The sequence below is a fragment of the Dicentrarchus labrax genome, unplaced genomic scaffold, assembly GCF_905237075.1.
Source record: "Dicentrarchus labrax unplaced genomic scaffold, dlabrax2021, whole genome shotgun sequence".
Lineage (NCBI taxonomy): Eukaryota > Metazoa > Chordata > Actinopteri > Moronidae > Dicentrarchus > Dicentrarchus labrax.
The window spans coordinates 27,745,366-27,817,454 of record NW_026136706.1 but is presented as its reverse complement, the minus strand read 5'-3'; the positions used below and the strand labels follow the sequence as shown (position 1 = coordinate 27,817,454).

The 72,089-nt window shown below is 39.7% G+C and overlaps 4 protein-coding genes and 1 pseudogene across 4 annotated transcripts; 3 read left to right on the top strand and 2 right to left on the bottom strand.

Annotated features, from left to right (window-relative positions):
- Positions 1 to 472: 472 nt before the first annotated feature.
- LOC127365851 (cytadherence high molecular weight protein 3-like) lies at positions 473 to 1,948 on the top strand. The gene is made up of 6 exons (XM_051404388.1): positions 473 to 617; positions 739 to 885; positions 1,023 to 1,085; positions 1,261 to 1,344; positions 1,552 to 1,620; positions 1,847 to 1,948. Exons 1-6 carry the CDS (start codon positions 600 to 602, stop codon positions 1,946 to 1,948), a joined length of 483 nt encoding a protein of 160 aa, XP_051260348.1. The 5' UTR covers positions 473 to 599.
- A 20,955-nt stretch (positions 1,949 to 22,903) lies between these two features.
- On the top strand, positions 22,904 to 24,896 carry LOC127365370 (ADP-ribosylation factor-like protein 4C). Its single transcript, XM_051403407.1, has one exon. The coding sequence runs from the start codon at positions 23,722 to 23,724 to the stop codon at positions 24,298 to 24,300; it is 579 nt and encodes a 192-aa protein (XP_051259367.1). The 5' UTR covers positions 22,904 to 23,721; the 3' UTR covers positions 24,301 to 24,896.
- Positions 24,897 to 32,650: 7,754 nt separating this feature from the next.
- On the top strand, positions 32,651 to 34,446 carry LOC127365849 (THAP domain-containing protein 6-like; annotated as a pseudogene).
- Positions 34,447 to 68,560: 34,114 nt separating this feature from the next.
- On the bottom strand, positions 68,561 to 70,357 carry LOC127365368 (uncharacterized). Its single transcript, XM_051403403.1, has 4 exons — positions 69,891 to 70,357; positions 69,359 to 69,624; positions 68,910 to 69,274; positions 68,561 to 68,823 (listed from the first exon to the last, which is right to left on the bottom strand). Exons 1-3 carry the CDS (start codon positions 69,930 to 69,932, stop codon positions 68,968 to 68,970), a joined length of 615 nt encoding a protein of 204 aa, XP_051259363.1. The 5' UTR covers positions 69,933 to 70,357; the 3' UTR covers positions 68,561 to 68,823; positions 68,910 to 68,967.
- A 186-nt stretch (positions 70,358 to 70,543) lies between these two features.
- LOC127365848 (uncharacterized) lies at positions 70,544 to 71,709 on the bottom strand. Its single transcript, XM_051404387.1, has 3 exons — positions 71,257 to 71,709; positions 70,713 to 71,141; positions 70,544 to 70,621 (listed from the first exon to the last, which is right to left on the bottom strand). Exons 1-2 carry the CDS (start codon positions 71,707 to 71,709, stop codon positions 70,947 to 70,949), a joined length of 648 nt encoding a protein of 215 aa, XP_051260347.1. The 3' UTR covers positions 70,544 to 70,621; positions 70,713 to 70,946.
- Between the last annotated feature and the right edge of the window lie 380 nt (positions 71,710 to 72,089).

The window sequence follows — 72,089 nt, the reverse complement described above, 5'->3', positions numbered from 1 at the left end:
TATGTTGTGAGAGACAGGCTCATCCTTCTCACTAATTTAGTGAGTTATTGATGTGAGTGATGTGTGAATTGATTTGTGTGTTTTAAGACTTTGATAGAGCCTAATGTAAATATTTATGACTAGGCTTAATTACTAAAACTGTTATGATGTTGTTCAGTTTTCTGCCAATAATTTGAATAAGGGGCAATAAGTTCATTATGTTATGGTTAAACCACTTAAGTAAGCTTTTACCTGTGTTCATTAGGACTTTGCTAGTCTTGTTACTGTTCATTTTCTGAAAGCTTTAAGATCTGTTACTTGAAAATTAGAAATGCTGAATAAAAATGACCCTGTGTTTAAAAGTATAGAATGGTATTAACATTTATTTATTAAAATTTATTTTGTTAAGGCAAGTTTCATAGAAATTAACTTTAAGTATTTAGGTTGAAAAAGTTTAAAATATAAATAATACCTACGGCATCTAGGAGTACAAATGTCATAGTAAACATATGTTTAATCGGCATGAGGATTATAAGGGGGTCCTTGGAAATTTTTCTCCCTTGTAAGGGGTCCTTGGCCCCAAAAAGTTTGAGAACCCCTGCTCTAGTGCACCGAAAAAGATGAAGGTTCAACAGCAGGTTTGTTATGCTTTTACATAAAGTAACAGTTATGATAGGTTAATTGGTTATTTGTCCATTGATTATAGATGAGAGAAATTGTCTGTAATACTGTTTTATTATGTGTTTTTTTATTTGTTAGTTTGTTGCTACTCCTGTCGCGCTGAAGGAGTGCTTCATCCCGCTGAACCCCGTGAGGTTCAGCAGTTCCATGTTGGCTGTCATGGATGCTGTTGTCCCTTCCTATCTTCCTACCCCTGAGTACACCGCTGTTCCACATGACGAAACGGTAATTTGCATTCAGATTGTATCCGTTGGTTTCTGCTTCTTCCTGAAATTAACACTCTTTAAAAATTGCTTACGCCCAAAAGGAGCTTTTCCCCAAATATAGTTTCAAAGTTTATTTGGTTTCCTTCTTTGCATTAGAAACCTGTCGTGGAACGTAGGCGGAAAGCTGTTGCCTGCAAGAGGAGACCTGCAAAGCGCCAGGTTTGTTTTTATTATATTAAATATTTTACTGGTTTGTACAGTTTGACAGACAGGCAGCAATAATTTAATACTTTGTGTTTGCTGTATTTCGTCTGTTAATTAGATCGTTAGAAAATACATGGCAACTTTACATTTCGTTTTTGTAGTTACATTTTGTGTTGGTTTTGTTTTTCAGGTTGAGGCAACACCCAGTGTTGTGGAGGTGTGTCCCCGTCCCACACCTGCCAGTCCTGTGAAAGTGGTTGCTGCTGCTGCAGAGGTTGGTGCATGCTACACCATACATTTACACATGTGTTTTAAATGGAGAATGCAAAGGTATTTCATTGTTAATGGTGTGTGTGTGTGTGTGTGTGTGTGTGTGTGTGTGTGTGTGTGTGTGTGTGTGTGTGTGTGTGTTGTGTGTGTGTGTGTGTGTGTGTGTGTGTGTGTGTGTGTGTGTGTGTGTGTGTGTGTGTGTCTCTTTTAGGCTCAGGTGACACCATGCGTGCTGGACACATCCCCAGAGCCTTCACCTGCCACGGCTGTGGAGGAGGAGGTTGGTGCATGTCATATCACACATTTCACAAATGTGTTTTAAATGGTGCATGCAAAGCTGTTTTCTTGTTGATACAGTATATATTAAAGTTAAATACAACACAACTTTAAGGTTCACAAGTGTATGTTGAAATGACAAGACCTCATTTCAGTTTAATTCTGTGTGAGTTACTTTAAGTAACATGTAAGTAACAAATACAAGTTTTTTTCTTTTTGTTTTTCTTTAGGCCCCGGTGACACCAGGCGTGGTGGATGCCTTCCCAGTGCCATCACCTGCCACAGCTGACGAGGAGGAAGTCAGCACACCAAGATCTGTCAAAGATGAGTAGACGCTAACCCAATTTCTTGCAGGTGTTTAGAAAACGAGCCAATAGTACTAGTAGTTTCCGGTAAACTCAGAGCAGCACCATTAACTCAGGATGTAAATGTATCAATAGCGGTAGTGCTGTAGCTGCGATAAAACATGCAATTGCTCCGGTTTGTACATGGCGAGGGAAAGATATTGATGATATCTGTGCAGAAGGCTGCAAGTTGGCCAGTTTAGTTGCTGAAGGAATCCAGGACAGTGTTGAGATTAAACTGTGTAAGTTGATTGAACAGGGTAGTGTGTTTGGCAGGAAGTGGAAGGTAGACGTTACCTCGCCAGTGTACGGAGATTTTGGGTTTTTGGATAACGACAGTGTGATGTATGAACAGCTACAGGAAACTTTGCCGAGTGATGGAATGTGTTTGTTGAACCTCGAAGGTTCAGTCAGTGCGATTATTCATCACAATAAGTACTTTGTGGTAGTTGATTCTGGGACTTGTGATGCATCTGGGCTGGCATCTAATTTTTTTGTAGCTGTTTTCACCACACCCCCGCGTGACCCCGAATTAACAAAAAAAACCTTTTAAAAAATTTTTGGGGGGGAGGGGGGGAGATAATAACAACCTTTTTTGTGGGAAAGGAAATTCATATTAACACAAAAATTACAATACAAATTACAAAAAAAAAAAAAATTTTTATAACAACATCAAAACCACAGCTAGGGTGGGGGGGTATAAATAAAAAAAAAAAAAAATTTTCTTTCTTTCCCTTTCCCAAAACCAAATCCCCCCCTTTAAAATTCAAATTTTTATGTTTATAATTTAATTAATAAAAAAAAAAAAAAAAAAAAAAAAAAAAATTTTTTAAAAAAAAAAAAAAAAAAAAAAAAATTTTTTTTTTTTAAAAAAAAAAATTGAGGGACAGCAATGTGACCAGGAGGTTTCGGAACTGCTTAGTGTTCCAGATTTGCCCCGACAGTCTGTTACTGATGGACAGACATTTGACTTTGAGTATGGGGATTGTGTTTCTGGATATATTGATGTAGTGACAGGTGATCTGATTGATGCTGGTGTAATCACCAGTCTCAGATCTGGATTAGATAAGATGTTTAGTAAATATCACACATGTTTTCTGACATTGGGTGGAAATACATGTGCAATCATTGGTGAAGGTGGTCGTTTTGCTGTGGTTGATTCGCATGCGCGCAGTGCGGATGGGATGGTGGATGGGGAAGGGAAAAGTGTTGTTGTGTATTTCACTTGCCTAGATGATGTTTTTGGGCACATCTGCAAATTTGCAACAGCATTAAAACCTCCCAAACAATTTGAGATTGCTGGTGTTTGTGTAATCCCCAGATGTCCAGTTCCACCCAGTAATTCGTTATCCGGTCCAAAGGTAGTAGTAGAACGCAGGGCAAGTCAGTCGGGTTGTAGTTTACCTGTTCAGCCAACGGTTGGCTGCACAAGTATTAAGCGTAAAAAACAGTGATTTTGCTGCAGTTGATTCAGATGTGGTTTTTGTAGCTGATATTGTGAGTGAAGGGCTCCAGTTTAATCCACTTAGTGGGGAAGTTGTAGACATTCTGTGCAAACGGTTAAATGTTGAGTCAGAGAAAGTAGATTTAGTTTCTACAGAAGTTGGTCCGTTGGGTGCTCCTTGTCTGAAGGAGAAAATAGTTGGGGATGGTAACTGTTTCTTTAGAGCAGTTAGTCAGGCTGTCTGTGGTACACAGAAGTATCACAGGAAAATTAGACTTGCATTAGTTAAGCATTTGAAAGCTAATGGTGGTATTTTGAGAACTGAGTATTCTTCAATGGAGGAATATCTCAGTGTGTCAAACATGGCCTATGTCGGTAGTTGGGCCACTGAAGTAGAGATTCAAGCAGCAGCAGATTTTCTGGGAGTTAGTATATTCACTTACTGTGACAATCGCTGGCTTGAATATAGTTGTAAGTACAGACCGTTGTCAAATCAGGGAATTTATTTAGAAAATTGCAATGGTAACCATTATGAGACTGTTGTTTGTGTTCAGCAGCCAAACGTGCAGTCTTGCTATGGGTATTGCAAAGTGGGTGGGTCTAGGTACAATTTCCGAGAGCGTAGTGTTTGTGCAGACACTTTGACTTCAGTTGCTTCGTCAAGTTGTAAAGCTGAAGTAGAAATTATTGAACAAAATGTAATGGAACAGCAGTGTAGTACATTATCTGTAAAAGCCCAATCCCCAAATAAGTTGCCTCTTAGCTCAAATGTTAAGTCTCCATCTAAGTACTTTGTAAGGAAAAAGAAGTTGCAGAAACAAATCAAATATCAGTAAAACAGGCAAACATTTCTAGAAAAGATGAAAATGAATTATCAGGGAAAAAAATTGGTACAAGGAAAAATTGAAGGAGTAAAAATAAATATTGGACAAATCTTTCACACAGGGACAGAGTAAAGAAAATGCGTAAAACTAAATATTGGACAAATGTTTCACACAGGGACAGAGTAAAGAGAATGCGTACAATAAAATACCGTCAAAATCTTCAGCATAGGCAGCGTGTTATCGCATGTACCAAATTGAGGATGCAATGTATAAAAGCAACATTGAATGAGTTTGATTTAGTTATGAAGCAGTTTTTGGCTAAAGTAAATGATGGACCGGATTTTGTCTGTTGTGTGTGCTTTAGAGGGTTGTTTCGTCATCAAGTTTTAACTTGTAGAAGGAAGGATTATAGTAGAAGAAAAGAAATCGGTTTAATTGCAGATAGATGTATTAGTGAAGAGTATTTGCATAAATGTAGTACAGATTGTGTATTGCCATGTCAGTGGTTGGATACAGCTAGGGGTCAGTTGTGGATTTGTTTTAGCTGTCACAATAAAATTAGTAGAGGTATTACGCCACCTGAATCTGCTTTAAATAATTTGGCAACGTGTTGTATTCCACCAGAATTGGCATGCTTGAATACTTTAGAGCAACATTTAATTGCGCTGCATATTCCATTCATGAAGCTACTGGTGTTGCCTAAAGGTGGGCAAAATGGCGTCCATGGGCCTGTAACGTGTGTTCCTGCTAATATTGTGCAGACGAGCAATTTGCTGCCGCGTTCAGACATGGATGGATCTTTGCTACCTGTCAAACTGAAGCGCAAGCTTACATACAAAGGGCATTATGAGTACCAGTTTGTTAATACTATGCGCATCAAGCAGGCTTTGCAGGATTTGAAACGGACTAATGTGTATTATAAGGATGTAGATTTTAATGAAGTGTGGTTAAATGAGTTTTGTAGGGAACAAGAGAGTGTGGCAGAAAGGATAGTACAGCAGTAGATGGTAATGGTAATGATGACAGTATTGCTGCTGCAGAGGAAGGTGAGCTTCTGCATGACAGACAACAACATTGTATGTTTCAGGACACCTGTCTTATGCCTGTTGACATTGGTCAAGAAGCACTTGATCAATATTTTGACTAAACTAAACAATTAAATTTAGCTCCAGCAGAATGCAACACTCCTGTCAAGTTGTTGTCTGATCATTCAAATGAAGCAAAATGTTGTTTCCGGCGGGATCTGGGACGTACCATGACAGCAGACCTCATCGCTTGACTTTGTGCCGTTATTTTAATAATCGTATTTTACATGCTGATAGTAGATTTGCACAAAATGTTGATTATATCTTCTTTGCTCAGTACATGTCTGAGGTTCAACAGGTTGTGTCAAATGTATCAATAGCAATACGGAAGGGAAAAGGAGGGCAGTTTTAAAAAATAACCACAAATGTATTAAATGATGAGGAACAATTAAAGCAGTTGTTGCAGTTTGATGATGGGTATCGCTTTCTTAAACCTATTAGAGGTACCCCATCTTTTTGGCAGGGCGTGCAGCGTGATTTGTTAGCTTGTGTTCGTCAGCTGGGGATCCCGACGTGGTTTTGTTCTTTTTCTTCTGCTGATATGCGGTGGAAGAATCTTTTGAATAGCATTTTGAAACAGGAAGGTAGGACAGAGACGGCCGAAGAGCTGGAGTGGGCAGATAGATGTGAACTTTTGCGGCGTAATCCTGTTACTGCAGCGAGGATGTTTGATTTTCGCTGGAATTGTTTTTTGGCTCCATCTAATCCCATTGGCAAAATAATAGATTACTTCTATAGGGTTGAATTCCAGCAACGTGGTTCACCACATGTTCACTGCCTGTTTTGGATAGAAAATGCGCCAATAATTGATAAAAATACTGATGAAGAGGTAATTCAATTTATTGATAATTATGTAACATGTGAGTTACCTGCACAAGATGAGACACTATTGGACATAGTTTCATCTGTGTAAAAGCATTCCAAACGGCATTCTAAAACATAGAAAAAATAGAACTGTTTGTCGTTTTAATTTTCCTAAGCCTCCGTCTGCGAGAACTTTTATATCTCGCCCGCCTATTGAAGACGAGGAAGATAAAACATGCACATGTCAGAAAGATGGAGCACAAAAATTGGCAGATTGTGCATGCAAAATTAGGAAACAGAAAAAATTAGAACAAAAAGCATTGGCAGTGAACATTACAACAAAAAATAAAATGGCCCTTTCAGATGACAATGCCAGTTTTGACAGTGTAGAGCAATTGTTATTTACGCATAAATCAACGGATATTTGAGAAAGCGTACAATATTTGCGCTAAGAAGACGCACGTTGTTTTAAGAAGGCAAGCTAATGAGGTTTGGATTAATCAATATAGCAAACCACTTTTAAAATATTGGAATGCGAATATTGATATCCAATATGTTGTTGACGCGTATGCTTGTGTAGTGTACATTAATTCCTACATTTCAAAAGCCGAGCGTGAGATGGGATTATTATTGGGGAATGCACAAAGGGAAGCAGCTAGAGAGGGGAATGGCAGTGCTAAAGACGCGCTTAAAAATTTAGGAAGTGTATATGTACACAATAGAGATGTGTCTGCACAAGAGGCTGTCTACAGGTTGACTAGCATGCGTCTGAAGGAGTGTTCTAGGAAAGTTGTTTTTGTTCCAGTTGGGGATAAAGCGCTGTTAAAATGAGTTTGCCTTTATCTGTGTTAAAACAAAAGGCATCATCACATGACCTTACCACAGACGATATGTGGATGACTAGTTCTGTTGACAGATATAAGAATAGGCCAAGAGACGGTACCTTTTTAATGATATGTGTATGGCAACATTTGCCTCAGAGTACCGTGTTTTGAGCAAATCCGAGATGTCTGTCAACAGGATAGAACTAGAGAACAGTTGTGGCTTCATTTTGAAAAGAACACGTTCCGAACCTGCAGTTGTTCGTTATGCGCGTTTTCAGAAACAAAGAGTCCAGAATTGTTTTATCAGAGTGTTATGTAGTTGTTCTTACCGTTTCGCACAGATGTGCACCTGAAACCGCCAGGGTTCGCAACGTTTGAACAATTCTATAGTCATGGTCATGTGACATTAAATGATGGACTGCTGCATTCAGTTAAGTCAATTGTCAATTCAAATTGCAGCAGATTTGAAATCGATGCTGAAAAGTTGGATAATATCCAGAATTTGGTTGACGCTGATGCAGTTCTAGAAGACGCCTGGTGTGACCTCTGCCCGGAGGAAGAACAGGAGCGTTTACAGTGTTTGGAAGAACGTAGGGAGAGTGAACAACCTTCAGATGAGCCTGTAGAAAGTATTCCAGATTTAGCGATTAGTAATAGAGAAGTTTCTCATTTAGAGAAAAGGCAGAATGTCCTGTGCAGAAGTGATGGCTTGGCCTTAATTAGATCACTTAATGAAACGCCAGCTGTCTATATTCTACCAGATTAGACAGTGGTGTTTGAGTAAAGTTAATGGTGAAAAAATAGCTCCGTTGTGCGTTTTTGTTACGGGTGGTGCAGGGACAGGTAAAAGCCACTTAATAAAGGCTATTCAGTACGAGGCAATGAGGTTGTTGTCAAGAGGGTGTCGCAATCCGGACGACATTTGCGTTTTGCTAACTGCTCCTACGGGGATAGCTGCACACAATGGTGCTATTCACACTTCATTTGGCATTGGTAAAGATGTACGCTTGCCTTACACACCACTGGGTGAGGAAAAGCTCAATTCTTTATGTGCTAAATATAGTAACTTGCAGATTTTGATAATTGATGAAATCTCCATGGTTGATCATAAACTATTGGCCTACATCCATGGACTTTTAAGACAAATTAAACAGTGTGGTGGCTATTCCCCGTTTGGAAATGTTAGCATAATTGCAGTTGGGGATTTTTATCAGTTACCTCCAGTGAAAAGGAAACCATTGTATTTAGATGATGATCAGTGTTGGCTTGTGGACTCAGTTTCAGATTGTAGAACTAAAAACTGTAGTCCGACAAAAAGATGTTGTGTTTGCGGAGTTGTTGAACAGAGTGAGAACTCGTTCAAAAGGGACCCCAATGCTTGATTCGCATGTCCAATTACTAAAGCGTTGTGAAACCGGTGAAGTCAGCTCAGCTTTACACATTTTTCCTACAAATAGACAAGTGAATGAGCATAATGTTAAACAGTTATTCGAGAGTTGTCCTGAATATGTTAAGATAGAGGCAAAAGATTTTGTAAATAGTAAGAAAACAGGCAAGCTTGAGTTGAAGGAAGGACATCATAGCAGAACATATGATACATGTCTGGATGAGACCCTGCTTTTGGGAGTAGATGCTCGTGTAATGCTGTTAAAAAATCTGGATGTCGACAATGGTTTTAGTGAACGCTGTGTGCGGCACAATCACACATAGTTTATCCAGATGATGATGATAAGTTCCCACAGATGATTTATGTTAAGTCTGATGATCATCGGGTGGGAACACAAAGGAGGAAACGCTCAGCATTTGCCTCCGCTGTTGAAATAGGTTCCACGGGCATTGAACCAGAAGAGGAAAGGGTGACTAAACATGGTCGATTACGTCAGCAATTTCCGCTAAAGCTTGCCTGGGCTTGTACAGTCCATAAAGTCCAAGGACTTACTGTAGATAAAGCCGTAGTTTCGCTAAAGAAAATCTTTGCAGCTGGTCAAGCATATGTGGCTTTAAGTCGAGTTAGAGGTTTGTCTGGTTTAGTTATTCAGGATTTTGACGAGAAAGCCATATACTGCAAAGACAACATTCAGGATGCAATTGCAACAATGCCTCCCTTCTTGGCGACACAGGCACAGATTACAGGTTGTAATTTCACTACACCACCTTTTAATGTGTTTTTGACCAATGTGCAAAATTTTACTCAACATGTAACTGATTTGGCTTTGTGTACACAGCATCTGCAGCTTAACTGTATTGCTGTTACTGAAACATGGCTGCCTGCAGTTTCCTCATTGGAGACTGTAAAAATGGATGGTTATGCTTTTCACAATCATCCAAGGAGTTTGTCCTACAATAGCAGCAACCCCTTATTCAAATAAATTCAAGACCAACAACATGGTGGAGTTTGCATGTATAGTGCAGAGAATTTGGCATACAGTATTATCCAGGTACCAAATGTAAATTTAGAATGTTTGGTTTACCACTGCACTACATACAATATATTAACTGTGGTTATATATAGACCACCATCTTATCCTATAACTTTGTTCAAAGAAAACCTTGGCAAATTACTTGATTGGCTGAATCACAAAAGTAACACCATTGCTGTCATGGGAGACTTCAATGACAACATTTTGAAGTCATCAACCATCTGCAAATTCATGACTGACCAAGGGTTTATCCAAATTGTCAAACAAGCAACAGAAAAAGGCACATTAATTGATCATGTGTATGTGAAAACATCACATTATGATGTACAGTCTGTTGTCTTGCCCACATATCTCAGTGACCATGAAGGGATTCTATGTTCTTTTACATCCAGGAGTTTGGAACAGGGAGAACTTGAATAACTGTAAAATGTGTTTTATGGAATCTTTTAAATTAATATATAATGTGTACATAATAATTTATATTTATGAATTTTGTTATCTTAATTTATAATATTAATGTAGTAATGTGTGTTAAGGTTTCTTTTCCTGCATTACAACAGCATTTATTAATAAATATCTCAAACATTAACCACTCAAAACTGCACAAACTGCAAAGTTATCCACAATTGGCTAAAAACGTTAAGTACAATTATGCCATGAAATGCTGGCACTTATATGCTGTTGCTAGTGCAGGTTTTGCTTTACCTTCATGTAGTGTCAGAAAGCAAAAGATACTGGTAATGGTACTCCTGGTTTACTGGGATGGGGTTCAATTCCCTGCGGTGTCCTGCTGATTTTTTTGACATTTACATCAAAGCCCATATTTGTAACTCAAAACTATATAAAAAAATCCTAAATGTCATGTTACTAACGTGTGCTTCTTCCCTGCAGTTTTTTGAGTTACAGATTCTCATGGATACTGGTTGTGCCTGTTGCTGTGATCCTGCTTGACACCCACTGCTAATATTGTTATTATATTTTTTATGGCTGTTTATGTTGTCATTTTCATCAGCGTTATCATTATTACTCATACTATTATAGTTGTTATTGTTACTATTGCTGTTGCTATGCATCTCTTTCTCTCTCAGTATAGATCTGTCTCTACCTGAGAGACATACTCTATTTAAACTTGTCAGTCTGTGATAACTGTTATGATGTTGCATTATACAAATAAAATTAAATTGAAATTCAATTGGTTTTGGTTTCTGTTCCTACATGACAACTCCCTTTATTACACTACAAATTACATAGTTATCCAAATTTGTATTCTGTAATATTAAATGCTGTCTCTTATATGCTGTTGCTTATTCAGGTTTTCCCTTACCTTCCTTTGTTTAGGCATTTACATGACATTTTACACTAGTAATGGGTTATGTACTTCCTGTTACTACTACCACTACTGTTTGGTTATTGGTCCAAGAGGCCTTTTTGCTTGTCTGATCATGGCACATGTGAGTACCAATTTTGGTGGAGACTGGACAAAGTACACTGTAATTATGACAACTTCCAGTTGCCACTAGGTGGCGCTATCACTTACTGAATATGATCACATAGATGTGACTTATAAATAAATATATCAACCATATGTTTTGCATTTTCTGACCATAATTGAGACCTGATAGGAGTAGAACATAAAATAATAAAACTGGATATTTCCTGTTGCCAGTAGGTGGTGCTAGCATATCTGAATATTATCATGTAAATGTGTTCAGGGCAGGACTTTGGGTTATGGGCTTTCTGGGGGGCGTGGCTAAGACATTTTGCTTATTAATTTATAATATATATGTGTACACAAGTACAACATATCATTACTATTATATTATTATATACTGTTATTAACAATAACACTACCATCATATCAGTACTATTACCATCTTGCAACTACAACTTCTTTGGACCTTACCTACCTATTATATATTTTTTATCTTTTCTATCTAAGTATATCTAGTATTTTACTCTATTCTTTTATTCTATTGTATTTTATTGTGTTTAAATGTACTTGGCTGCTATGACAACACAATTTCCCTCCGGGGATTAATAAAGTCTATCTATCTATCTATCTATTGTTAAGATCCACAAGATGTCATCGTCATCACCCTAAGGGAATTCTGACAGGCTTTTAGCTGGATCTGGTCAATCTGCTGGAAGATATACAGTAAAGTATAAAAATGACACGTCCTTTCACCCCTAGGTGGGTGGCGCTATCACTATAACTCAATGTTTTTTGACTGTACTGACCAATTTTGAAGTAGATATATATATATATATATATATATATATATGAGGATGTTCAGGCTAGGACTGTTACAGAATATGTGAAGTTTAGTGGAGATTGGACATTGTACACTGAAATTGAGTACTATCTGTTCATGGTGAATGGTCGAAATTCAAAGCAACGCCACGGGCACGCTGTTTGACGGAATGTCGTAAATGGCACAACTTTTAATCATGAATGTCTTTAAATTGCGCTGATTTAATTTGAAGTTGATCAGATAAATTCCCTAGGAGGAGTTCGTTCAAATACAAGGTGAAAAATCACAGAAAATGAGCTGGAATTCAAAATGGCTGACTTTGATGCCATGCCACGGACATGCCGTGTGACGGAATGTCGTAAATAGCACAACTTTTAATCATGAATGTCTTTAGATTGCGCTGATTAAATTTGAAGTTGATCCGATAAATTCCCTAGGAGGAGTTCGTTCAAATACGACGCAATTTTGACGCAGTCACAAATAGCTCAACTTTTCATCTAGTTTGTATGACCACAGAATTCAAAATGGCCAACTTTGACGGCATGCCACAGACACGGCTCTCAACGTACAGTCTCAAATAGCACAACTTTTAATCAACACCATTTTTTGACTGTACTGACCAATTTTGAAGTACTTCCAATAAATTCCCTAGGAGGAGTTCGTTCAAATGCAAGGCGAAAAATTGCAGAAAATGGTTGCAAAATTCAACATTTCCTTATGAGGAGTTCATCCAAATAGAAGGCAAGAATTCACCAAAAATGACCACAGAATTCAAAATGGCCAACTTTGACGGCACGCCACGGACACGCCCTTCAACGTACAGTCACAAATAGCACAACTTTTAATCAACAACATATGTTGACTGTACTGACTAATTTTGAAGCAGATCTGATAAATTCTCTAGGAGGAGTTGGTTCAAATACAACACAAAAAAGCGCTGAAAATCACTGCATAATCCCGGAAATGGAATCATAGTTTGACATTTTATTCAACCTGGCCAACTTTGACGGCACGCCACGGACACGCCCTTCAACGTACAGTCTCAAATAGCACAACTTTTAATCAGCGCCAATTTTTAACTGTACTGGCCAATTTTGAAGTAGGTCCGATAAATTCCCTAGGAGGAGTTCGTTCAAATACAACGCGAAAAAATCACCGAAAATGCACACAGAATTCACTATGGCCAACTTTGAGGGCACGCCACGGACACGCCCTTTAATGTACATGCACAAATAGCACAACTTTTAATCAGCACCATTTTTTGACTGTACTCACAAAATTTTAAGCAGATCCGATAAATTCCCTAGGAGGAGTTCGTTCAAATACGACGCAATTTTGACGCAGTCACAAATAGCTCAACTTTTCATCTAGTTTGTATGACCACAGAATTCAAAATGGCCAACTTTGACGGCATGCCACAGACACGGCTCTCAACGTACAGTCTCAAATAGCACAACTTTTAATCAACACCATTTTTTGACTGTACTGACCAATTTTGAAGTACTTCCAATAAATTCCCTAGGAGGAGTTCGTTCAAATGCAAGGCGAAAAATTGCAGAAAATGGTTGCAAAATTCAACATTTCCTTATGAGGAGTTCATTCAAATAGAAGGCAAGAATTCACCAAAAATGACCACAGAATTCGAAATGGCCAACTTTGACGGCACGCCACGGACACGCCCTTCAACGTACAGTCACAAATAGCACAACTTTTAATCAACAACATATGTTGACTGTACTGACTAATTTTGAAGCAGATCTGATAAATTCTCTAGGAGGAGTTGGTTCAAATACAACACAAAAAAGCGCTGAAAATCACTGCATAATCCCGGAAATGGAATCATAGTTTGACATTTTATTCAACCTGGCCAACTTTGACGGCACGCCACGGACACGCCCTTCAACGTACAGTCTCAAATAGCACAACTTTTAATCAGCGCCAATTTTTAACTGTACTGGCCAATTTTGAAGTAGGTCCGATAAATTCCCTAGGAGGAGTTCGTTCAAATACAACGCGAAAAAATCACCGAAAATGCACACAGAATTCACTATGGCCAACTTTGAGGGCACGCCACGGACACGCCCTTTAATGTACATGCACAAATAGCACAACTTTTAATCAGCACCATTTTTTGACTGTACTCACAAATTTTTAAGCAGATCCGATAAATTCCCTTGGAGGAGTTTGTTCAAATACAACGCGAAAAGTTCGCCGAAAGTGAAACCTTAAGTCAAAATGGCCGACTTCCTATGGGGTTTCGGGTATGGGTCCAAGAGGCTTTTTTGTACGTCCCGGCATGTTACACGTGTCTACCGAGTTTCGTACATATCGGTGAAACGTGGCGCCGGGGCTGCTGTTTTTTTATCCTGTAGGGGGCACTACACACACGACGAACACGATTTTTGGTATGTGAGCTTCAGGCACTACTCTACACGTGCCCTGTGAATTTCATATTCATAACTATTACGGTCTCCGCACAGTGATTTATCATGCCAAAAGAGCGCCACCTAGTGGTGTATTTTTTTTGTCCTTTTTAAGGGAGCCTCAGGGAGCCATGGGGAAGCATCGTACCAAGTTTCATGTTAATCACACATACCGTTGTAGAGATATAAACTTCTTCATTTTAAAGAGCGCCACCTTGTGCCAATGGCCTGAAATTGTGCACGATGCCTAAGAAAGACATGTGGAACTATGGACCCAAGTTTGGTGTCAATCGGACATACCAATGTGGAGAAATGGTCCACTTCCTTTTTTGACGAAAAATCCACAGGAAGTGCTAATTTTATAACGTGCTGGTTTTTTGAAATATCAAAATTCTGTTAATTATTTTTTTATTATGAGGGTCCTCAGATGCTAGGTGAAAAAACTTTGTGCGAATCGGACAAAGCGCATGGGGGGAACACGGAAAAGTAGTTTATGGACATTTCGCACTCTAGCGGAGAAAAATTGATAGGCGGAAGTGGGCGTGGACTATATGGGGAGATTCAGCTCCATTTACCGAACGCGTGGATATAAGGTTTTTGAATGTGCGACAAACTATGCAGAAGTTATTAGCATAAACGCATTTTTTATGATACTAGCGCCACCTAGTGGCCAACCCGAAAGCGACCCATAGAATATCCCCACTTTCAGCAGGCCTGACAACTTTGCCAAATAAAATTGACTTTTCGTATATGTTCAGGGGGGCAAAAATGCAGTCAAAGGGGGCTAAAAATAATAATAGGTAAGAAGAAGAAGAAACATAGCAAATACAATAGGGACCTTGCCGGTCGCTGGCTCGGTCCCTAATAATCAGTAATCAGTAATATTAGCAATGGGAGTCAAGCAGGACCATGGCAGGAGGCTCCACCAGGATCCATGAGAACCTGCGAGACGAGAAAGCACAAGAACTCCGGGGAAGAAGTGAAGTTAGTAACATGCATTAATGGGACATGAATGAGTGCAGAAAGAGAGAGAGAGGAGCTCAGTGCATCATGGGAAATCCCCCAATAGTCCAGGCCTATAGCAGCATAACTAAGGGATGGTTCAGGACTCACCTGATCCAGCCCTAACTATAAGCTTTATCAAAGAGGAATGTCTTAAGCCTACTCTTGAATGTGGAGAGGGTGTCTGCCTCCCGAACCACAACTGGAAGCTGGTTCCACAGGAGAGGAGCTTGGTAACTGAAGGCTCTGGCTCCTGTTCTACTTTTAGAGACTATAGGAACCACAAGTAGCCCAGCATTCAGAGAACGTAGTGTTCTAGTGGGGTAATAGGGTACTATGAGCTCTTTAAGATATGAAGGGGCCTGACCATGAAGAGCTTTATAGGTGAGGAGGAGGATTTTAAATTCTATTCTACATTTTATGGGGAGCCAGTGCAGAGTAGCTAGTACAGGAGAGATGTGATCTCTTTCCCTAGTTCCTGTCCTTATTTTGCAGACTGAACAGGTCCTCAAGTTGACTTTAGCATCTACAGCTGTCAAATTCTATACAAATTCATGGGGGGCTCATATTAATTCAATTCAATTCAGTTTTATTTGTATAGCGCCAATTCATAACAGAAGATATCTCAGGAGGTTAAAGAGGACAACATTTTCCTGATATTTTTCATTACAGTGTTTTGAATAGAATCTGATTTTCTGATTGAAGAGTGAGCTCAGCCCTGAAAGCCACAGGCCCACGAGTGTGATTTCACAGCCAAAGACCTTAGTTCCATCACTCATCTACCTGTTGGGCATCTTACTTTAAAAAAGTAATTAGTTATAGTTACAAATTACTTCTCCCAAAAAGTCATTGAGTTAGTCACTCAGTTACCACATTGTAAAAGTAATTAGTTACTCAGCAAAGTAACTGTGACATTATTTTTATGGTCTATAACACTATTACATTCTATAACGTCAAAGATGTTTATAATTACTGAATGAAGAATAAAACACTATATACAGTATTTTAGAATATTTGGTATTTATTTGAACTCAATGCATTGCAGCCGGCCATATGCATAGAAATAAAAATATATACAAAATCAATATTGAAAATAAAATTCACACGTTACATAAACATTCTTTAACTTCAGTAAGCGGGAAGTAGTGTCGGTACTTCCAGTTTAAAAATGCTACCTTTGAATTTCCCTGGCTCGACGCCATTGTCTCTGTCTTGTGTTTCCAGTAGTAGTTAGAGCGTGCAGTGAGACAGCGTGAGCAGGGCATCCACCCACCCAGCCAATCATCATTGCATTTGCAACGGTGTCATCATCACCACCCTGCCCTCTCCTGACAGCTGATGTGTGGCTGTCAGAAAGCCTGACACCGCTGCGCTTCATTCAACCACATTATAGTAACGCAAGTAATGCGCCACTTTACATTCTCAGTAATGGTAACGGCGTTGCAACGATGGGAAAAGTAATTAATTAGATTACTCTGTTACTGAAAAAATAACGCCGTTAGTAACGCCATTATACTTAAACACCGTTACTCCCAACACTGGCTGCCGCACAGACCAAGTTTCTGTTGCCTTTCTTTTGAAAATTGAAGGAGAAAAGAGCTTCCAACTTCAGTAATGTGAACACATTAGAGTCATTAGGAATGTCTGGATGTGATATCAGCATTGCAAGATATGACAAACCAGACTTTGAAGTCTTCATGCAACAGCCCAGACAGTACCTGCTCTGACATCACGTTTATTCATTGACATGAACTGATTTGTCTTTGTCCTTGAGAATAAGATAATTTTATCTTCCTACATTACAGGAGGGGTATTTAGACACACCCAGACTGAATCTCAGGGAACACCAGATAAACATACCCACACAGACGCAAACTATCCTCCATCCAAAGATTTGAAGACACCCACTGATAACTTGAAGAAAACATAAAATGAACAAATCATGATTTTAAAGATTTTGTTCATGTGTAACTGGCAGAATGGAATTTTCAATCTATAAATGCTTCTCTATTAAGAACTGAACCTTATTAAGTACTGCTCAATTTTGCTCTCTAGTAACATTTGAGCAAACCTCGGTCAACTTTCTACTTTCCTGTACTTAGATATGCTAACACAGGCTCTGATAGGGCCATACATGTTTTTCATCTCATTTCACAACCACTGTAGTTTCTCTTTCGTGCTTGGAAGAAGAGGGTGAAGCGAGGGAGTTGCGATCTGCAACTGCACCACTAGCCAATACATACTACACACTAGACACAGTTCTAAAACAGTTTTGTCTTGTCATGAATATTTGGCCTGAACTAGGCTTCAGATCTGTGCTTTTATCTTTTAAATGAGATTTCCTACCCAATGAGTATCATAGTCAAAGTACAAGTTGGGCTCATGGAGGAAAACAATGTAGCCTCAGCTTCACATAGAAGTGTATTTACCTTAATAGTATTTTATTTAAAAGAACATAATTTAATGTCATATTATTTGTCTGTATGGCCTATAGAATCTAAACCTGTCAGCGCTTTTGCTAATGTCAGAGCACAGAAGGGTTAGTTTGTTTTTTACCTCCACCTCGTGTGTGGGTGGTGGGTTAATGGCCCCTCTGTGCTCTTAACAATATCAGTAATATAAGAGAAGAGAGAATCTGAATGCTATTTTTGCTTTTGAGTTGAGGGTAAATTGTGTTTATTTACGTTCACCCTCCAGTACACCCCTGGTAATGTCATCCCTGGAAATGAATCAGGCTCCAGGGAGTGAAGTCTGCAGTCAGCAGAGCACTCTCACATATACAGTAAAATGAATGTGTGTGAAGAGGAGAGAGAGAGAGATTTATGTGTGTGTGTGTGTGTGTGTGTGTGTGTGTGTGTGTGTGTGTGTGTGTGTGTGCATTTATTTGGAGAGAAGAGGAGGTGGAGTGGTGCTTCTGCAGGTATCCTCTCTGGAATAGTGATGAAAGAGGAAGGCTGGAAATGTGTATGCACATGTACACTGACTGTTTGTTCTAACAGGTAACAGGTACTTCCTGGAACTCTCTCTCTCTCTCTCTCTCTCTCTCTCTCTCTCTCTCTCTCTCTCTCTCCTCATTTATTTTGATTTTATCACCACAAGTCCATCATAGCATTCAGCTGTGTGTACAGACTCGGATTGTGTACAGGAAAACGTGCATTCATTTAAGATAAAAAAATCTCATTTTATTTCATAATTCAGCTCACGGCTCAGTGCACACTGTTGATGAAATAAAAATATCTGACTGACAGCTGAACGTGGCAGTAAAACACAGCAGTGTTTTATTGTTAGACTTTGCCATCTAGTGGATGAAAACAGTACAGCACATTACTGCCATAAACTGCATTGTGTTTATTATAAAGGTGCAATCACTCAAATCATTGATTTTCTCTTACTGTCTGTAAGACACATACAAGTTTATATAGTTTGAGGGTTGAACACATGAAATAAAGAAAAACAGTTGTAGGTGCAGTCAGTTTTTACATAAAGATACATCTGAAGCTGTTCATTTTGATGAAGTTCTGTACTCACACGTTGGTTAAATGAAGTAGTCATTCATCTTTCATGTTAAACTGCAGACAGACTGAGTCAGACATTTTTAAGCTATAATGTGTAACATTTCCACAGTAAAATGTCTATAAACACTTGAGCTATTTTCTATATGTTGTTGAGTTGTGTACTTCTGGCAGGGACCGAGCTTGCAGACATGAGAACTCAAGGGTACATTTTCACAAAAAGTTATTTTATTCACACAAATGTGAAAATAATCAATTTACAAAATATACAAAACATTCTGGGCCCGTAAATGAGGTCAACTAAACAGAACTTAACTCAGGCTACATTAACTGAATTAACTGAACTAACTGAACGAACTGAATGGACCGACCTAACTAAACTGAGGCATTGGGGAAACAAACCATAATAACCTCAAATAATATCCAGATAATGCAGCCAAATATTAACTAAGGAAAATACTGAAATACTAAACTTAAAAAAGCAAAATAATCAGAAATAACTAAACTTAAACAAAGAGAAACCACTGTCTCTTCATGATTTCGGCCAACATGGTGTCGCCCAATTATCGGCCCAACCCCTTTTAAGCATCTCTGATTCAGCTGGCACTTCCTTTGTCGGCCATGAGACACCTTCAGCAGGAACACCCAGGAACTGGTAACTCAAAGAAAACTGAATTAATGCAATGAAAAATTGACAAAGGAAGTTAACTAATTGTGTGCACCCCAAAAAGATAACAGCTGTCAACAATGGATAATAAAACTGTATAATGAATCCAAAATCTGTGTTATTTATTGTGAATTGTGTCCAATGTTCTGAACCTAAATATAACTAAACCTAAAATAGTCAAACAAATGAAAGGGTTACCACCATGTGCTTTTCCCCAGTGTGTGGCTGCTAGGGCGGCCATCACAACTTCCATTATCCCAAATGTTTCCAACAATGTTCAAACTCAGAGAAATGCGTCATTTTATTCAGGTAACGCTGCGTTTCACCGGTCGCCTGTCTATCGCGTCATATCCCCTTTGTGCCTGCGTCAGTGTTGTGGTTGTCTGTCAGAAGCTGTCATACATTGACTGTTTATCCAGTTCTCTCTCTCTCTCTCTCTCTCTCTCTCTCTCTCTCTGACACACACACACACACACACACACGCACATGCTGTTGTTCTCTTCTCTAAAAAAAGAGACAACTTCCCCCTCGAAAGTTAGTGGTAATATATAAATATATAATCTAACTGGTGTTTAAAGGGTTAAAATTCTGGAATTGATTAAAATTTTGGATTTCATGATCAGGACTGATGCCAAATTAAAATATTTAACCAGTGAAAGAAGCAAATATTTTCAGTTTATAGTGTTTTTTATAGTATTTTGTAAAAGCAAACAGGAGGTGGCCATTTTTGGCCACGAACAAGCTGAGAGAGAGTTTTTATGTTTTTCTGTCACTGCACAAAAAACTAAGGAAGCATAAAAATCATTAACTGCTTATTATTGACACACATTAAGCTGCAATGATGGTTAAAGAATAAATCAGGTAGCATGTATTATTTGGTAATAACAATGTGATTTTATGCTTTTCTCTCTTTATAAATCATTAGCATTATGTGATCTGACAGGCATTTGATTCAATTAAATTTTATTTGTATAGTGCCAATTCATAACAGAAGTTATCTCAGGACACTTTTCAAATAGAGCAGGTCTAGACCGAACTCTTTATAACATTATTTACAGAGACCCAACAGTACCACCATGAGCAAGCACTTGGCGACAAGGGCAAGGAAAAACTGCCTGTTAAAAGGCAGAAACCTAGGACAGATCCTCCGGCTCTAGGTGGGTGGTCGTCTGTCTCGACCAGTTGGGGAGAGAGAGAGAGAGAGAGACACAGAGAGAGACAGACAGGTGCACAGCAACAACAGTATTGGCAATGGCAATCTAGCAGGACCATGGCAGGAGGCTCCACCAGGATCGATAAGAACCTGCGAGACGAGAAAGCACAAGAACTCCGGGGAAGAAGTGAAGTTAGTAACATGCATTAATGGGACATGAATGAGTGCAGAAAGAGAGAGGAAGAGAGTAGCTCAGTGCACCATGGGAAATCCCCCGATAGTCTAGGCCTATAGCAGCATAACTAAGGGATGGTTCAGGACTCACCTGATCCAGCCCTAACTATAAGCTTTATCAAAGAGGAATGTCTTAAGCCTACTCTTGAATGTGGTGAAGGTGTCTGCCTCCCGAACCACAACTGGAAGCTGGTTCCACAGGAGAGGAGCTTGGTAACTGAAGGCTCTGGCTCCTGTTCTACTTTTAGAGGCTATAGGAACCACAAGTAGCCCAGCATTCAGAGAACGTAGTGTTCTAGAGGGGTAATAGGGTACTATGAGCTCTTTAAGATATGAAGGTGCCTGACCATGAAGAGCTTTATAGGTGAGGAGGAGGATTTTAAATTCTATTCTACATTTTACAGGGAGCCAGTGCAGAGTAGCTAGTACAGGAGAGATGTGATCTCTTTTTCTAGTTCCTGTCAGTACTCGTGCTGCAGGGTTCTGAATTAATTGGAGTGTTTTAATGGACTTATTGGGGCAACCTGATAATAAAGAGTTGCAGTAATCCAGCCTTGAAGTAACAAATGCATGGATTAGTTTTTCTGCATCTGTCTGTGATAGGATGTGTCTAATCTTTGTAATATTACGTAAATGAAAGAAGGCAGTCCTAGAGGTCTGCTTCATGTGGGAGTTAAATGACAAATCCTGATCAAAGGGTTACAATTCAGAATTTGAATGACATTTTGGTTTTCATGACCTGGACTTATGCAAATTTGAAAAATCAAGTCAGTAAAAGTGGATTTTTTTCAGGTGCCAATCAGGCACCTGATTGGCAGCACTTCGGGGTACCAGAAGCTCAAAAGAAGTGTCAATAGCAACAGCAAAATAACCTGTTTGGCAATGGCAGAAAAGATTTGGCAAATTTTTCATGGGCGCAACCCACATAATCAGCGCTGCTGCTCATCCCACAAATGCACGTTCCTTACAAATGGGGCACCATTTGAAAGGGAACTAAACAGGCTTTCCAACGGTATAAGATTTTATAGATATTGCCAAAAAGCATTGTTACCACAGAGAAATAATCTACCAAAGTTTTCCAACAATTGGCATTTGAGGGGTTAAAAAATTAAAAAGGAATGGATATTTTGTACTTATGACAAGAACTGATATTGATTAAAAACTTCATGCAGTAAAAGCCGCAAAAAACATACAAAATCTAAAAAATTACAGACTCAATCTGTTGGTGGCCATTTTTGGCCACGAACAAGCTGAGAGGGTAGTGATTTTGAACAAAGGCAGAGGGTTAAAATTATATTTGTTTTCATTTAGCACTAGCAGGGATCACACCACAACAGTCTTTCTTAATTGAAAGGTTTAATGGATTTTGAGGAGGTTTTAATGATAAGAATAGATGAATTGATGTGGATGTGGAGAAAGTGGAAGAAGATGTCATCTGTTAGGTTGATGTGAGAGGACGTGATGAAGGCTAGGCAGAGGGAGACTCAGTGTGGGGGTCAAATCTCAGGTGTGTTTTCATCCGAGCTGAGCTTAACAGGAAGGCATGAGGGGAGAGAGGATGGAGGTAAGTGGGAAGGGATGAGGTGATTCGATGAATGGAAGGGAAAGAGGGTGGATCAAGAAAACTGAGACAAACAGTAGCAAGTAGGTTGCCAACCAATCAGAGCAGAGAAAGATAAAAACTTTGGATTGGTGGCTTGAACATAGTAGATTGAGTTTCATTCCCAGTGTCGGTATTTGACTCCCTGCGAATGAGACTCTTAAAACAATTATCTTTCTTGGCGATTGTGGTGTTCCAGGTCTGGTGGATTCTTGCAAATGCCATAAGGAGCACTAATGGAGCGGGAAAGTTTCAGTGACTATAAAAACAAATATTTTCATAAAAGTGACCTACTGCAGCTTCAATAATCACCTTCATTTATGTGATGTGGCTGCTGGAACACTGTCCCAAATGAAAAATGGTTATCCATCCATCCATCAAAAATAATCAACATGGTTCTCTTGTAATTTTTTTTTAAAAAGATTGCTTCCAGAAGGCATCTGAACACATTTAGTTGTCTAATTATAAATGTCAGCTTCAATCTTTCAATTCACTATCACAAAGGTTTTCTCATTAGAGTCTGTTCATCCTCCGCTCCTCATATTCTTGCACATTTACACCAGAAGATGGCGGTGTTGACTATGATGGATTCTAGAAGAACACATTGGCTTATACACCCTTATTTCTTACATAATAACACAATATACACACAACGTGAGATTACCCCTTTGTTCTGGATTGTTTTTCTTTCTGTCACAAAATTGACAGCTTTGTTTCCTTTATTACTTTATATTAATGAGCATTCAGGCTTTATTTTATTCCCAACACTAATATCTCTACAGTATGTTGTTATGAAGCATCGTTGCACGTTAAGAAGTTTGTGTTTGTCTCTGTGGGAACCGGATCGCCACAGCAGCTCGTGAGGACGCTCGCTGCCTCATTGGCACATGTCCCGGCGGGGTGGAGCGAAGCGGGGCCGCCTCTTGTTTTGCGGTCTTGTTTTTGTCAGCCTCACACCAGTCCAGCTGCAGCGAGCGTCGGTAGAGGAGCGCCCGACAAGAACCGGCGAACGAATCGGTGGCTTTCAGTGGACGTTATCTGCCCGGTTCGTTCACAGCCGCAGTCAAAATCTGAAAGACTGTGAGCAGTTTCAGGGAGTGTTTGTGTCCTCTGACTCCGGAGAGGGTTAAATCCCTACAGCGGGGTTTTCAGGCTGGTGAAGGTCTGTGATCATCGTCGTCCTTCCCAGCGCTGACACCGTCCACGCTGCCCTGAAGGAGTGTTTGTGTGGAGCTTCTTAGTTGCCGAATGGATGTGAGTGCGTGTGGAGAATACTAATGACCGGCGCGCTGCGTCCTGCCGAGGCGCACCGCGTCCCCCGCTGCTGCTGAGGGCCACAGCAGAGCCGAGCACTCATCCAGAGCGCAACTGGGCCTGCGCACCACCTCAGTCTCGACCTGAGGAATTCTACACCCTCTACACAGGATTTAATGAGCGGGATCTGAGCACCACAGCTCTTTCATTTACAGCACCAGGGGTGGATATAAAATCCCCCCAGCAGAAAAAAAAACGCCAAAATGGGCAACAGCTTCTCCAACATCTCTGCCTTCCAGTCTCTCCACATCGTCATGCTGGGGCTGGACTCTGCTGGAAAGACCACAGTTCTTTACAGACTCAAATTTAATGAATTTGTCAACACGGTTCCTACGATCGGCTTCAACACCGAGAAGATAAAGCTGAGCAACGGCACAGCGAAGGGCATCAGCTGTCATTTCTGGGACGTTGGGGGCCAGGAGAAGCTTAGGCCCCTGTGGAAGTCATACAGCCGGTGCACTGATGGGATTATTTACGTGGTGGACTCTGTGGATGTTGACCGGCTGGAGGAGGCCAAAACTGAGCTTCACAAAGTCACCAAGTTCGCGGAGAACCAGGGCACGCCACTGCTGGTCATCGCCAACAAGCAGGACCTGCCCAAGTCTCTCCCAGTGGCGGACATTGAAAAGCAGCTGGCTCTGCATGAGCTCACCCCCTCCACTACCTACCACATTCAGCCTGCCTGTGCTATAATAGGAGAGGGGCTTCACGAGGGCATGGACAAACTGTATGAAATGATACTGAAGAGGAGGAAATCCCTGAAGCAGAAGAAGAAGCGGTAACAGCCGCTGACTCCGTGGACTTCCTGGAAGTGTTTCCCAAACAGGTTTACTTTCCAGTGATTTTTTAAGGTATTCTCTGTCTGGATTACAGCTGTTCAACGCTGTGAAGCCCTGCTGGATGATGCTTTTGCACACAGGAGGCTGCCTCAGCGGCTGCAGGATATGAAATGAGGTTAACCAAAAAGACAGATAAAGAAACTTGAAATGACTCTTCAGATCTCCAGCGTGGAGGTGGAGGAACGGGCTGGCCCGTTTATCTGCTGCTTTATAGTGGATTTTGAACACAGTTTGACTGCAGAAACTCTCAGTAGGTCACTGAAGTTTGAATTTTGCACGTGGCTCGGGTCACTTGTGCCCCATGCTCCTTTTATTTTAGACAACTGTAGTATGAGTCTGTCATTATGGATGTCATGCAGACTGTTTTCTGGAGCATTGAAGTAGCCTTTCCTCCACACGGTGGACTGAGGTATCCACTACTTTGCACTTTCCTAACAGTAAAGAATACACTGTATTAACAAGGGAGCAGATCCAGGTGGTTTATGTACCAAGAAGCCAAAATTGAAGTATTTTTTGAATATTAAAAGATTTAAAATCCATGATTTGGGTTGACTGTTCTTTATTTACATGTGGTCAGACATACTGACAGAGAGAGAAATTCCTTCTGATGTCTGAAACTCAAGGTGTTGAAAAGGCCTTCCTGTTTTAATCTTCAGCATTTACAGTGAACATTTAGAGCAAAGCTGGAGCTCTGTGGTGAAATTTATAGATCTGCATTGCGGTGCTGTGTTTTCTGCTTCACTACAGTGTTTACTGCAGCAACCTGTGCTCCAACCGGACCACCAGTGTCAGGTTTCTGTCCAAATACAGTTAATTCTTACCCATTTCTTGCTAATTCATCTAATTTTGTAATTATTTTTGGACAAACAGGCCTATGTCCTTGTGAGGATAGGTGGACATGTACAGCTGCTGTGTGTACAAGTACTAAATGTTAAATCAGAAAGTTGCTGAATAAGATTTTTGCTCAGATGACAGGGCTAAAGTGTCAATATATGCACATTAATAAAAAATTAGTATTGATTATTTTATCAATGAAATGATGAATCGATGTGGTTCAGAAAATGTCAGAAAATAATGAAAATACGTTTCCCCAAAGCAAAGTATTCAATGTTAACCAGCAAATACTCAAATAGCTTTTTCTTGAAAGACAAAGAAAAGCTTTAATGATGCACCGATCATAAAAACAGCTGCAGATGAATATTCTGCCAAGTGATTAATCATTTCAGCTTTAAATTAAACCCTCACATGAATAATTCTAGTGCCTGACTTGTGCTTCCTGTGCCTGCTATACAGCACCGGCAGCACTGTGTTAAGATTTTGTGTTACTGTTCATCTTGAATGAAACTTCCTGACAGTGTGTAGAGTACACTGCTGGTCCTGGTGGACTGTACAGTGCTGGAAAGTATCTAAGTACATTTACTAAAGTACAAGTTTGTCCAGATGTACTAATGTATTTCCATTCTGGTTCACTGCATCCTTCTGCTCCACTACATACCAGAGGCAAATCTTGAACTTTTTACTACACTGCATTTGTCCTACAGCTGTAGCTACTTTGTGATACTAAGATTTTACATAAAGAAAGACACGATAAGCTTATAAACTGCATTGTTAAAGATTTAATGAGATCTGAATCGCAGAGGTGCATATTTAGATTTTCCACACTTCATTTCCATTTAAAGAACTGTTCAAGAGGTCCAATTATGCAACATTTCAATAAAAGTACATTAGAAAGGAGTCCAGAAAATTATAATACATTTGTACATTAGAACTTTATATTTTCTTCTTTCCTCTCACAATAATCCTCTCACGACCCCTCAGATTTATCCGGTGACCCTTTGGAGGGGCCCTACCTCCAGGTTTGGAACCACTGGACTAATGTGGCTTAATATAAAGTAGTTCAAACTAGCTCATCTTCAAGCAGCTGCAAAACTGAAAAATGCATCTCTAACACTGATGCATCAGTAATCACAATCAAATAGAATATGTATCAGTAACAGGAGACATTTTACTGCAATAAAATACAAATGTAATTTTTTTAAATTTTGAATGCAGTACTCTTACTTATGATATTGGTACTTATGAAGTGATCTGAATGCTTCTTCCAACACTGCTGTTATTAATCATTAGTATCAGAGAATTTTCTATTTCTGTCATGTGAATCATCATTTCATCATCTAACGCCTATAGTTTGCCTATACAGCCTCACACAGCAGCTAGCTTGTTTCATATTGCAATATACTCTATAAATGTGAATACCTAAATGTGAATAATGTAATAATGATGAGTAATATCTTTGTCACATTACCACTTCAGTCAGCAGCAGGAAATGTTGAGAGCAGAAACTTCCAGCTTTGAAGATAAATTTAGAACAATTACAAACCTATATATGAACTGTGTGGTTATCTAAAAATAAAGCACACCCTCCAGCCTATTAGAGTTTAGTATTCCCTGTTAATGCTGTCAAGAACGTAATAACTGCTGGTAAATACAATTCTGTCATGCTGTTACATCAGTGATTCCCAACCAGAAGTACGTCTACCCCAGGGGGCACTTCTGCAGTTACTAAGGGTAACTGAACTGATTTGAGTCAGCTGTAAGACCTGAACAGCAGGTGTAACAATTGAGAGTACAGGAAAACTAGTTAGTAAGCAAGCAGAGCAAGCAGAGAAGTCTAAATAGTTTGCTTAAAGTAATCAATACAATAGCTATAAAATGCATAAATTATTAAAAAAGAAATCTCTAAATTGTCGAAAGTCATATCAATCATACTCCCCTCTTGCACAGAAACAGAAACCTAGACTTCACTTCGAAGATGTCGAATAAACTGCCAAGTCACTTCAGAGAAAAGCCACTTATATTTTAAAAAAGTCATCTCAGGACAAACCGTTGCTACGGCAACAGCATAGCGGAACCAACCCAACCCAGTCCACTCTCTGTGATTTAAGAAACAGATTTCTCTCCTTGCAGTTGTCTGCAGTGTTACTTTGTGTTTAATTTTTATTTGATTGTATAGTTTTACAATATCATGTTTTTCAGGCCTGCACCATTTCATCAAATATTCTCCAAGATTCACCCTGATATATTTGGGATGTTTGGAAATTCTGGGCGTAAAAGAGAATGGGTTCTGTGGCCATTTAGTTATTTGAGCCAAATTTCTGGCTTGGTTTCAGCTTTAGTTAATTATTCAGTCATAATTTACCCTCAGTCTCAGTTTGTGTTTTCTCTGTGCCAGCCAGGTTCAGCTCAAGTTCAGTTCCTGGAAGGCTGTGTGGTGTGTAAAGGCCATTACATAACTATGTAATTCCTTTACACAATAAACTGTCATTTAGTCCTGTATTAATCTGCCAATAAATGATGAATCTAACCTTGTATGGATATTCTACTTATATATTTTAATATAAAGCAAGGTCAGAGATGATGACAGGATAGTAACAGCAGAACCTCTTCTTGTGACCCATTTGTCAGTTTGAAACCAGCTGCAGCTGCTACATGAGTACAGCACAGTTAGCTACAGGAGTGACCTAGAAAAACCAACGGCCTCCCTCCAGAGAAACCTGTCCTTGTTTATGTTGAAGAAACGGTTTTACTGTCTACAGAGACCAGGCCTGACTTTTGTCAACTCAAAACAGCAGCAGTGAATGTAGAACCTGCAGCACATTTGTTTGAGAACAAAAAAAAAACAACAAGTCCAACAATGAAATATATTACTTGTCAAGGTCTCCACTGGTCACTGGTCACTGGTTTGGAGCTTCTCCAAACCTTGCTACTTGGTGAGCGTTGCCTAGATCACACTACACAATATTTCAGAGGTAAATTGACTGCAATATAGCGTCTTTTTAATCTTCCAACCACTCAAAGCACTTTATACTACATGTCACATTTACCCATTCACCCATTCACACATTGATGGCACAGCATCAGGAGCAGTTATGGACAACCCGCCCTACCTCCAGAGCCATAGCTGACACCATCAAACTACACGACAAACAGTAACTGCTTTTGTAGGAATTCAGCCCAATTCTAAAATTTTGTCTAAAAGTCAAGCTTAATCCATCCACTGTCTGCTCGGTTTAAGAGGTATTGCGATCTTATAACAGCGTCATACTGCTCTGCATTTGCTCCTGGCAGAATAAAGTAATTTGTGCAAACACAAAAAGGTTGCTTGGACATTCTTAAAGCTGCAGTAGGTTTGTCTCATGTAGTACTGTCAGGATATAGTGAACATTTAACCAAATAAAACAAAAAAAACTCCTCACCACCTCCTCCTCCTCCTCTGGTTTTGTTGGTGTCTCCCTTAGCTCTCTAATTATCTACTTAAAGCAGGAACAGAGCTGTCTGCTGGAGCAAAACAAACTGCTGATTACAGAGTAGTGTGTCTTTGTGCTGCTTCAATCACTGCAGAAATTAAAAGATAATAAGACGACACTGTAAATGCTTTCAACCTGAACAGCCAGCTCCATTGCTGAGTCTTTTTATTGTCTCCAGCGTTTGTGGAAACATAAATACCAGCCTGTGTGTGTCAGGAAACCTACATGTGAACTTCAGTCTGAGCCACTGAAGTGAGATATGTGATGTAAATAAAGTATTTTATTATGGTGCAGGTAATTTTATATTGTAATAATCCTGTCATATATCTTCTGGAAATTAAAGTGGAGAAATATTTGTTAATCTAACCCAATTATCATTCCTTCATGCTATCATGTCGGGGCTAAGTAACGCTCTAAAGTTAGGCAAAATTTTGGTGATGGAAAAACTGGGATGGCCATTTTGAAAGGGATCCCTTGATCTCTGACCTCAAGATATCTGAATGAAAATTGGTTCTATGGGTACCCACAAGTCTCCCCTTAAATTAATTAGGAATGATGGATTAATTAGGAAAACTGAGACATATTCTTCAAAAAGGTCTGGCTGCTGTCTACCTCTGCCTCAATCGGTTACTTCTTTTGTGTTATTGTGTGACTTTGGTGTTTTAACACATTCCAATCCAAACTAATGATAGCTGCTGCAGATCAAGGCTGTGCCACCTACACCTGGATATACTACATAACCAGTGAATCCAGCTGTCAGAAAAATGTAAAGGAGTAAATTAATACAAATATCTTTGTGTAATGTAGCAGAGGCAAAACTAGAATGTCTCCTAAATGGAAATATTTAACCAAAGCAGTTTCGAACTGAGTAAATGCCCTCAGAGCTCTGGTTTCAGCAACCATGTTGAAACTTTGTCTGTGTCGGACATTTATGACACAAAGCTGCTGTCCCTGGTGGATCAGCTCTTGCTCCTGCAGCTGTTGTTGTGTGTTCAGAGGGTTAATAAGCTGTGTATTGTTCGGGTGTCTCTGGCACATATAGGTCATGCTCTTGTTGTTCTGCCTCCCTCCCACTGTATGAACTGCATGTGTGGGTATGTCACTGTTTTCTTAACAATATACAACAGCAGCAGCGCTAGATCCCCTTCATCTGAAGCTGCCGTCACCCAGTGAAAAGAAAAGATCTCCAACACCGTAACTGCCAGACTGCAATAACAAGAGTAGATCGATCGTGAAGTTGTTTTAGCTTAACATTTGTAGTTACTAGGACTATTGAGCCCAATAGACTGTTCTTTTGTGACCGCTATTAGGCAGGCTTTTCTGGGACATTAATGATATTAGTTCCATCTGTGCTATTCCTGCTGTGACAAGTAACACATTCTGTATCCTAGTTATAAACTCAAGTAAAAGTAGGTTTGAGTGACAAAATTCAGTATCCAAAAAACAAACTAGAATTACTGCCCCATGGTTGTATCCCTTTACATCCATGTCTGTCCAGACTCGTATAATATAGCCAAGACTTAGACTAATTAAGACTAATTACAGAATAATTAGTAAGTTATCACTGTATTCACGGTATTATGTATGATTCCAGTGAATATACATGTTTGAATTGATCAATGAAGGATTATCATAGCTGTACTGGCATAGATGTACACATGTACTTGATTACTATGTAAAGATGGATTCTTATTTAGAGTATACATAGCAGTGATATGTGTAGGTATACAAAATGTTGTGCTTTTGTTTTCTACTGGCATTTCTAGATGTGCAGTCTGTTTATGAACTGAAGGTGAAACTCACTCACAGGATCACCATTAGCTAGGCGCTCCAAAACATTGTTTGCGGTCAGGTGATTCTGATGACAGTTGAAATTCAGAATGAGGGAGAAACTGAAATGCTGAATGAATCAGCTGGAAAGCTAATAAAAAGTAATATACAATTAATATACATATTTTGATTGGTGGAGGGAACCAGAGCACCCCGGAAATAACCCATTCAAAAATGTAGACAGGTTTCCCAACCACCATAGTTTCTCCTACACAGCTGGAACGGCAGGGTGAGACGAGGGCGTATTAATCTAACTAACTAACTTCACACTGGTCATTTTAAAAAGCTCTCTCCTTGTGAATTGAAGGTGATTCCCAATATATCTAGTTACTTTCACTCCAGAGGAGGAAGAGCATCGCTTTAGATAAGGCATGTCCTAACAGCTTTTGCCTATTTAAGCAACAATTTTGCATTCAGAAATCTCCAGACAATTGATAGGCAGCGAGACAACTCTAGTACTAGATTTCAGAAGCAGAATCCATCCAGTATTTTAATCACACTGAGCTACAATGTAGTAGCTCACTACTGGTAGTAATATGTGCATTTAATCTTTTATGTATCAGTGATGTAAGCTAAGACAGTGAGGCAGTGGGGTTTTCACACATTATGCTCTGTTGGTTTATTCCCTCTGTGCTGCGAAGTGTTCAGCAGCAGGTTGAAGAATGTGTCGCCCTGCAGCTGCAGTTTAGTCTGGGAGCTGAAACATGCCTCTATATGGAGACAAGGCCTTCAGGGACACGTAGACTAGTCCAGCCACCAACGCTAAAAGTCCAGACCATTCATCTTGGCACCATGACTCGTCTTCCTCCCCGACATACATAAACACACACACACACACACACACACACACACACACACACACACACACACTGAAAAAATGGCAATCCATTCTTTTCGCTTCCTGCTTAGTAAAGTGTGGATGAATTATGCATTTTATCGGATGACAAAAGGGGCCTGTCAGACTTTGCATAATCAAACAGCAGCTCAGTGAGGCTGCCAGTGGACATCCATCATCAGCAGGAAGACAAAAACAGACGCACAGTCATGTTTTATATTTGCATTGCAGCTGTAAGTTTGCAAACACTTTATGTACTGGTGTTTGTATGTATTTGCATATTGTATTATATATATATATATATATATATATATTGTATTGTATTGTATACGGGCATTAATAGATTTGAAAATGAGTGATTGTGTATTGACATGGTTTGTTCCTGTTCCTGAGTTTTCTCTCAACTAAAAACCAAAACTCAACGCTGATAAAGTCATAGAAACTTAAGTTAAATATTAAAAAAAAGTCAACGGTGACACAAAACACAATATATCCCTAACCTTGACTGTTTTAGTCATCTAAGGAGGTCACCGTTCCATAATGTTGGACACCTTTTTGCAAATATATTTTCACATCTGTGAACTAAGGGTTTATTTTAAGACGTTTTTGGGGAGTTTTATTTTGTTTCTGTCCCATGGGACATCCAGTGAATTTCAACTATATAACCTTTAACAGTCTGAATGAAAAGTGCGAACATGTCCATCCTTGGGACAGGACACTTTTAGGTGCTCACAGACTGAAACAGGAACTAGTTTTAAATGCAAAAAACTTGCCTTTCCTCAAAAGGTTCCTTCTTTTAAAAAGAACCATAATATAATAGACCTGGTGACTGAGGAGGAAGATGTGCACACAGTCCTTAGGTCCAGCTGTAAATCATTTTTTTAGTATTTTATGAATTGCACCAAAATGATTTATTATATATAACGTATAATAAAAATATGGTTGTTCATCCTGAGATCTCTTGCCCCCCCCTCGGAAATCATTATTAATAATTCACAGCTCCTCCAGAGACTGAAGAGTACAAGATGAATAGGAGATTAGTTTTGTATTGGATTATGAATAAATTACCTTGGCTTTGAGGTGGTGACTTTGATGTTGGGGTGTGCAGAGGAGAGTTGGGGTTATCTGGAAGTCAGAGAGGGTAGATGAAGGTTTGGTAAAGTGGAGCAGAAGGGAGGGATCTCTCAGCTTCCCTGCCCAGCTAGCGCCCAGCACACACACAGAAAGGGCTTCCTCCTTGCAGGGAAACATCTTTCAGATGGAAATGCAGCAAACTTTTTTTGCCCCAGTTTTTGTTTGCTCTCTGAGCCTCCTCCTACTTATGGGGTAAGATAGCTATCAAAATGATGTGTGCATGATTCTAACCATTCGTATTCATAATGTTAAACATTTGTATGTCAATAAAATTGTTGTACACAAGGAATAAGTTGCCAGAGCACTGTGCAGCATATTCCTGTTCTAATCGGCGGACCATCGAATACAGGGCCTCGGGGGATTACTTTTCACAAGTAAGATTGAACATTACAATTGGTTGTATTTTGTGAATCGAATATTACTGTACTGTATTTATGTCCACCAGCGAAATCATAGCCAGCGAGCTAAGCTATGTTTATTACCGGTGTTCACCCGGCTATGAACTGAGACTTTTTCTACCACTTTAATGAGTTTAGAAACATTATTTTAAAGTCGAAATACTACATAGTGTTGCTTTAAAAATACAGACAACAGAACATCTGATTGTAGAATAGTTTGCAAACAAGCTTATTCCCAATTTAAGCAGCTTTGGTTCATTATCAACAGATATGCATCAAAATAGGAGTTTTGTTGAAGAAAGGTTGTAATAAATTTGAAGGAAGAAAATAAGCTTGACCTCCTTTGTAAAATGTTTTTGTGTAGACTCTCCCGAATCTCCCGTTTTCATTTTGAAGGTTTCCCAAAGACAAAGATGGGAGGAAGAAGTGGGAAGGGGCTTTGAGGAAGGAAGGATTCACTGCAAGTGATTCATCCGTGCTTTGCTGTGAAGATTTTAAGCAGGGCGATTTTGATAGGACAGGTCAGATAGTCCGACTCAGAGATGGTGTTATTCCATCCATCTTCAGCTTCCCGGTTCACCTCCAAATAGTAGGTGTATCATCATAGGGCTATTAGCATTCATAAATGTAAATATTCTATTATCAATCACAGCCCAGGGTGAGATACTTATCCCTGTATATTCTTTTCAAGTATTATGCTACTTCATTTTAGCCAGAAAAGGGCAGGACTACGTCTACCTCCGGAAGAGCTGAAGAGAGTCTGTCCATGGCCTTTCAGGTGCCCCAGAAACTGCAACCTCACACCCACAACCTCAGCCTAATGATGTGAGTATATCTACTTTAAACATCATATCATAATGGTCCTGGACATATTACAATATCACTTGTTTGCTGCCACTCATATTAAACACACTCACAAATAAACCCATACACACACAATTGAAGACATGTTGAACATGCATTCCTGGCACACACACACACACACACACACACACACACACACACACACACACACACACACACACGGTGCTGGCAGTGGCTTTGACAGGTGATGACTATAAGAAAGAATGTGGGCCATACACTAGTGGTGTCAAAGTGATGTGTGTGAAGTGAAACATCACTTCATACCTCTTTCTACTAGGATCATGGCTATGCCTTGCCCGCTTCTCCTACCGCTCTTAAGACCAGACTCAATGAAGCCTTAGCAAGAGTGGAAAGTCTGGAGCGAGAGAAGAAGAATGACATGGCCAGAGAAAAGAGGGAAAATAACCTCATTAATGAAGAGTTCAAAGAGAGGCTTGAATTCTACTCAGGTAAGATGAAATTAGCACTTTGAAATTCATGTACATGTTATTCTTACAGTCTTCATTAAACTCCTTACTTATTATCTGTAGGGGCCGTATTAATTTTTGCTCATACAATTTCAGCTCTTCAGATAGACTTCATGAAAAAACAGGGTCATGAGTACACAAAGGACTACAGAGAGTTTGCGCTCACGCTCCATCTACATGGTCCAAAGGCATACAAATACCTCAGAGAGACTCAACATTTTCCCCTCCCACATCCACATACATTACAACGGTAGTCTTAAAGTTGTCCGATTGAATTTTTGGAAATTACTGATGCAAACACGTTAAAAATAAATAAATAGTTACATCTCAATTTTTTTTACAGGTGGCTGCGTTTGGTTGGGGAGACACAGTTTGGCATCGACAACCATCATTCCAACTTGTTAGGTTGCCCCACATTGCCAAACTCACCTCTCCTGACCTGCAGAAAGGGAGCAAGAATGAAGAAGCTCTTCAAAACAGTCCTCTTTCAGGGGTTTTAGCTCATGTAAAACTCTCGTGAGCAACTTTGTACATGTGTAAATATGTTTTGGGGTGGGGATGTGTCATGTTCTTGTGTTAACTTGAGAATTTACATTTACATTACATTTTATTCTCTCTCTGCTTTGTTATACGTTGTTATTATTTTTTCTTTGTTATAAGTCTGAAAAGCAAGATGTGAAAGCGTGTAGAGGTATTTCCACTTCCTTTCCCTCCCCATTTGTTATCCAGGTTTTGTTCTAGTCACTCATGGTTGTCACTCTTTTGTATTCTGTTGTTAAACTTTTTGGTTTGCTAGGCTATATTTGCTGTTAATGCTGTTTTGATGTGAATGCGCAGATCCCTCGGATCTCTCTCTCTCTCTCTCTCTCTCTCTCTCTCTCTCTCTGACCTGATATGAATTATATTGATTTCGATCCGATTTCTATATATTTTCATTTTCTCTGATATATAACTTTTATTTTATATATATATATATATATAAATTATATTGATACTCTATATATGATTTCTATTGTTGTGTTTATATTTATAGTGTTTGCAAAATACATATCATACATCACATATATCATATATCAGAATATTCTATTACTGTTAATCCCACTATGAATATTAAAATACGCCGAACCATGTGTCCTATATCATAGCTACATGTATGACGTTTTGCAGCAAAAAAAAAAACAAACGCGTGAAAATCTGGCAATAGTATGGGCGGGTAAAGTGTGAGTGTTGTGATCTGCAACTACACTGGACCTTTAACTTAAAGGGACAGTTCACTCCCAAATACAAAATACATATGTTTCCTCTTACCTGTAGTGCTATGTATCCATCTAAATTGTTTTGGTGTGAGTTGCTGGGTTCTGGAGATATCAGCTGTCGAGATGTCTGCTTTCTCTTTAGTATAATGGAACCAGATGGCACTCGGCTTGTGGTGGTCAAAGACCCAAAAAGACACATATGAAATACTCAAATGTCTCTTTCCAGAAAAGAATCCACAGACCTTGTTGTGAGCAGTTTCATGTTCTACTACTAGATACTTTTAGCAACAAGTCCATCAGGAAGGGGCCGCTATTGTCAAATTGGTCTCCATCTGTCTCAGAATCTGTGCTCAGTCCCGGTCTGACCATGTTCAGAGAGGCTGGTCAGCATGGTTCTGTTGCATGCTACAGCAACTACAGCAGCTGTTAGTGGAGTTGAGGCAGAGCAGCCAAATTATGTCAGAGGGAAGAACAAACAATATGGTCCAGTGTCACCCAAATCACAGATACAGTAATCAGTGAGGCCAGGCACCTAGAAAGCCATACTGTTGCTAGTTAGCTAACTGATGAATCTCAGCTGTGTGTCGCTAAAAGTTAAATATTGATTGATGGGTGGATGTTAGTTCATACTTAGGTTAGCAATGTCACAAAAAATTTGATAAATGGATTTTTTGTAGAACAAATAATTAGAAATTCTTAAATTGGTGTCCAATGTGGCTTTGAATGTATTCTTAAAGGGTTAAAAAGACATGTTTCATTTCATTCGGACTTTAAAGTATCATAACTAAAAGTATTCATATTAAGAGCTTGTAACTAGAGAAGTTGGAGCTGTTTTGAACTACTTTATATACTGCTTGGTAGTTTAATTACATAAAACAATGCTTTGTACGTTATGGGCTTTACCATCAGAAAAGGAACTAGTAACTCTGATAAATGTATTGGAGTAGTAGAAGTAAAGAGAAGCATAAAAATGAAAGTACTCAAGTCAAGTACAAGTACTTCAAAATTGTATTTAAATACAGTATTCCAGCATTGGTATTTTTTAAATGTTTAAGAGGACAGATACATATCAGATGGCAACTGGCAAACATGGGACTTTAATCACAGTAATGTCAAAAAGAACCAATGTATACAGACAGACTAATCAAAGAAACAATTTTAAAAATATACTCTGAATGAATTTATGCTCAGAGTGACAGATCCCAGAGTGAGGAGAAATCTCTGGCTGGGACTGGAGCTTATTATGTCTGTGGCTGCTGTGCAATCTGCTGCTCCTCTGACTGCCACACTCAAAACAAAAAACCAGCCAGAGCTCAGATCTTCTCAATCCTCTAAATCTGCTTTGATAATATAGTGTTTAAAAGCACCCCTAAACTCAGCTCCCAAGGCAGGTTTCACCAATATGTATGAAAATAGGTACGCACATTTATCCTGACCAGATGTACAAAAAAACCTCTTGGACCCATACCTCAAAGCCCACAGGAATTCAAATTTAGTGGTAATTATGAAACAGGAAGTTGGCATAACTTCAGTGCATTTCGTCCAATCTGCACCAAACGTCACATATTTAATAAGAGCCCTGCCTTGAACACAGCTACATGCCAATATTTAGTCATGGTCATAGCGCCCCCTACTGGAAATAGGAAGTAAGCCTTGTGTGGCAATCATCATCATCTTATTTATGAAATTTTTATGGTGGACCACACATGACGGACTTGCACATAACACATCTCACATCTCAGCATGCCCCGATGTGTGCAGACTGCTAGGGCCCAATCATCACTGCTTGCAGCTTTATTTATTGAACTGTTGAATAGAATGTGTTGTATGTTGGTCAGTCACACCATGCTTGCGTCTTAAGTTTATTAACAAAGTGAGATGTACTGACATACACATGGCATTTAAATTTGTTTGCAACTTCACAGAGAATTCAGTTTATGTCAAGCACTACAATTAGAATTTGGCAACCAAGAAGACATACTGGATTAACCTGAAACCTGACCTCTTGAACATGAAATAAGAAATAAGGATACTGATCACCTAAAGTGCATGAAAACACACTTCTACCAACACACACACACACTCACAACCACGTAGTGTGTTTATGAGCCTCTGTCAGTTTAATGGGTTTATTGCCTGTTTGTGACATACCTGGTCCTGTGCCCCAGTTATTTAAAGACTTGATTCACTACCTTTGCAGGTGTGGGCTTTACAACAGGAGGTGTGTTCAGCTAAGGGTTCTCCTCTCCTGAAAAAAGCCAGAGAATGCATTGTTTGTAGGAACTTCAGTGACCTCGATCTGTTCTGAAATCTTAAACTGGCCCTTTTTTGGTAATGACAAAACATATGTTTTCATTATGCTTTTTAATGCTCTTGTTTAAGTGTCTTTGGCTTGGTTTCCTGTTTAGATCATCGGTTTCAATTTTAATTTTTTGACTTGTCAGTGGTTCACAGCTGGAATAAATTGTGTAACTTCACATCAGAATGTAGCTGTAAGCTCTTTTCTCAAGAGGCTTGCCTTTCCTTTTTCCTTGTCTGCATTTCCACACCACTATTTCTTCATCTGTTACTTAAAATATACCCTCAAATGTGAAGTACTCCTGTGTCAGAGGCTATGTTTGCTGTAGTGACATGTGATGTTTAGTGACCCTGACAGCAATGCTTCAAATTCTGTAACTGCCTGACGTGGAAAATCACTTAACAAAGACGTTCTTGCTGCTATCCTTTGACCACCTCTGCGGTCAGATCCTCAAATTAAACACTTGTAAATCAACGATAATAACCAACAGGCTTTCTTTAGATGTTTGTTTTTCAAAAAGCAAGAATAAATTGTCTCTATGTCTCCTTTTTTGTCCAAAACTGAAAATAGAGTCAGGAATTATTCTTCCTGTTTCTCTACTTAATGTTTCCTTAATATTATATTATAGGTGCCATAGTTTTCTATAATTTACTAGAAAGGAAGAGATGTGTTCAACTACAATTTTAATGAAAGCTACAAGCAGCGATGAACGGGCCCTCGCACTCGAATTTCAGCTGGATCTGGTCAATCTGCTGAAATATATACATACAAGTATAAAAATGAAATTTCCTTTCACCACTAGGTGGCACTATCACTGTTAGTGAATATTATCACATAGATGTGTTTAGGGCGGGACTCTTGTCAGACAAGTTTGGAGCCGAATAGACAATGTACACTCAAGGTATAGCAAACTCGTGTTTTGAGGTGGTACATCAAAATTTCACACCACGCCACGGACACGGCCTTTAACAAACCACCACCACATTCTGAAATGAAATATCATCAACGACATGTTTTGCATTTCCTGACTAAGTTTCAGCTAGATCTGATCAACCTACTAGGAGTAGAACATGGAATATAAAACGTGATTCGATTTCCTGTAGCACAACTTCTAATCATGAATGTCTTTAGATTGCACTGATTAAATTTGAAGTTGATTCGATAAATTCCCTAGGAGGAGTTCGTTCAAATACAACGTGTGCATATCACCAGAAATGGCTGCTAAATCCAAAATGGCCGACTTACTGTTGGGTTTGGGATATACAGGATTTTTTGTACGTCAGGATAAGATCTACGCGTGTGGGTATGAATCACGGGTGGATACACAAATTATTTTTCACTTTTGTTAATATTGTGAGAGTAGGTCAGTCGTAATGGTGATTGTGTTTGCAGATTTGCATATCATAGACTTGACTATATGCCTTGGCGAAGGGTCTGCACTCTCTGAGTTTCCTTCTAGTTACAAGTTCAATTGAATTCAATTGAATTGAATTCAATTTTATTTGTATAGCGTCAATTCATAACACAAGTTATCTCAGGACACTTTTCAAATAGAGCAGGTCTAGACCGAACTCTTTATAACATTATTTACAGAGACCCAACAGTACCACCATGAGCAAGCACTTGGCGACGGGGGCAAGGAAAAACTGCCTGTTAAAAGGCAGAAACCTAGGACAGATCCTTCGGCTCTAGGTGGGTGGTCGTCTGTCTCGACCAGTTGGGGTGAGAGTGTGTTTGTAGCCAGTTTGACCTGTGGTTTAAAGGTGAAGTTGGTTATCCACACAGGTCCCGCTGATTAAAACCACTAAAAACACTGAATGAAGCAGTTCCACCTTCAAAAAATCACTGCTTGAGTACACAACTCAACTACATATAAGACATAGCTCTAGTCTTTATAGACAGTTTAATGAATAAAAAAATGTTTAGTATCAGAGCTCCCTGACAACAAGTCTATAAAAGAAGCATTGAGTTTGCACTGTGAACCAAGAACATGGCTGCTCTGGGAGGAGTTCTCTGGGAGACTGCAGCCTGTTAGGTGACGGGGGATGGGTGAGGTCAAAGGTCAAAGCACACTGGGTCTCAACCTGGCAGAGTAAACACAAGCCAACTTTTACTGCTAACTTACAGCCCCTTCTGTTTCAGACTGTGGAAGAGTGTTAAACTTTAACCATTAAATGCTTCAGCAGATTGTGAGTTCAGCATTAAGGGCTGAAGAGTAAACAACTACTCCTGTGTTCCTGCGGGCCGTTTGAACATTAATTACAAAGTGTTTGCTCCAGAGCTGTTCTTTTATATGCTCTTCAAAAAGATCTGCCGAATCCCTGAAATGTCAGCAGCTTGTAATTGACTTAATAAAACGCAGCAAGAGGAGCTGGTTCAGTTACAGTTTCATCTGATCACAACCAGAAGAAAGGCTTGTTAACAACAGAGCAGCAACATCTCATCTGGTGATGAAACACAATCAAAAACTTGAACACCACATTTAATTCCATGTCGGGTTACAAAGAGTTCGACAGGACAAATTAAACATTTGCTTTTTATCAACATGGCATGGTACTTTTATTGGAAAAGACCCACTGCTCTTTTCTGGTGAAATTCAGTACGGCTTCATGCTCTGTTGCCTGCACAAGGAAGAGAATTTTCATCCAAAAATAGTGAGTTTGAGGAAATGTAAAACAGTGAAATCGAATAAAACGCCATTAAAGGGATAGTTACTGTTATAGAAGGTGGTTTAGTTTTAGCCATGCTAGTGACGTGACTCTGTGCTAATGTTGGTCAGTTCACCACTTTGGTTCAGAATTAAATATCTCAACACCTATTGAATGGACTGCTATTAAATTCAGAGCAGACTTTTGTGGCCCGCAGACAATGTATCCTAATAACTGAGTGATCCTGTGACTTTTCATGTAGCACCATAAGGGTTGCGTGACTATACCGGTGGTTGTTTTTTAAATTTTATTTAGATAATTTAATCAACTGCCCTTGAAGAATGCTGGGGAATTTATCAGCAATTGCCGTTTTTTTGGGCTGACGGTGGTCAGTTGAAATTTTTTTAAATGTCGCCCAACCATAAGCAACATCAGGTGTCTCATTTTGTGAACAATACAGCATCAGAGTTGAGGCCACATTCATACCAAGCAGCTCAGTGGTGCACGATGACAGAAAACCACTTCCCACTTTAAAAAGAATTTACCCGGATAAATGCATACTTACACCAGAAACTTCTTCCAGCCGAGCTGGCCAACTTCTGGTTTAGCCCACCGTTTAATTGGGCTGCTCTTAGACTTTTCAAATGTTATTGGACTAGAATAGAGTAATTTTGCAGGGTTGTGACACATGTGACATGTATCCATCATTTTATAACCGCTTCTTTTAGAATGCAACCTTATGGGAAATAAATCTTTTTGGGTTGCTTTGCAACATGTGACATTGTCATTACATGTTTTGGCCACTATGTCATATTGGCTTCACAGCCCAGCACCAAATACCTGCAAAACTAGTAAAACAAAATTACATTCCCATCAGCCTCAGCTGTACCTTGTGTTCAGTGCTAATTAGCAATTGTTAGCATGCTAACACACCAAACTAAGATGGGTGACATGGTAAACATTATACCTAAAGCTTAACATGATGTTAGCATTGTCATTGTGAGCATGTTAGCATGCTGACATTTAGCTCAAATCACTGCTGTGGCTAAACACAGCTCCACAGTGAAACTGTTTGTATAAAGGTTTGTTCTTATTCATAGTTTCATTCATGTTCCCTGCAGACACTTGCAATTCAAATTATGGAAGAAATCAAGTTGTTGTCTAATCCAAGTTTTTGGAGCCTACTTTCAATAAAAATGTCACACTTCCACTGACTGAGCACTTCTTCAGCATTCTGATGTAGAAGGCTCTTGAAGTTTATATCGTGATGAGTGTTTGAAAATGTTAGTAGCAAAAATAACAGTTAAGCAGAGAGGAAGTGAGAAGAGCATCTGCAGTGTTACAAAACGAGAGGCAGGTGCATACGCCCCAAAAGTCCCCTCACATATCTGCATCTTTGGGCCCAGAGTTGAGAAAATGCAATGAAAACAGAGAAGTGCTCCAGCATAGAGATAAATCATAAAACACATAGAATGACACTGGATTATGCTGCATTCATGGATTCATGCAGACAGCAGACAAACACCATCTGGACAGCATGAGAAAAACAAACAACAAAGACAAACCTCTGTGAAACATACATTTTTTTAAACATTTTTTATAAAAAATTACCTACTATTAAATTTTAGCTTAGCTTTAAATTCCATCATAGAGGACGGCAAAAAGTTAAGATATATTAACTTTAGATGGATGTTACTATTGTTGGTATTTTCTGCTGGTCTCACCTAATTCTACCATCCTGCTTTTTTCCACTAACATGACATCTGATTTGCCATCTACAAAACTTTTATAAATAACTATAAAGACTTTTCCGACCCGGTGACCTTCCTAACCCCTACTCTAACCTACATCAGTGCTTTCAATGCTTTATCTGTTGCCTTTATGTATTTTCCCTTCAGAACTAAAGAACTTCAAAAGCAGTTATGTAAGTAAAAGAACCCCCCCAGCCCGCCCCACCCTTTATACCAGTGATACACTGTGAACTCTGTCAGCTTTAGCAGGCAATTGGACAACTCATGAGTGGAGGCGACGCTGTGTTTATGATATCAGCCAGAGACTCACTGGTCAGCTGCTGAGACGTGGAAAGACCAAACAGCTTTGTTTGGTCTCATAGTGATTGAGCTGTCTGTGTGAATCCGTGGGTCAGTTTGTCTGTGGTTTTTGCTAAAGGCCTGTTGTGCAGCTATTATCCAAACACTGTGTGGTTGTAGCAACAATGACTCTTCAAGAAAAATGACTCATGAATGTTCTGATCCGTCTCATCTATAGTTAAAGTCTGGTTAAACCTAGCTAGCTGATTGCTAACAAGTTGACAGTTTTATTCAAAAGATGCATTTGCGGGGGACAGCTGTTGGACACCGAGCATGGAGGACGTGTCTCCCTTTTGCTCCGCGAGTTTGTGTTTATTTTAACACAGTTTCTTTCCACTAGTTTGGCCGGTGCACAATTGTGCCAATGCTTGGTCAGTTTCGGTGTGTTTTTGGGGAATTTCAACCGACAATGGCAGCTGCACGTGGAAACTCGGCTCACACAGGCCGTGCTAAGGTCTAGATATGCATTCTCATACGTGTATGTGCACATGTATATATTGCCCTACTTCCTCGTCCGCAGCCAGCCAGCTCCACTCCTCACCAAATTCATGACCTGCAAGAAACAGCAAACACAACTTGTACTCAGTATCTGTGTAATGACAAGTATATGTAGCCATGTAGCCTTTTTGTGATGTAGTGACACTTAGTGAACAAATGTATCTGTCATGAAGGATGACTGAAGTCTCAAAAGAGCCCTAAGGCCTACCTGCATAACTGTTAACTGAACTTAAAATATATGCAGATGTTTGAAATTCAAATCATCAATATGAAAATCTTCAACCAGGAAATAATCCTAATCAAACCTTTTGTTTCAATCTGAGACAAAACAAGTTGCATAATAACCTCTCTCTCTCTCTCTCTCTCTCTCTCTCTCTCTCTCTCTCCTGTTTGACAGGAGATGATGGTAGCAGAGAATATAAAGAGACATTTATGAATTACCAATTGTCATTTTATCACACATATAGTATGTTTCTTCACATAAACCTTTAAACATACACATATTGCATTCCTCTCACCACATGAAATAAGCTCAGGAACCCAAAAGTGGCCCAGTGAATGATGGAGGAGACAAAGCAGGTCCTCAAAAGGGGACAGAAGGAAAACAACTTCTTAGGCTCTCATATATAGGGTGGTCAACCTAAAAGAGACATGGAAACATTATTAAGTCATCATCACAAATCAAGTTTGAATTCATATAACATTATAAGACACATGACATACTCAACCAATCAGAGACGTCTCAGTAGCCAAAAAGTGGTGAAGTGGAGGCAGAGAGAGAGCAAGTCCTTGAAAATTACTTGTATTTTGTGCTAAAATTCAAAGTATCTCATCTGTATTTACAATACAGCTTGATTCTGCATCTCTATTTACAGTTCATTAGTCCATGTCAATGTTTACTGTTGCTATGGCAACAAGAGACTGCTGATGTTAGCAGCTGTTAGCTAGCTTAGCTAAATCATCTGAACAATAAAAACCCATCATATCACAATTCAGCATATTTAAACCAAATCAACCACAACTACCAACAGTCACAGCCCTTCAACTCTGGGCTAATATGTTGTCACAAGTATGCAGTTAATGAGGTCCCATCACATTCAATGGAAAAACGTTTTCTACTTTGTTTTGGACATGTCTCAAAATGTAGCCTAGCCAGCCTCAGGCTAACGTTACTCACCATGTCTGCCTCCGCTCGCTCGTCTCCCAGCGCAGCAGCACCTGCTGGGGTGGTGACCCCGGCACCAAATAGATCTGTCAATTTCAAACATTTAGCAGCTTCCACCTCCAGAGAACTTCGGCAGATTTTTACCCTAGTCTTGATCACTAGAGGTCCCCGAGTACTGTCGATAGGAAAAACAACGACCAGAATTGGTTCTAGCAAACTGGAGATCCTGCAGCTAATGGCCAGAGCTCCCAGTTAGTTATAATACACTTCTTGGGGGCATATCCTAAAGAGTGCCTTTTGCTCCTCTTAACAGACACAAAATGTAATTAAAATGTCTGTGCAACATGATCAGGGCCCTTACGTGACAACAACATGCCTTTTCAACTCATACGTTGTGCCGAAACCGTACAAAACAGTACTGTCACCTACCTGTTTTTACACCGCTCGCTTCACCGAAAGCCCAGAATAATCGATCACAGAAATAATGCCTTCACGACGAAAGAAAGTTTATTTCCCCCTCAAAAATGTCCATGTCTTCACACACTACTCTCAGATTTGCACACTTCCTGCAACAATTTCTTCTTCTGCGTTTACCTGCAACAAGTGAAGTCCCGTGGGATAAATGCAGAAGAAGAAGAGATTGTTGATCGGAGGCGTTCACAAGGGAAGAAGCTTGGAGTAAGAATAACGTGTGTGAATGAGAAGGTACAAGTGCCTACACATTCATCGTCTACCTTTCCATGACCATGTCCAGCTGAAGAACAACTAGCCACAACTGCAGTATCTCATGGTTACTATATGTGTCCAATCTCTCTGTCTCAGTTCCAGCTGCTCTTGACCTCCTTAGTTCATTTGGTCAGATTTCAGGCTATAAACTAAATTTGGACAAGAGTGAGCTGTTTCCTTTAAATCAAGGTGCCCAAAATGCTGCTCAGGCTGTTTTTCATCCTTCCTTAATTGATGGGGCTTTTTCTTTGTGGTCTGACTACGGCATCAAGGCATTTAAGGACTTGTATATTGCTGGTACATTTGCATCCTTCCAGCAACTCTCCGAGAAATTCCATTTGCCGAGACAGCATTTTTTTAGATATCTTCAAGTTCGTAGATTCATCTGCAATCTTAGCCCCAATTTCCCAAGTCTCCCAGAGGCCTCTCTAATTGATTCCTTTTTAACCCCATTTCCTACCATTAAGGGTGCTATTTCACGTTTATACAATCTTGTCTATTCTTTGCAGCATGAAATTAAAACCCAATGGGAAGAGGATCTAGGGGAGGAGATCTCAGAGGAGCTGTGGGATGCCATTCTGCGTCGGGTTCACTCCTCATCTATTTGTGCTAGAAATGGTCTGACCCAGTGCAAAATTCTACATCATACCCATCTCACTCGAGTTAGGCTTTCCAAAATCTATAATGATGTCGATCCCATGTGCATTAGATGTCATCAGGCTCCAGCTACCCATGTCCATATGTTTTGGTCCTGCCCTTTACTACTTAATTTTTGGACACAGATATTTAACTCTATTTCTGTTTGTACAGGGGTTCAATTTGATCCAACAGCATGTACCGCTTTGTTTGGGGTTTTACCTCCTACTTTGCAGCTTCCTAAATATAAAGCGGACTTTGTAGCCTTTGTCTCCTTATTGGCTAGACGTTTGATTTTATTGAGGTGGAAGTCTCCTGCACCGCCTTCTCACTCGTCTTGGATCAGGGACATCCTTCAGTTTGTGAAGTTGGAGAAAGTTAGTTGCTCGATACATGGTTCTCTTGCAAAGTTTATTAAAACTTGGGGTCCATTTTTTGCACATGTTGAGGGATTGATTTTTACGGCTATTCCAGAGTAGCCACTCTGATTGTCTACTAATTGTGAGTTTCTCTTGTGTGAATTTGTAGCATGCTGGGATGTTTTTTATTTATCTCTGTTTAAGTGAACATATTGGGCTTTTATTTAGCAGTGGGTGACCATTTTGTGTTTTTGTTTTGTTCTGTGTATTTGTTATTGGGTTTGTTTTTTTTGTCATTTTTTACTATTAGTTATTCCTTATCTGATCTCATTTTATTTTATTTTTTATTTTTATTTTTCTACTTGTTATACTTGACACTGTTTTGACTCTCGAAATGTCACCTCTTGATTTTGTCACTGAAAAATCAATAACCAAAAAAAAAAGATGCATTTGCATCACAGACATCTGTCTCATAGCGGAATGTCAGCCATGACTGAGGTCTATTGTGTAAGATTTAGTTGCATCTAGCAGTGTAGTTATTGATTGCAACTCCCTCACTAAGCCAGTGTTTGGTTTGTCAGTTCCAGGCCACTGTAGAAACATGATGATTCAACATGGTGGCGTCCATTGGAGAAATAAAAACAGCTCATTCTAAGGTACCAAAAACACAGTTATCCTTTTTTTCAGTGATTATACACTGATGAAAATATACCTATGAATATTATATTTAATTTCTGCCAATAGATCTCCTAAATGTTACACACTGGACCTTTAAGTAACATAGCTAACTTCCTTCTGGACTCTCTGGCTCCCTGTTTCTTCAAAGGTCAGCGCTGTCAAGACTAGGGGTCTCAAACTCAAGTTGGCTTGGGGCCACATTTGGTATTGTTATCTTATAGGAGGGTTATTGCAACGGTGGTTGTGGTGGTGTGGTTCACAGCCAAACAACAAATGAAAACCCGAAACTTGCTCTCTTCTTATCAACTGTTTGCCCGCATTTGCAGGAACCTTTGAGGTTCTGCATTACTTTGTGCCAAATGAAATACATTCAAAAAATGAAAGCTGCAAGCAGTATTGGGCGGGGAACAGTCCTAGCCTGAACACATCCTCACAACTTCAGTGTACGTTATCTGATCTCAACGAAACTTCACGTTTGATAAGAGTCCCGCCCTAAACACGTCTACATGACAATATTCAGATATAGTGATAGCGCCACCTACTGGCAACAGGAAGTAAGCTCTGCGTGGCGACTTTGAGCTGATTTACATGAGATTTTCATGTCGTGGTCCGCACGTGTTACGACGGCACGTGACGCGACCGCAGCACGCCCTAAGTTGCGCGGATGTGACGTCCCGCCCAACGCTGCTTGCAGCTTTCATTTTAATTGTATATGAAGGGGTAGTTTAAATCAATATGAAGCAACTAGAAAAAAAATTCTAATCTATGAGCGCGATTATATTATATTTTTGACATCATGTTGCACCCATTGTACCCCTCTGAGGTGCAAATGAGGGCAAATGTTTATAGCATTACAGACATGGATGATCAGAAAGCTCTTATCAAAGGCAGCACATTCACTTACAGTCTGTAAAGCTTAACATCTATATTTTATCTTCATGCGCTTGCTTCTCTGTTTCCATCTGATGTAGATCTGCATTTCCCTAACCTCATTTAAGTCTTTGTCTTTATGCTGACAGTTTAGGCTGTTGCCATGGAAACATTCAGCATGTGGAAAGAGGAAGCTGGCAGGTTAAAGAGGAAAAGCAAATGAAACCATTCAGACGTGTGACTCCAAACTTCAAATCTCGCAGATGATATCAAGAAGTCATTATCACCTCTCACTTGGAACAAGGAGAGACCGCGGCAAGGACAGGATTATTCCTTGCTGTGTTTGTGCCATGTGTTCACTTGGCTCATGGTCATTACCATAAACTGACACTGACTCACACACAATTGGTGTTACTGGTTCACATGTTTATCCACATTACTGAACGCCACAGCTTCCTGCACCCTTCATGGCTTCTTTGGACGTTAAGCTCCCTTTCAGATATTTTTGTTTATTTTGATAAAATCAATAAAAGGCAAACAAAAGGGTAGCCCAGACAAACTAAAAACTGGCTCTAGATAAGGCCTTTCATGTTTTACACAAGTTATCTTGTAAGTAAAATGACTAGTTTTGTGAATGGTGTCTGGTAGTGTACAGACAACACTGGCCTTCTGTAGCTGAAAAGGACGCCATGAGAGCGGTGAACCAAAACAGTAAAGTTGGGGTCCAGACAGCATAACAATGAGATTCAGGTATAGTTCTCTCCAGGTTCATCACTATGAGTGACTCCTTCCCTTTAACATTATCGTATTGTTTTTGTATTCCAAATTTGTTGTTGTAAAATTGGTTATAGCCACTTTAGGGCTTGATTTTGTTTTGGAAGGTGGTTGTACAAGCCTTTTTCTTCAATTATACAGCTATTGTTTTTTATTAAAATAGCAGAGTTCTATTCAATACTCTCAGATTTCTTGTGTGAGTTTTTCCACCATCATAAACTTATGTTGAAAACATTTCAACGCCTGCTTTTTCAGGGTTGTTGTACTGAATTACACTGACTTGTACATTCGTTTCGGTTTTTTGTTGTTACTAAAGAACTGCTTTTTTTCTATAAGGAATATAGAGGCATTTGATGCTGTTTCTTGATATTCTTTTAGCTATAGTAAACAATTCTTTTTTTCTAACATACAATCCAAAGTTTCAAAAAGCCACAATATGCTTTTGTAAGTAAGAAATACTATCTGGTAGCAGTAAAGATCAGCTAACAGAGTCTAATGAAACGAAATCTGTAGCAGACAGCCACGGCTGAACAAAGACAGGAGAGCTGGATTAAAGGGCCACTGAGTCGGCCACCATCAATTGTTTTGGGATGAAAGCAAAGAAAGGCGTTCACATAGCAACCAGTCAGCTGGTTCACGTCCAGCTGTCTGTGGCTGTTGGGCTGTTTCAGGGACATAGGAATGTCATGACTACCCCCCACGACCCCCACCCACCCAATCCATAGGGACAGCACTTATTTGGCAGCCAGCCACCCCTCTCTGCATTCACATGCCAAAGACGGAGAAACTGGGGGTAAAACGGAGTCTATGCTGCTTTTGTCTTTATGTGGAAGCCGGATTCTGTCAGAATAATGCTAGGACATATTTGTTCAGTCAGCGTAATTAATAAACAGCAACAACATTGCAGCATGCAGTAGGTCATTTTTATATTTTATGAAACGTTCACTATATCCTGTATATGAGACAGATAATCTGTGAAAAAATCAGGTTCCTCTGGCTCCTCCTAGTGCTGCTAATGGCATTTACAAGAATCCACCGGGCCTGAACGAAAATAATCATAGTCGAGAAAGATAAAAAGACAGGGTTGGGGCTTGAAGATCGTCCCAGATCGTCAAATATCAACAAAGAACTATCAACTTTCTTTGCTCTGATTTGTTGTTTTCGTTTGCATGTGGTGGATTCTTACAAATACCATTAGGAGCCCTAGGAGGAACCAGAGGAACCAGATTGTTTCACAGATTATCTGTCTCATGTTCTACTGTCAGGATATAGTGAAAGTTTCAGAAAATATGACAAAAAGTTATTCTATAAAAGTTACCTACTGCAGCTTTAAAAGATAATGAATGACAAAGATTTATGATTCAACAAGCCTCCTTCTTTATTGATTACCAGGGGAAAAGTGTCTCACAGCAGGTGAAACAGACTGCACACAGAATACAAAACAATATCAGTCTGGAAAAACTTTAATTGGGTCAGTTGATGCCTGTGTGACTCTTTGATGTATTGGACTTTAATGTTGTTCAGGCCATTAGTGGAAGTGTCCTTGTGTCTAATATCAGAGCCTCTAGTGACTCTCATTTGGAATTTAATAACACAAGCAGCTGATCTCTCGCTGAACACACTGACACTAATATCACACACTAAGCTGTGTAATTAGAGATTGAGAAGAGATTTAAAAAGAGCATACAAGCAAGGTTAAAAAGTGAAAACTAGAATGTGTGGAGAACATCTCTCCTTTAAGCACAAATGTATGAAAAGAGGTCATGGAAAGCCTGTAAAGTTGTATTTTTATAACCTTTGGTTTGGTCCAGCTGAGTAAGTCCATGTTTCGGCTGTTTCGGGTAATAGCACTGATGCCTCTTTCCCTTCAAGGTAAAAGAGCTCTTTTCTTTTTCAGGACACTATTTATATGGATAGACTACTCCAGCAAGGGTTCAAGTTAGAGTGGTCTGAAGATTTAGGACATGCAGGCTTGCTGTTAGAACGGTCTAAAGGCAAGGTATAAAGTTGCACAAAAAGGCCATCCAACCTAACCTTAACCCTAATAACTTATTGTAACCCTTAAAGATGATACGATTTAGAACATTAATATAGCAACGAACATCTATTTAAGATATAATGCAGTAATGGTGGCATCCTTCGTTCCAGTAATATTTGTGCCTAAACCTAACCAAACTGTGGATGTGTGGAGGGTTTGTCATGTAGCGTGTAGTACTGTGGATAGATAGACCTAGCCAACTTGGCAAAATCAGCAGTAGTGAGTGTAAGGAACAGGAAAACATAATGGTGCCTTGTACACGGCCAGAGATAAAATAGTTAGCTGAAATGGATAGATAAATAGTTGAAATAGTTAGCTAAACAATAATAATAATAATAATAATAATAATAATAATAATAATAACTTTATTTATATAGCATGTTTACAACAGTTGAAATAGTAATGTATAAACAGTTAAAATAGGTAGCTAAGTTTAAACTTTAAAAAAAAATTGTTAGCTAATGAATAAACAGTTAAAATAGATAAGTTTAAATAGTTGAAATTATTAGCAGTGGATAAACATTTTAAATAGTTTAATAGCTAAAGTAATGGATAAACAGAAATGATAGTTATGTCAAGGGTTACTTGAATTCATCTGATTGTTGAAGGAGTCTGACAAAAAACTGGGAACCACTGTAATTGAATATTCTAAGACAATGAGGAATTGCAGAATTTTATGCAGTTAATGAAATTAGTCAACTGTTTGAGGTATATTTGGGCATTGCAAGAAGAAACTATTTAGTAATTTAGGCATTATTCATTTTAATATAGTATCATTACCTGTACCACAAGTTGCAGCAGCCAGACCTTGACTCAATTCTGAAAACATTGCTGCCGAAAGACCATTTATCTACACTTTGGTCTTAATGTACATGATGCAACACTAACAGCAGCAAGCTTTATATTCTGGGCAGTAAAACAGTCCCAGACCTTTGGCAGTAGGACATATGGATTCGTTTAAATGGTGATTCGATGTGCCTGTTAAAAGCGTATAGGGTGAAGAAATGAGAATGTCAGCTGTTGTGTGCAGTGTGAAGTGTGCAGTTTTACACTGCCAGTAACTCAATTCACAGAGGAGAATTCAATTACTCAAACAGATCTTTTTACTGCTGCTTTATGTTGTTAGAGTAACAAGTAGCTTTAGAGCTTTCAAACTACCTCTATTTTTTAAATCACTGTGTGACATAAAATAGTGTTAATTCTGGTGATTATTGGTGTAATAGTTCTTTACCAAAACGCAAAATGTGAAAACCAACAATTACCAAAGAATTGTGGTCTTTTTTGGGTACTTATTGGTTTGATATATATGCGTGGTCCTAAAAGGTGAAAATGTGACAAAATCTTTCACCCTTCAAAAATAGGCCATTGACAGACATTCTTTGATGAAGTCATCAGACTACACACATATTCTCCACATTAGTAAAGTATATAAACCCACTGCAGCTTAGTGTTTGATACTAATAGCCCATCCTGAACTTGTGACATCAGCTGGTCTGCAGAAACACAGGGGAGGACATTTGAAACCATATCGATATCCTCTAGGGACAGACTGCTAATAGACGCAGAGAGGCATGATCTCATGCAGTGCATTATTGATGATTTACTGAATATGTGTATTTAGACAGTATTAAGACTGGCAGCAATTTACACAGTCACCTTTATAATGAGAAAACACATTATAACATTATTTTAATGTGTATTATATTTTCTATTAATTGTGTAGTATGTAAAAGGTCAATAAAATAATGAAAAATGCCTCACAAATTCACAATTTCCCAGATCCCAGAAGTGACGTCCACAGATGTCTTGTTTTGTTGTTTCAACCAATAGTCCAAAACTCAAAAATGTGCAGTTTACAGTGACATAAGTAGACAATTCTCTCATGTCAGACCACAGAATATTTGGTATTTTTGCTTGACAAATGACTTTATAAGGAGTACGGTCTAGACCTGCTCTATTTTTAAAAAGTGTCCTGAGATAACTTCTGTTATGAATTGGCCAAATTATGCCAGAATTTGGTGCTAATTTTGTGCTGTGGTTGATATTCATTTATCTTCAGCTGAGAAAGAAAGAAAGACTCTTTAGGTTAGAGGCTTGAAGATGAGACTCAACAATCAACTATCTTTCTCAGCTCTGATCAGTTGTTTTTGCTCAGGCCCAATGGAGTCTTGTAAATACCATTAGGAGCACTAGAACGAGCCAGAGGAAGTTAATATTTTCACATATTATCTGTCTCATGTACTACTGTCAGGATATAGTGAAAGTTTCAAAAATTATGACAAAAACATATTTTTATAAAAATTACCAACTGCAGCTTTAAGGATGCTAGTGAGTCTGGTTATAAAAGGGGCATGGCTTAAGCTCTCTATTATATTATATTCCAACAGTCATTCTGACTTTCTCCATACCTCTTGTATACACCGATCAGCCATAACATTATGACTACCTGGGCACCCTGGTGGTCATAATGTTATGCACTCCCATACCAACAGACTGCTCTGCACTGTGTGTTCTGACGTCTTTCTATCAGAACCAGCATTAACTGTTTCAGCAGTTTGAGCTACAGTAGCTCATCTGTTGGATCGGACCACACGGGCCAGCCTTCACTCCCCACGTGCATCAATGAGCCTTGGCCACACACGACCCTGTCTCCGGTTCTTTCCCTTTCTTGGAGCACTTTTGATAGGTACTGACCTCTGCAGACTGGGAACACTCCATAAGAGCTGCAGTTTTGGAGATGCTCTGACCCAGTTGTCTAGCCATCACAATTTCGACCTTGTCAAAGTTGCTCAAATCCTCATGCTGCCCATTTGTCCTGCTTCTAACACATCAACTTTGAGGACAAAATGTTCACAAAAAAAAAGTTGCTGCCTGATATATCCCACACACTGACAGGAGCCATGATAGCCAAATAATCAGTGTTATTCACTTCACCAGTCAGTGCTCACAATGTTATGGCTGATCGGTGTATGTCTTCTTAACTTCATAACCCAAATTCCTTTTGGCCATTTATGGTTTAGCAACATAGAAGAAAATTCTGAGAATCCAACCAAACAGTGTGTAGTGTAATTAATTTTATTTCTTTGTGGTTCACATCCATTTCAGTTGATTCTGAAGGACACTAACTCCACTCTTGTTAATTTGGAGTTTGCTGTAAGGTCAGGAATGGTTGAAAATGGTCTCCTCTTGTTTCACAGCAGGTGGCTCACATTCACAACCCAGAACGCCTAAATTATAGAATGAGGCGCTCTCTATGAATCTTTAAGAAATTTCACAAGAATCTCCTCCAAGCCATGAATGTACTCTGTTAAAAGCCCCATTACCCTCACAAATGTGAACTGATTTTAAAATGCAGGGAGGGATGAGTGCATAAAAAATTAAAATGGAAACTGAAGTCGTCTTGTCGTGTTCGGAAGCCCCACACTGATTAAATGAGGTGAAATCTCAAATCCTTCGGTTCCCCTTCCCACCTATTGCTGCTTTGATCCGTCCCCCAAATCTGATTATTATTGTGCCTTGAAAAGCACAATACTACTCTTCCCCATACTTATAATATTTTATTCTTCCGTATGTTTTTCGGCGCGCTTCTCCTCCCGCAGTTTTGGTCGCACTTACACAAAAAAGGTATCAAAACGTGCGGCTCGGTGAGGACATTAGTGCTATGACTTTTCTAAGCGTTTCGCCAAACAGTTTGCCGATAAATCGCCAAAAACCGGTCCAAAAAATGAATGGGTGTGTATTGCAAGAATCTTCAACTGCCTGAGTGCGTGACATCATCGCTAGAGTGTGGGGAGAGCGAAACATTTGACAAAAAATAAATTTGTAAACTGCTCTCAAGGCCACAAATGTCACTCTACAGAAATAATGTATAGATAGAAACGTAGGTAAATTCGTTGGGGTCTCAGTGATACCACTGCTGAAGCTGTCAGACAAATAGTTTTGGCGGGAGACGCACTGATGCGCCAGCAACACCCTCTCACGGCCCCATCTACTCCCATGTTAAATATAGAGGACAAATCTTGAAAGGAGCTCGTTGAACCTCTCCTTTCTCAATCTCCCCAGGTCACATTTTTTAACTTTAGCCACTGAAACTCGGCAGTCCTATAGTCAACAAGATGACGACGCTCACAGTCTTTTCTGTTTTCATTTCGGTCTTTCCTGGCCATGGGTTAGAGGGGATTCATTTTAAATGTTTCTGTCTCTCTCAAGAGTCTCAAGTGCTGTGGTCTCCCCTGGTTGTCACGACAACCAAAGGCCTGCCTGTGAACACACACATACACGCACACACACACACACACACACACACACACACACACACACACACACAGCTAGCTACAGAGGCTGACAAGGCATTAATAAGCTAGCGCTAGCTAGCTGGCTAGCTAAAGATAATTAGAAGGTGGCTAACAAGCAAACAATTTAAAGCTGAATGATTTTAATATTAACACAAAATAAGTTCAATACACCTTAAATATTTTACCCTACTATGAGCTGTTCCTTAATTTACATCAACACTCCTTCAGGAGCATAATACAATTAAACACATTAACCAAAGCTAGCGTGTAGCTAAGCGCTAGCTTTGGTTAATGTGTTTATGTGTGCTAACTCTAGCTAGCTAAAGATAATTAGAAGGTATTAGAAGGCTAGCTAGCACATAACTGTAGAAACACAAGAAAAAAACTCATCATATCTCAACAGTCTTCTTGTCAATTCGGCATCAATATAATACATAAATACAAACTTTTTGGCCGACTTTGTCGCATCAACTCGTTACCAGCCTCACTATTTCAGTGGGAGAAGACCGTGGGAATAGATGGAAAAAACAAGATTTGTCATTAAAATACGTGGTTGGTGGTGGATCATGCATACGCCGAATTAAACACAGGTGTCTCCCCTCATTGTACTGTAAACTACTCGGCAGTGTCAGTAACGTATGGGCCAGAGTCACGGGCCAGAGCAAGGCACAATCAAAATTTCTTTAGGAATTTTCTAGTTGTAACTGATCTTTCTGTCCACCCTCTCACAGATTAGAATTTCATATTCCCATTATACTAAACAACATGTGCTTACTATTCAGCCAGCATGCAATCATTTTATTGACACGCTAGGGATAATAGTTAGATTACATGTTCTCTCTGTCTGGGACAGTGCAGATAAAAGTCTCTTTTGTCAAATCATTGTGTCAGGTATTTAAGCCTTTTGCTGTTTTTGTCAAAATATTAAAAACAATCTGTTAGTTGGGTCAGATCATAGAGAAAATCCTGACATCACTTTTTGTCCGAGCTCCTGTAACTCAGTATTAATTTAACATTATACCATGATATTGTTCTCTGTTATCTATGATATAGATTACCACTCACACGCTTGTCTTCTAATGTCACCTTCCAATTTTGTATTTATTTTTCAATACTTGCTGAATTTTCAACAGATTTTCAAGTAGATTGTTTTGTTATAAAAGACACACATGTATTTATGATACAGGATACTTGGTTATATTAAAAATGTGTGTTTTCACACCAAAATACTTATTTAGATAGTAACAGTAATAGTTCTATAGTTCTATAATATTTAAGATGAGCCAGGTTCGAGTTATGTGGGAGCCAGTGGAAGCCTATTTCAATGTAATGAGTATTATTTCTTTCTGTATTAACTGCTTTCTATTGGATTTATTATGCATCCTCCCACTAGTGGAGTGCTACATAGGATAGGTTACCATGCACCAACAGTGCATAAAATAATAACACCTTCTTTCATATGATACCAGAAAAGTGTTTGGTCTTTGGTGGCATATTTCAGGTTGTTGAAACTTTGTTGCAGTAATGCAGGGCAGTTTCAGGTTGAAGCATTCTACTTGATACAATCGTTGCAATAAGCAGGCTGCTGTGTGTGTGAAAGTGGTGGAGCACGTAATGAGCGGTGAAGTCTCTCTTTCTCTCACGGAAAGCGCACCCCTATGTTACTTATTTTGTATATCCCCACAAAACTCACATTAAACTAAACTGGCTGCCATGGTATCATTTTGTTTATAAATAATTAATAAAAGAATACTCAGTTAATTTAAAAAGACATAATTACAACAAACACAAATGTTAAAGCCCATACAAGGAACTTTCATTGTGTGTTGATTCTGGCAGCCCCTGTGGACAAAAGCTATACTGTGTCTCCCGCCATGTTTCATTGTTTTAAAAGGGAATGCAACCGAATCTGACCCGATCAACTTCCACACACAAGAGAGACATGCAGAGGTTTTATTCTGAGCTGAGGGTGACTATATGCCATTAAATATTTCAGTGTGTTTAAAGAAATGACTGACAGCAAGTCCTGATATCCAACCAGAATGTGATTCTGAATGTGAATCATTTCTGACATAAACCTTCGCTAATATGCCTGTAATTCTATAGGTTATGATGTCAGAAGAATGAAACTCTGAGTATGTGTGAGATAATAATTTATGTTTCCTTCTGCTTAAACAGGAAATCAGATAAATGTAATGGTTCAGTGGTTTGTTTGAGGTTACAGGAAGATTACAACTTCTTGTGCACCAAACTAACCCAAACATTTGCAGTGGAAGTTTCTGTGATACAGTATCATATGATATGACACCAATGTGGCCTTTAAACACCTTCTACTTTATTTGCTTGCATTAACCCTGCAATCACAAACCCATTCATAAAATCACCTGCAAACTCTTGCAATTGGATTTTGCATTATCGGTCTAAAAATTACAATGCGATGTCACTGTAACTGTTAAAATTCATCTTTAAACAGCCTTTGAAACTAAATTAAAATGACAAAAGAAAGATACTCAGGATGAAACCTTGATCCTCCCACCATTTTGCAATCTGTTGCAGCAAGCTGCATTCATGTCACACCCTGGCAGGGGTGGAGCAGACACCAGGAGGTAAATTAAGAGAAGTCTGAGATCTTCTTTATGTGATACCTGCAGTCTGAGAGTAAAAAGCCTTCTCAAAGTACTCCAGTGTCAGAGACAGCAATGACTCAAATGGGCGAATCCAGTATGAGCTACATATAACCTAAAGTGATGGAGATGGATACTAATTAAAATACAAGCAACAACCCTTCAATGGCAAGAGGTCCCTGTCTGGCTCTATGATGTTTTCATTGTAAAACCAGATAAGTTCATTCAGTTTTGTGTATTTTGTCTTCATCCAAGCAGGTTTTAAGACCCTTAGTGGTTTATAAATTACATTGATCCGCAGAAGCAGAAGCATGCATTTTTTCAATTTATTGTAAAGCATGAAAATCATACAAAAGTATAGATAGAAGTTGTTCCCTCAAATGGTCTTAAGACAAACTTGAGTTGTTCCAATTGTTTTTTCACAACCCAAAAAGCATAAAATCATCAAAAACATGTTAAATTTTAAGTTTCATCATCATCTATGAGCTATATCTGAAGGTACGGGCCAATGTGGGGCAACAAAAGAGAGAGATAATTTTTATTCTTGCCTTAGTTTACAATCAAACATTGATTTTAAAGAGTCTATAGCCATGCTAGCAGCTCTGTGAGCTGTAGTTAGGGACAACAAAGCTTTGAGCTAAATACTAACGTCAACATGCAAACATGCTCACAGTAAGAATTCTAACATGCTATGTTAACCATTTTCACCTTCTTATTTTGACGTCTTACTTAGCCAATAATTGCTAATTAACACTTGCACAAAGTACAGCTAAGGCTGATGGGAATGTTGCAAGTATGTAGTCATAAACAAACCAACTGAAATTTTGCAAAGCTAAAGGATCGCCAAACTTAATTCAATTTATTCTGAACAGCGCATGAATGTTTAACACATTTCACACAAAACCACAAATGTGACACGTTCCATCAGAATGAGTCGGATGTCGCAGCGGCCCGTTTGCGTAGAAACACGTTTTTACAAGAAAATACAATTTTGGGCTATTTTCAGTTTTTACATGTTTCTAATTAAATAAAGTCTCAGCTTTAATACAATGTCAAAATTAATGTAAAATACAAAGGATAAATATAGCTAGCATAAATGAAACGAAACAGGTGTCAGATTTCAAAACACCGGCTAGCGTGTTTGTGTCATCTACGTCATCTATCAACTGTCAGTTTAGATAGACATGGACACGGAGACAGATTGACAGATTGACAGCCTAGACAAAATGAATTTTCGCGACAACGAAATTGCTCGACTTTTAAATTCAATTCCTGTAAGACATGCTACTTCAGTCGACAACTGGATCGACCTTATTACGGACTATTTCACCGCACCAGCAGCTGACAGTGAGAGTGACAGCGGCGGCTCGACCTCCGAGTCTGACTCGGATTTCGTGCTACCGACACCGGCCGGCTCCGATCGGGATGGCGAAGAAAGTGAGTGTGACGGAGGCGAGGAGGAAGATATTCCACTCATGGCTGACCTGATGGTAGCATACAATGTCTCTGATTATAATTATGTAAAGCACTTTGAATTGTAAGTTTATTTATTTGAATATAAACTGTTTATAAATGTCTTTCAATTCATTTGGAATATGACGGAATGTTGATTGCTATCTTTAGAGCGCTTTTTCTCAAAAACAAGGTTTGGTGACAGTCAACCTTTGGAAGAGCGTGTCTCATACAATTTTTGGAGTAGAAAAATAATTTTGGTGTTGCCATAAAGCTGAGACTTTCCTCTTTACAGCCATGAAGAAAACTCAAAATGTGTTTCTGGGTCAAAGTGACTCAAAATGATGGAGCAGGTCACAAATGTCCACCTTATAGTGGTGCATGAGATAAAGCCAAGAGATCACAAGCATCATGTGGACATATCATTGTAGAAACTATATGCCGAAATATTTTGCTGGATACAGTACATTTATTAAGTGGAACCCATCGATGGCCATCATCAAGTTACTAAGATTCATCCTCTTGGCACCTTGAATGTCTAAACAAAATTTCATGGCAATCCATACAATAGTTGTTGAGACATTTTGCTAAAATAAAATAAAAGTCAGCTTGCTGGAGGCACTGGAGGAAAGGTTCGCAGATCTCCCATTAATTCATCTTTTGGGGACCTTGACTATCAGCACAAAATTTCATGCTAATCCATCCAGTAGTTGCTGAGATATTTCCATCTGGACCAAAGTATTGCCATCACTAGAACCACGCCACTAGCATGACTAAAGATACAGGGCTATGTCCCACAACAAAAGGTAAACCGGAAATCTTTTAATGGTTTTTAACCAAGCAGCAACCTTTGTGGCTAGCAAAAGAAGACAACAAAAACCGCAGTTCCTCTAACGGCCACAAAGTACAGCATTTTCCTTTAGTGAATGTACTGGTTTAGGGTCAGTCTATATATATTTGAGTCAAGGCTGTCAGAAGCCTGTCTCAGCTGACTCGTAAATAGATCACCGGGCTGGAAGCCAAACAAGGACTGTTTTTCCAGGTCAAGGTCTACTTGGAATATTCAACTGATGGGTATCCTCTGCGATCTGAGACATCTCAGTACATTCCGGGGCAGCTAGCAGTACAGCAGACCTGCCCCCAGCTAAGGGGCCATCTTATGCAGCCATTGTGTGAAGTGGAAATGCAGAGGCTGGCTCACTGTGGGCTGAAATGCTATTAATCAAACGTACAGTATAGAACCATCAGCCTGTTGGATTTGTGCCTACCACAGGTGGAACATGAAGGAATTTTAAGATGACAGGGAGCGGGAAAGAATGAGGAGGAGGGTGGTCAGCCAATGGCAGTGGTCCCTGCAGGCCTGACATGACAGGGGGTGGGTTGTGAGGTTGAATGGGGGAAGAGCAAGAACATAAAGGATCTGTTGTCCAGGAAAACATTACTATTCAGTTCCAGGTCCGAGATGGAGACCCCCCTCCTTTGTGCTGTAGCTGTGGAGAGGTCAGAAGAGCTCGGGGGGAGGGAGAAGGTGGGAGGAGGAGGTGTCTCCAGCTGGAGGACGTAAATCCACTGCCTGTCCAAAGCAGCAACGAATGGCTGCGCAATTTTACAGCAGTGAGATCTGCAGTTAAAGCATTCGGGAAGCTTGTGTCATCATTAAGGATGTTACATAATTGCAAATGTTACCTTATGCAAACTGATATTTTTCTAGATAACTCAATATAGCATGTTATAAACAGTACTGATGCAACAGATGATTATGTGGAATGTGCTTAAGCACTCGTTGGTCCTGCTCTGTGAGGTCTTTGTGGCTGAGCTGTTCTTGCTTTGAAGCGCTTCCACATCACAATAATGATTTATTAAAGGTGTGGTCAGTCATTCTCAGGTAGTCAATTTACATTAATGAGACAACAATCATCTATTCTCCAGAATATCTTATATATTTGAAGATAAATAAGTATCTACCAAGGCACAGAATTAGCGCAGCTAAGCCATTAGGTTGAAGTCATTTATCAAGCAAAACTGCAAAATATTCTGTGGTTTGATCATCTCAAATGTGAGAATTTTCTGCTTTTCTCTATCTTATGTCATAGGATATAGTGAAAGTTTCAGCAACTATGACAAAAAGGTATTTTTTTTTATAAAAGTTACCTACTGCAGCTTTAAGGGTTCAAATTGTAATCAGATGTCTCTCTAAAGCTTTAAATGACCTGTATATTACTTGAAATACGAAGTTTTTTCAACAGCAGGCAGGGAGAGATCCAGTGAACCAACAGAGTTTTCAAGTGAACCCTGTGTCATAGATACTGCTTTCTCATGTGTTTTTAGTCCATGTGTGAACTATATCCACGAGTTAACACAGAGTCGTAGAGGCTTTTCCCCATTTGTGATGCAGTGCAACACACTTCCACAATTACCATAAAGAAACTTCTGTTTTTGCCTTTCTTTCCAGCTATTTTGAGGTCGCTGATGAGGTCAATGATTTCCTGCAGCGTTACAGGAAATCAGTAGTTGCAGGAGGGTGGAAAGTGATGATGCAGAGGTGTGCTATGTGAGACTACAGCCGCGTCACTGAGGGAGCATGTTTGCATGTGTGTTTAATCACACACCAGTCCGGACCTGTTCGTCAGCCAAGAAGTACACAAATACTGGTGCAGTGAGCTCTGCTGTGTCTGGTTTGAACTAGTACAGATGTGATCTTTAACTGCTCAAAAAAGTCCATGAAAAAATTTTTTATTCGAGGGACTTTTTGAAGGGAAGTGTTATTTCAGATTCAGGGAGGAAACTATAAGACCTGTGCCAGAGAAAAACAGCCTTTGAGGGAAATTGCATCTGTTCTTAAGAAAACACTCCTACAGCCCACACATTAACATCTCATCACTTCCTGCTCTACATCGACAGCACTTACTGGAAGAACAAACCACACGCTGACATTGAAGACTTACCTTTAAACAAACTTTTCCTTGTTATTTCTGAAATAGCTGCAACAAATTATCAAGACTGTTAGCGTTATCTTTTACTGATTCTTTTAGTGTGTATTTTTGATGGTCAGTGATTTTGCAGTGCAGCATAGCTGTCTCCACTCCAGGGAGAGTGCAGATTACCTTGCACTCTAAAAAGAAATGTCTTGGCTCAACAAAGAAAATGAACGCAAGGGTTTCTGCCCTGTGTGTTTACACTGCCCAGTGTAAATTTAATTTACCGAAAAAAGATTTTGAATTACTTACTCTAAAACTCCCTGAAAAAGGTCCTCTTCCTTCTCTCCAAGGCAGTGGATAAGTATGTCTCTGTTTACTTCAGTTGCATTGGGCTATTTAAGAAAAGGGGAAAAAAATATCAAAAGAAAGTAACTAATCAAATACAATCTGAATTGATCAACAAAGATATTGTTGTGCAATGGTCAAGTCTGGCCATTTTCTCTGGAATTCTTTATTTATCTGTAGACCACACAAACGGAACAATTCAGTCTTGCAGACAATTAGCTATACTGCATTAATTCATACTAAAACACATTAGTTAAAGAGGAACCACTCCTTAACCTATGTGAACACTGACATACAGTGGTTCAAGAAGCAGGGCACTGAAATGACCCACTATCAATGAATGCCACTGCCACTTGCCAAAGACCAGGCAATAAGATGGGCCAATACATACAAATAGCAATTTGCTTACAAGGCTATCTATGTGAATGATTTTTAAAAATGTGTCCACCAAAGTTTTTTTTTACACAATGTAATTTAAACAACACTCCCCTCAAAAATGTCCTTTGTATATCGTTTTTGCTCAGTATTACAATATTAAGTTGACGTAATTACCAACATTATTATATCAACACAACTCATAAAAACATTTTTTGCAACTTAAAAGGTTGAGTTTAATAATTAATTATTAATTAATAATTAATATTAGTTATATAGAACCTTTTAAAATAAACAGGAAAATTAACATATGTACATATATACCAATACACAGAAAAAGAAACAACATACATATATAGCAATATACAGAAAAGTAGACTACATTTATACGTGTATAGCAATACACAGAAAAATACATATATATGGCAATATACAGTCAAATAAATACAGCCCTGTTATGAAGAGAGATGGAGCTCTTGGATTTGCAGAGGGTATAGGAGGTATAAGTAAAAGAGACCTTGGTCGGATTAACTGAGTGGCCTAGAGGTGAAATAAGAATGCAATCATTTAGAAATGTATCAAGGGTGAAGACCATGCAGGGCCATGTCTGCTATAAGCAGTACCTAAAAATATGTCCTTAACTTTTAACTTTTTTTAGAAATGTTAGAAGAAATGTGTTTGCAGTCTAGTGGCACAATTTAGTGTTTTTTGAGTTAAATGAGCAGTTAAGTCTATCTATCTATCTATCTATCTATCTATCTATCTATCTATCTATCTATCTATCTATCTATCTATCTATCTATCTATCAACATCCACCATCATCCCTGTCCCCAAAAAAGCAAGGACCACAGGACTAAACGACTACAGACCTGTTGCCTTGACCTCTGTGGTCATGAAGTCCTTTGAGCGCCTTCTGCTCTCCCACCTCAAAGCCATTACAGACCCATCCTGGACCCCCTGCAGTTCGCCTACAGAGCCAACAGGTCTGTAGACGATGCAGTAGAAATGGCCCTGCACTTCCCCCTCCAGCATCTGGACTCCCCAGGAACCTATGTCAGGATCCTGTTTGTGGACTTCAGACTTGCTTTCAACACCATCATCCCTGCTCTGCTACAGGACATGCTCTCCCAGCTCACTGTGCCTGACCACCTGCAGGTGGATCACAGACTTCCTTGTCTGACAGGAAACAGCACGTGAAGCTGGGGAAAAATGTCTCTGACTCTTAGACCATCAGCACCGGATCCCCCCAAGGCTGCATTCTTTCTCCTCTGCTCTTCTCCCTGTACACAAACAGCTGCACCTCCAGTCACCAGTCCGTCAGGCTCCTGAAGTTTGTGGATGACACCACCCTCATCAGGCTCATCTCTGGTGGAAATGAGTCTGCTTACAGATGGGAGATCGACCATCTGGTGACCTGGTGCAGCCAGAACAACCTGGAGCTAAATGCTCTGAAAACAGTGGAGATGGTTGTGGAAAGAACCCAGCCCCACCTGCCCCCATCATCCTGTGTGACTCCCAAGTAGACTCTGTGGAGTCCTTCCGCTTCCTGGGTACCATCATTACCCAGGACCTCAAGTGGGAAGCCCAGCAGAAGATGTACTTCCTGCGGCAGCTGAGGAAGTTCAACCTGCCAAAGACAATGATGGTGCACTTCTACACCGCCATCATCGAGACCATCCTCACCTCATCTATCACCATCTGGTACGCTGCTGCCACTGCCAAGGACAAGGGCAGACTGCAGTGTATCATTCGATTCGCTGAGAAGGTGATCAGCTGCAGTCTGCCATCCCTCCAGGACCTGTATGCCTCTAGGACCCTTAGGCGTGCAGGCAAGATTGTGGCTGACCCCTCCCACCCTGGACACAAACTCTTTGAAACACTTCCCTCTGGCAGGAGGCTGCAGTCCAACAGGACCAAAACCTCACGCCAAAAAACAGTTTCTTCCCGTCCTGTGTTTTTTTCATTCATCCACCGAGCCAGCTCCATATGTGGACTTTCTTACTCTTTATACTGCCTCACCTGACTTTACTGGCAGGCTTGTCCATGAATGAACACTACAGCACCATATATTTAGACAGAGGTCCACTGACCAAGTTACAGTGTTGGAGTGAGACTGGGTTGTCCTGGACACATCTCTGGACACAGACATGAAAGTTATGTCTTCTTATCAACATTCTCTGGACTTAACATTACAATTTATCGTATTTCACATTAAGAAAAGGCAAGTATTTTTGAAGCACTGCTTATGTTTTATTAATAATAATATGGTCTTGTTTCTGGTCTGGAGGAATGCATTCAATGGTGAGCTGAATGAAGTATTACCTGTCACAGGTATTTCACCATCTCCCCATTATTCAGATATGACAAACTCATCCATCTCCTGAGTGGTTAGACTGTTAGACTGGGCTGTTACCAAATATTTTTACAGCCATGACTGTTCACTAATTTGGAAAAGAGACAATGAGCAAGATTGTAGTTAAAGTAATACTTCCCTGTTTTAACTGTACTTAGTTGTCGTAGTTTTATCAATTCATTTAATTATTTAAGTTAATTTTCTAAATGTAAAATTTTGTTGTCAAAAACATAACTGGACACTAAAAACACTGAAATTAATTCATGACATTCATGGTTTCCACTATCAACACCATCAAACAGCAAATCAAACACATGATCAAGTAATTAACACAACAAGAAAGCAAATATCAGAGTCTAAAAAAAACTTTTTTGCTGCTTTCTATCTCATGACCCACCATGTTCATTTTATGACCTTTTGTGGGGCTCCACACCCCAGCTTGCCACTGCCTCAGTTAAGTACTTAATAAACTCTGCTCAGATTCAGAGGCACAGAATTGTTTCTATAAATGGCATGGTCAGCAGACCTGGCAGGCTCTCAGACTCAGCTAGACAGGATAATGAAGATCCACTCGTTTAATTCTTAATCCAGGACTAGCCTGCTTCTGTGTCCCCGAGAATCACCAGGCGGATCAGGGCCTGTTCTCCAAAAGAAAATGAGAAACAGTGACTGGCAGACAGCAACACTTTTGGATGCAGGATCATTTCACCCTACTTACCCGTACCATCAAACAGTGCTGCAGTGTTTGAACAGCAGAACACTCTCCTCACGGGTAGCCTTGACAGAAACGTCAGGAACGGTTGATGCCAGCTGTCGTCTGGTGTTTTGATTTGGTGTGGCAGAGGGTTGGGGAGACGGGAGGTCATAATGATGATGGACAAGCACATAGTCAGGAGGCCAAAGACGCTCACAATCCTTCACATGCCTGAAATATTCCTCTTATCCTATAGATAGACGGACATGGAGGTTTAAAGCAGAGCCATAATGGTATTTGATTACAGACCCAAATAAAGAGGAGGGTAACTGTAGGAATATTTTGGATGGTGAAAAAAGATGCACACTGCAACAGGCTCGGAAACATAAGCCTTAAGGTGAGCCATGCAAAATGAGTCCTATTTCTGCTGTCAGATGCATTTCACTTAAAGTTACCATTAAACAGGAAGCTCTATCTCTGAGCCACAGCCGCCTGCTAGCTGCTAGCTAGACATGCCATATGTGATAAAACCATCAATTTTGACTTCATGGGGAATCTATCCGTATGGACATTATCAGTTCATGTTTCCTTTCCACAATGACTTAATTTCAAGAAGGTCCTGTGTTGTCATTTGTGGCCTTCATAGAAGTAAACTGGTTTCTGAAACAGGAAGACAACCTCGTCTGTTCAGTGTTACTTACTTACAAAAACTCCTTGAATGTAATACTGTACTGTATGGTTGTTTAATCAGTAATTAGTCTCTTTACATCAGATAGCACAGATAAGGTCAACACCTCCACATCAGTAATGAACAGCTGCAGCATTTAAGCAGCTTCTGTCAAAAAAGAGTTGGGATAAGTTCACGGTTAGAGTAGAAACAGTGTTGGACAGAATAAACAGATGATGATTCAGCTATTCTCACAGCCTTACGAGAAGTAGAGCTTTTGTCATGAGGGTGGGGCTATGAAGTCATGGGCCCATTAAAAGCTAAATATCTCTATATCTATCTATTGGACGGACTTCCATTAAATTGTATAATAAATACTGCCCAGAGAATGAAAAATCCCCTGACCTAATCCACTAATGCCACCAGCAGGTCAAATTTCTACTTATCTCTGTATGACTTGGGTTTCAGGGATTCGTTTATTATTTATTTATTCTTTTTTGTGCTCCAGACACACTGCGGTCAAGTTAGCCAAAATCAATATGAAATGTCCTGTTAGAATTTTTTAGATAAAACTTGCATGGTTATTGTTGGGTACCAGTAGTAGTTAGGTGTAGGCACAAAGGTTAAAGGTTGTAAAATATGCTACTTACTTGGCGTAACTTAAGTACATGACTACAACGTAACTTAAATATCGCGAATGAGTTTCAGTGCTTCGTAAGGTGTATATTTCTCATTTCTATACGCACAGAACTCTTAGGTCAAGTTAGCGAGAATGAATATACAACGTCTCGTTAGACTTTCAAATCAAACTCAAGTACATGAATAAAATGTAACTTACTTACGTTTACGTTTGGTTTCACACAGGACACAAACATCGATCTCCTGGGTTAAAGTCCTCTGTTTTTTTCATTCATCCACCCAACCAGCTCCATATGTAGACTTTCTTACTCTTTATACTGCCTCACCTGACTTTATTGGCAGGCTTGTCCATGAATGGCACTACAGCACCATATTTTTAAACAGAGGTCCACTGACCAAGTTACAGTGTTGGAGTGAGACTGGGTTGTCCTGGACACATCTCTGGACACAGAGATGTAAGTTATGCCTTCTTATCAACATTCTCCGGACTTAACATTACAAACTTTACATGTTTGCTCTTTAACAACATAAAAGCAAATATAGCATCCAATAAGTTAAATGTGACAATTACAAAATTCAACATTTAAATTTTAATTTGTCATAATGCAATTTCTGCATTATTACGCGCGTCTTTTTGTTTTTGCTTTTTATCTGTACATATACTACAATTGTATTTCTACTATTTAACACTACTCTATGGAGGCTGTTGTGTTGATATTTTATAAAGATTACAGAAAAAAGCAGGACACATTGAAATATTCATTTAATACTTTCTGTTCTGACTTATATATTATATATAAATCATCTTATATGTAATTATATAAATCATTTTATTAATGCGGCCCTATTTGCCTTCTATTCTTAATGAGTTAATATAATATTAACTTATTTGTATTAATCGACATTTACCCTCCGGTGCTGTCAAACATGTCCATGTTTACATCTTAACCACCATGTGACCTTGCTCTGCAAACTGCAGACTGGCTGCTCAGGACATCTGTGTAATAAGCATTCAGCAGAGTGATGAATAGAGCAGCAAGATGAAAAAGGGCCACTATTAGTGCTGCCAGCCCTCATTTTCTCACACACAAACCGTCCTGTCGGCACCAATCACACATCTGCTCTGCTGAGACTGTCTCCACTGTCCCAAGATGTTTGCTTGTCCAGACGTTGTGATAATATTCCACACACATACAGGGAAGGGTTAATAATCATGTCACTGCTTTGATTTGATTTCAGATAGTGTGTGTATCAAACAGCATGTCAATTTTGAACAAAGGCTGTATATTGAAACAGAATGTGATACAGATAATAACTGCATGAATGCATAATGGATGTATGTTTTATTGCTGGTAATCAAAGCATTACAGCAATTGCTGTCAGCATTTGAGAATCAGATTCTAATTATCCTGGAGCTTAGTGGTGGATTCCATTTCTGCCAATCCTCCTAATAGTAGGGAGGTTAAGTGACTTTTGACTTCAAGTCATGATACAAATGTCCCCTTTGGTATGGAAGTACCTTAGGGCCATAGAAAAAAATGTATCCTAAGACACAAGTGAGATCACATTTTGTATCTTATATATGCACATTTTTTTAAAATGGCCGCCGACCATACTTGAGAGGCACATATCTTTGCTTCTGTTATAGCTATAATGAATTTGGTTACGTGTACATATTTGGGGTCAGGAGTCCATAAAATGGTTCCAGACTAAAAACAATAATGTTGTCCTTACTGACATTGGTGTATGAATTTTATTAAAAACGCATGCCAAACACACGTCCATTCACAACTTAATAATAATTTAATAAATAACAACTTAAGTGTTGAATATGTGTATTATTGATGCAAAGGAACTGATTAGTGAGACAGAGTTCATAACATGTTCGTTTAGGTAGGCAATGCCATACCCAATGTCGTGTGGCCAATGTTTAGTGTAAATACATCACTAAGATGATTTTCTATTTAGATGTCTGCACCACTGTGGGAACATGAGCCACGACATCCACAGAGAGACATGCAAGGCAGCCTCTGCATGCAGCATTTGCAAGGTGCCTTACAGTCAGTCTTACACTTGCAAATGACAAGTTCTGGCAAGTCCTTTGAAACAGTGGCAGTTGTAGTGTAGACAGGAGTTGGTGGAGAGTCTGGGGAATCCTGCTGCCATCCCCATAGAGACGGCAATACTGTTGCATGGTCTTTGACAAGTGTATTGCCCCATACATGTCCACTCTAAAGAGAAACATGATTAGTGATACAAAGGCCCTTCATTATTCTTAGCCATGTTTATATTATGCCCCTATGCAAAGTTGTCTTACCTGATAAGCTACTCGAAGGAGGTGCTGATGGAGTGCATCACTGCTTGGTGGCATGTGGTCAAAGTCTTTTCCTTTGTGGAAGAAGAGTTGTGATGTTGTCCTCAGATACACCATAGAGCATCAGGACAAATCTCTGGAGGGTGGGTGTGTGGGTTCTGATCATCTCAGTGGTGGGGGTTGGGCCAGAGAGCAGCTGAAGTGGTAAGGTGAGCTCAGGCAGGGACTGCCACACGGACCAGGCTGTTTTCTTGCCTTTGCCAAAGAATGCAGAGGTAGTGTCACACCCCGTTAGGGCATGAAATGCTGGCAGTGCCATTGCCTTGGATGGTCCAAGACTGTGAGCAATGGCATGTGCTGGAATGTACCTGGAAAGGGGAAAAATAGTTATTGATTGGTCTACTGAAATAAGAGCTAATAGAATAAATACATCTTAGTGAAATGATCTATACCTGAAGTGGCGCCATACACCAAAGGCAATCCAGAGTTTGTCGATCTTCTGTCCAAGGTCGACAAAGGTGGCAATGGCCAGTACAACAACATCACTATCACTGCTGCGGACAATCACTCGATGATGTCCAGCAACAGTAGCTGCAGCCACATGCAGGAAAATCTGTGTATCGGCTTCCTCATGTGTGCAAGGGGCCAGTGCATCAGTGTCAATGCCAGCTGGTGAACTTACACAGTCCTCAAGCATAGTGGTGAAGAGCTCCTTGCCCTGGAAAAAGAAAGATAGGACATCTGAATGTCACTGAGGATATGCCAGTGAAGTCAGTTGTATTGACTACAGCATGTAACAGAACAATTTAAGAAATAAATGGACCATAAAAACAGCAGTGGATGGCTCCTCTAAGATCCTTCGCTCCTACAGCCATCAGGCTGTCTAATTCTTCAATAATTTACAGAAGAGCTAACAGACTAGTTGAATTTCCCCTCTGGGATAAATAAAGTAATTTTGAATTTGAATTTGAATTTTTTGAATACCTGTGGAAGTGTCATGAGCTTCAAGCTTTTGGCCAGCTCCATGAACAACTCCTGCTTGTTCAGATCCACTCGTAGGAAGGAAGCCCAGTTGCCAGGAACTTTGGTTGAGAGAGTAGCCCTCCTTCTTGCACCAGTGCCTCTTTACTCCCGAGTTCCGGACTTCAAACTTGTCTTCGAGTACACATCCCAGACAATGTCAACGCGGTCATTTCTTTCAAACCAGGAATGGATGTATGGTGCAAACACATCTGTGAAATATTGTCCAATGGTCACAGCACTTCCAGGACGAAGCATCTGAACAAGGACAGCACCATCCAGCACAGCTGCAGTTGTCACAGGTCTGTGGTTGTCTAAATTTCTGGGGACAATGCAATCTAGAATCTCACTCTTGTTTCCGTGATGCATTTTTCCCTTCCGAGTGAGTGAAGGTAGATGGGGAGAACTTTCATGTGAGAACACTCCCTCATCAATTTTGCGACCAGAATGAACAGCCAGCAAAAGTTGGGTCATTCTTGCTTGTTGGTCCTTGACCACAGCCACCTCTGATTTGTTGCATCGTTGGGAAATTGGAGCCTTGAACAATGAACAATGTTCTTCGCTTCCCTTACATTGTCTACCACATCTGGGGGCATGACAATTGATTCATGATTCAAGTCCAGCAGATCCCCACTATCCTCCATGAAGGGATTTCCCAGATCCTCAAAGGCATCCACCAGTGCCAGTACATCAGTCTGAAAATAAAATGATAAAAACAAATTACAAATCATTCATACTACTGAAATGCATAGTTATCTCTCAATTTCCAATACAACAGAAATGTACCTTATAGTCATCTTGAAATTTTGGGTATTGTTCATGGTGCCTCCGTTCATCTGATTCCTTTGATCCCTCGAATTCTCGGACTAGGCGTGCCAGCTCAGGGCGAACAACCTGCTCTCGGCGAACTGTGTCTGGGTCGTCCAGGTTCTCTATGACACCACCATGATTCTTGAGCCAATCAATTAGTTGCTCATGCATCTGGTCATGGGGGATCTTGGAGAACGCTCGTCTCGACTTCTACCCCATGAAGTGACCACTCTGGAACTCCACAAACAGAGCAGGATGTCGTTCTTCTAATGTAGCCATATCACGGAGATGGATGGGTAGGTTCCGGGCATAGTTCGTATGATCCAGTGCAAATACCCATGGCATCAGAGAGTCAAGTGTCTCCATGTAGAGGGAGAAGTCTGCTGAGCAACAGGACTTGACAAACTGAAAAAACAAATAATATTTATATGAAATACTAGGTGAAGGAGCTTTAATCTTGACTTAAGAATATGAATTGGATAAAGGACTGAATGAAACACACGATTTGAACATATCTTACCTGAAGAATGAGAAGATCCAGCTCCATGGACTTGAACCAGAAATCTGCTTGGGGCTGTGAGGCACAAAGCATCTTGAGCCATTCATCAAAAGGCTGAGTGATGAGATCGCTCGGCTCATCATTGTCATTTGTTGCCTTCTTCATGTACTTATCATAAGCCTTCTTCATGAGCACATAGAGAGCAGCTACAGACACCTGATGCATGTATCGGGTTCTGCATATGTGGTGAACACTAATGAAGGCCTGAGCTTTGCCACTAGTCGAGATGCCACTATTGATAAGAGCTGTGGTCCACCCGCTGCCATCCAGCCAGTCACCAGACACGCTCCACAGCATCTTTTCGGTATGCATTGGCCCCAGTGTTACCAGGAAGGAATCCTCGCCAAGCTCAGTCTGAGGAAACTTCCACTGAAGTTTCTTGGCCAGTGTGAAGAGTGGTTGATCAGCTACCATGACTGGTAGTCTGACCTGGATTAAGGTAGCTGATTGTTTGTCTGAGGACTTTCATTGCATGCCAAGCCATAGTGGGGCTGGTAGGGGGCTCTGTGAACAGTGGCAACATGTATGATTTGGATGGGGGAGGTGAAGTAGCCTCTGTGATGCTGGCATAATATGCAGCCCATGAGATCCATTCTCCGGCTTCAAGGTTCTCTTTCACGAGAATGTTTCTGACTCTCTCTAACCACTGGTAGCCTTCTTCAATTACATTGATGAGAGGACGGGAGGCTGGATGAGGATGGCTGTTGGTATTCAGGGCAGGAACATACAAGACCTCATCAGTTGGCAGTGAAACCTCCAGATCCATGGTTGTGTAGTGAGGTGGCAAGGATTTC

Coding starts and splice junctions, on each gene's coding strand:
- LOC127365370 (XM_051403407.1), top strand. CDS start 23,722: ATGGGCAACAGCTTCTCCAACATCTCTGCCTTCCAGTCTCTCCACATC.
- LOC127365851 (XM_051404388.1), top strand. Junction 1,086..1,260: donor GGAGACCTGCAAAGCGCCAG/GTTTGTTTTTAT, acceptor TTTGTTTTTCAG/GTTGAGGCAACACCCAGTGT. Junction 1,345..1,551: donor TGGTTGCTGCTGCTGCAGAG/GTTGGTGCATGC, acceptor TGTCTCTTTTAG/GCTCAGGTGACACCATGCGT.
- LOC127365368 (XM_051403403.1), bottom strand. CDS start 69,932: ATGGAGCTGGCCAAAAGCTTGAAGCTCATGACACTTCCACAG. Junction 69,625..69,890: donor AGCTCATGACACTTCCACAG/GTATTCAAAAAA, acceptor TTCTTTTTCCAG/GGCAAGGAGCTCTTCACCAC. Junction 69,275..69,358: donor GGTGTATGGCGCCACTTCAG/GTATAGATCATT, acceptor TCCCCTTTCCAG/GTACATTCCAGCACATGCCA.
- LOC127365848 (XM_051404387.1), bottom strand. CDS start 71,709: ATGGTAGCTGATCAACCACTCTTCACACTGGCCAAGAAACTTCAGTGG. Junction 71,142..71,256: donor TGGATCTTCTCATTCTTCAG/GTAAGATATGTT, acceptor TTGTTTTTTCAG/TTTGTCAAGTCCTGTTGCTC.